Source organism: Silene latifolia, chromosome 8 (genome assembly GCF_048544455.1).
Source record: "Silene latifolia isolate original U9 population chromosome 8, ASM4854445v1, whole genome shotgun sequence".
NCBI classification, from domain to species: Eukaryota; Viridiplantae; Streptophyta; class Magnoliopsida; order Caryophyllales; family Caryophyllaceae; genus Silene; species Silene latifolia.
The window spans coordinates 46,984,365-47,056,453 of record NC_133533.1 but is presented as its reverse complement, the minus strand read 5'-3'; the positions used below and the strand labels follow the sequence as shown (position 1 = coordinate 47,056,453).

The 72,089-nt window shown below is 37.7% G+C and overlaps 4 protein-coding genes across 6 annotated transcripts; 3 read left to right on the top strand and 1 right to left on the bottom strand.

The window, feature by feature from the left end:
* Positions 1-39,482: 39,482 nt before the first annotated feature.
* Positions 39,483-42,077, top strand: LOC141595130 (uncharacterized). The gene is made up of 5 exons (XM_074415104.1): positions 39,483-39,983; positions 40,209-40,697; positions 41,101-41,217; positions 41,305-41,396; positions 41,810-42,077. The coding sequence occupies exons 1-5, from the start codon at positions 39,483-39,485 to the stop codon at positions 42,075-42,077; spliced, it is 1,467 nt and encodes a 488-aa protein (XP_074271205.1).
* A 2,063-nt stretch (positions 42,078-44,140) lies between these two features.
* LOC141596798 (cyclic nucleotide-gated ion channel 1-like) lies at positions 44,141-51,972 on the top strand. 2 transcript variants are annotated; one of them, XM_074417045.1, is made up of 10 exons: positions 44,141-44,572; positions 44,671-44,715; positions 45,903-46,022; positions 46,287-46,932; positions 47,577-47,786; positions 48,196-48,494; positions 49,518-49,629; positions 49,974-50,210; positions 50,547-50,941; positions 51,357-51,972. In XM_074417045.1, exons 3-10 carry the CDS (start codon positions 45,964-45,966, stop codon positions 51,652-51,654), a joined length of 2,256 nt encoding a protein of 751 aa, XP_074273146.1. In that variant the 5' UTR covers positions 44,141-44,572; positions 44,671-44,715; positions 45,903-45,963; the 3' UTR covers positions 51,655-51,972. The 2 variants fall into 2 exon arrangements, with proteins under 2 accessions (XP_074273146.1, XP_074273147.1); XM_074417046.1 differs by having other exon boundaries at positions 44,671-44,722.
* Positions 51,973-52,061: 89 nt separating this feature from the next.
* On the bottom strand, positions 52,062-62,937 carry LOC141596799 (mitochondrial inner membrane protein OXA1-like). Its single transcript, XM_074417047.1, has 10 exons — positions 61,465-62,937; positions 55,033-55,499; positions 54,604-54,694; positions 53,913-53,960; positions 53,706-53,761; positions 53,487-53,562; positions 53,258-53,389; positions 53,074-53,172; positions 52,884-52,938; positions 52,062-52,519 (listed from the first exon to the last, which is right to left on the bottom strand). The coding sequence occupies exons 2-10, from the start codon at positions 55,497-55,499 to the stop codon at positions 52,269-52,271; spliced, it is 1,275 nt and encodes a 424-aa protein (XP_074273148.1). The 5' UTR covers positions 61,465-62,937; the 3' UTR covers positions 52,062-52,268.
* On the top strand, positions 56,015-68,123 carry LOC141596800 (uncharacterized). 2 transcript variants are annotated; one of them, XM_074417048.1, is made up of 2 exons: positions 56,015-57,633; positions 67,647-68,123. In XM_074417048.1, the coding sequence occupies exon 1, from the start codon at positions 56,430-56,432 to the stop codon at positions 57,411-57,413; it is 984 nt and encodes a 327-aa protein (XP_074273149.1). In that variant the 5' UTR covers positions 56,015-56,429; the 3' UTR covers positions 57,414-57,633; positions 67,647-68,123. The 2 variants fall into 2 exon arrangements, with proteins under 2 accessions (XP_074273149.1, XP_074273150.1); XM_074417049.1 differs by having other exon boundaries at positions 56,018-56,773.
* The last annotated feature ends 3,966 nt before the right edge of the window (positions 68,124-72,089 follow it).

Below are 72,089 nucleotides of genomic sequence, written 5' to 3'. Positions count from 1 at the left end.
TCGACTTCTTCCTTAATCTTGAGAGCCCGTTCTGTCCTCATTCGACGAAGCTTCTGTTTCACAGGCTTGAAACCTGGCTTAATTGGGATTCTATGTTCGGCGATATCCTTGTCGATCCCTGGCATGTCTTTGTAGGACCAAGCGAAAACGTCCTTGAATTCGTTTATGAGGTCTATGAAACTGGCCCTTTCGGCAGAACTCAAGGTAGTCCCTATCCTAAGTTCTTGGGGTTCTAGTTGGTTCCTACATTGATGGGTTCGGTGTTCTCTATTACTGGTCCCCCTTCCCCCTCTTGTAGTATTTCCTTGGCTATGTAGGGAGGTATCTCAATCGAGTCTGGGTCTGGGTCATCCTCAGTATCATCGTAAACAGAATTGCATTCAAGATAACACAAAGAGTAAGCAGAACCTGATTTATTCATATTAAAGTTTGAGAAAAGTTGAAACAAAGAAGACATCTGATCTGTGGTCAGCGGCGATAAAGGGAAAGTTGTTGGGACATTCCCCGAACTACTGTTACTATTTGAGGCTAAGCTAGGAGAAACAAAGGGAATGGGGATGACGACAGGAGGAGACTCCTTAGTGACTTCTCTAGACTCCGACTCTGACTCTGACTCGAATTCATCGTCTTCTGGTTCTCCTTTGAATATCTCTCCTTCTCCAGTGGTGAGCTTGAAGAGTCTTCCTTGATTGTTGGTCCACTTGATTGATTTTCTCCATCCTTTCTGCTGGTTTGCGTTTGTTTCTGTGATTAACGCGGTAGGGTTGAAGTGGTTGTCTTGAAGTATCATAGTAAAGATCTCATCCTGCGCGGCTCTAAGAAATCGATCTTCTCCAAATAGTAGACTAACAGCTTGTTCGTCTAAGCAAGGTGCTTGACGAGCTTTGACGGTAGGAACCGTTTCTGGAGGAATGAAGTAGCAATCGTGAAAGATCTCGATTCCGGCTAGCTTCCTTTCGAGATAATGCCAAGGTTCGGGAAATCCGTGTAAGAGTTCTTGACTTCCTTCCCTAACGAAGTATCCATTTAGGGTAGGGAGATAGGGTCGCATTTGGACTCCTACGTGTTTACGGCTTTGAACTTGAGCGAGCATCTCGAGAACTTCTTCTTTAGTGGGTTTGTATCCTAGGCCAAGTGGTATTCTTTTGAGTTGCCTTCCTTGTAGGGTGCGAAGGTGTTTCTTCGGACAGGGTTCAAAGCCATTCCAGGGAAGTATTCCTGGGATTTGAGTGTGTGGTTGAACACCAAGTTGGAGTAGGGATCGTAGTATAGGGGTGCCAACTCGCTTTCTATGACACTTATGCTTTGAAAGCCCCCAAGTTCATGTACTGGATCCGCAAGGACTTGATTATTTGACTTCTTTTCGATTATTGCCTTGATGGGCGACGAAGTGATCATCACCACTTTGCCATTTAGTGGGATTTTGATCTTTTGGTGAAGGGTGGATGTTACCGCTTTGGAAGCGTGAATCCAAGGTCTTCCCAGAAGTATGTTGAAGGAAGCTTCAATGTCCACTATTTGGAAGTTAACCTTTTGCTCAATTGGCCCTGTGGCTATGGTTAGGTTAATGAGTCTTACTACCTTTCATCGTGTACCATCATATGCGCGAACACCTTGATTGGTAGGGGTCCAATCCGACTCTTTCAGGCCTAGTTTGTATGCCGTTTTCAAGGGTATGACATTGACCGCGGAGCCATCATCTACCAAGGTCATTGGCACATTCTTCTTTAAGCAAATGACAGTGATGTAAAGATCCAAGTTGTGACTAGCGCCAAAGGGTGGCAAATCTTCATCTGAGAAAGTAATAGGATTACTTAGCTTCGGTGATTCTTGGAAGACCAAGTTGACTACATCGTCGGGTGTGGAGTTATGTGCTACATTTAGTTTGGCCAAAGCTTGCAGTAAAGCTTGGCGATGTGGGAAGGAGCTTGCTACTAATTGCCAGACTGAAAGATCAGCCTTTGTCTTCTATAATTGCTTGAGCAAATGATCAGTAAAGTCATCTTCGTTATCATTTGGTGTGATAACGTTGGTTGGACCATTTTGAGTAGTACTTTGATATGGACGCCTCGAACGAGTTAGGTGGTCCACATCTTGGTCTTCACCATTTTGGACTATTTCCTTGACTAGGGAGTGTTCAATGAGATACTCGTCTTCATCATCATCGGCCCATACTCCATTGACTGTATCTAGTCCCCTTATTCTCATGATCTCGTCCTCTAATTGTGTAATTTGGTCGACTAGTTTATCAACTACGGCAACTACTTCTTGCATAGTAGCATTTTGAGAAAAGATTAGTGGCGCATGTTCTTTAGGTGTTGCATTGGGGTCATGTAAAGTTGTCACCACATTTTCTAATTCCGAAACGTGCCTATCCACACTCCTTGCCCATGCGATGAAGTCGGTAATGGTAGGGGAAATGGTAGAGTAGAACCCTTAATTCTCGATCGCGTGGATCTCATCTTCGCCTGGAGAAATGAGGTGTGAACAATCTAAGGTAGATTCTTCACTTGTGATCACTAGAATTCCAAGAGGATTCTGAGTGTTGTTGGGCTTACCTCCCGGCGGTATTGGTAGTCGACCATCCTAAATCATGTCTTGAAGCACATTCTTCAATTTGTAGCATTTTTCTGTGTCATGTCCCTTACCCCTATGATATTCGCAGTATGAGTTTTCGTCCCAAAACTTTGATTTCTTTTCCGGTTCGGGTGTAGGGCCTATGGGTTGGAGTTGCCTTGTTTCATTAACCTTTTTAGAGCATTGGAGTAAGTGTCCCCAAGATTTGTAAATTTCCTTGGTGGGGTACTCTTCTTAGATGGCTCGAGGAGGTTAACTTCATCGGTCTTGCTAGTGGAGCCGTAAGAACGACTTGTTGAGCCTTGATATCCTCGACCTACCGTTTTGGACAAGAGCCCTTTACGGATGTCATCTTCGATCCTCGTTCCTAGTACGGTTAAGTCTTTGAAAGTTTTGATGTTTTGGTATCTCAAATGATTTGCATAGATGGGTTTTAGGTTGTCCATGAATTTCTCCACGAGGGTAGCCTCATCCGGGCGTTCAACTAGTTGGGTACTAGTCTTCCTCCACCTACTTAGGAAGTCGGTGAAACCTTCTTTGTCATTTTGGGTAAGAACCTCTAAAGTGCGCATGTTAACTTGGATCTCAGCATTATCCGCATATTGCTTAGCAAACTCAATCGCGGCGTCTTCCCAAGTAGCGATTTTCTTGTGTTCTAGAGAGTAGAACCATTGCTTTGGAATGGTGTCAAGAGATGAAGGAAATATCCTTAAGAACATCTCGGGTTTGATGCCTTTGATAGACATGTAGTCCTTGAAAGCACGGATGTGGTTCAAAGGGTTTTCATGCCCCTTGAACTTAGGGATATCCGTTATGTTGAAGTTGGTTGGCAATTTGGAACTTACGGCCTCATACTTGCGATTATTTTCCCTATAAATGCCATCCCCTTTAAGATACATCAATTGCTCCTCTAAGTATTGGAGTCGTTTCTCATTGTGATCATACCCATGGGAGGGTTTTCGTCCCTGAAGTCATTCACGAAGTCATCAACGACTTCACTTTCCCGAGGAGGCAACCTCGTTTCTACGGTATAGATCCGGCCCTCGATGGTGTCAAGGCGATCATACACTTGGTCCTGAGTAACTTGGAGTTGAGCTAGCGTGGTTAGGATTCGATCATTACTATCCTGGAGTTGATTGAAGTCGCTTGTTTTGCATCTTGAAATCGGATAAGAGATCGACGATGAATCAAAACACGATCGACCATTCTAACACACTTACTAAGAAAGAAATGTTTTGACTCGTGAAGTGGGTGTGTGCCACTTGTGTCAGTGAGCTTTTGAAGAAATGACAAGATTTGAAAAATGTTGGTCTTAGTCAACTTTGGTGTAGTTGTAGGAGTGGACTCGAAGTGAGGTTTTGAAATGGGATTGGGCCCGAAATTTGACTCGGCAAATGGACAGAGTTTTGACTCGGTTTTGCGCTAATTATTGGCCTTTTCGAAATTTGCACTTTAAAAGGATTTTGATTTTACAATAATCGTCATGGTTTTGTTTAGAAATGGTGATCACGTAAGGTACAAACTTTTATACAAGCATTATAACGGGATGCTGAGTGCATTTAAAAGGGTTTTGGTTTAAAGGGTGGGTTGCCATACCGAACGATCAAACCCGAAGTCTGTGGAGAGGCTCGTACCAAACAAGAGTAAGGCCGATTCCTAGTCCATTTCCTCAAGTAGTGAAAGTCCTTGATACAAACAAGAGTAAGTACCATGGTATGGATGACGTCAATTGCTATCCATCCTTAGGCCCAAATAAGAATTAGGACCGTTTAGACGGGACGATTGGTCGAATGGGTTGGGTTGTGCCTAGGAAGGCCGAATGAAACGATCTAGGAAGACCGAGTTATGAAAACCGACAATTGTCTTGTACAAACTATTCCCTAACCTTGTTCAAGTTTCACCCTTGGCTACACGTAAGTGTATTATCCCCAGCGGAGTCGCCAAACTGTGGACGTGGGCCCACGGGGGCGCTTGGGAGGAGAACAAGCGTTTGCATTTGTGGAGTCGCCACCAATTTATTGTGGAAAATTGGAAACCGTTCGAATACCTCGTGCCATGTCAAGACACAAAGTAGTGACATGAACACCAAGAACTCGTTACCCTTAGCATTCTATGTCTAGAATGACTCTCGTGGATGCCAATGAACACGGATGTTCACATAGATCTGGAGTAAGGGGTGAGGGTACGTATTAGGAAGCTCTTTTGATCGAACACCTAATCCCGCCCGCCTTGATAGCGGCCTCTACTAATGATTAGGGAAGTTATCTATACTTGATATATCGTCGATTATATGCATGCAATGCAACATCCAAGTTTTGATCCTAACATGTGAGGAATTAACTAAGTCGGTGAACAATTAATTAGCAAACAATTAGGTCGAAGTAGGGATTTAGATTCAATTACATGTGAAGGCATACAAATGATACAATAAAAGAAATATAATAATAAAAACAATAATGAAAATTACAATGGATTACATCGGATTCAATGATTTATGTCGAAGATACTTTCAAAACGGATAATTTGAGAAAGAAAAGAATAAAGAAATTAACCAACAGGAATTAGGCGATAATACGATTAATAATAGATTAAACACGTAAACTAATTAAACTAGGTCAAAGCAGAACGGAAGTTCAGAGACAGAAATCAACCTGGAACTGGCGCAGCAGAGTTGCGCCCTCTGGAAGAGGCGCATCAGTTGCTGCGTCTGTTCCAAGGGTGAGTTCTGGCTGTGAAGCCGGAACTGCAAATCGTTAACATTCTTGGGTGAATTTAATTGTTGATTATGATATTCGACTCGGATGAAAGTGATTAATAGGTTAATTACATGCGAATGGGTCATAAAAACAATAAAACATGGAACAAACGAATGTGAATGAATTAATTACATGAATGAAAGATTGACTAGTGACATCGGTGAACTAATTAGGGTAAATATGACGAATTAATGACGAATTAATGACGGATACGACAATAGACAGGTGGAAATATATCCAAGATCGAATTCCGGAGACTCAATATGGAAGAATCGAATCTCTACAACCCGGATTGATTTTAATGACGAAAACCTGCAAATATTGGATTATAAGGGATTTAAGTCGGGAATTGATGATGAATTATATGTATTAATGATGATGAACAATGTACATGTGAAATTATTATGCTATTATGTCAAAAAAATTGAAGAACAAACAAAAACAACGAATTGACAGAGGACGAAGGAAGAAGAAAGGAAGCAGGAACTGCGGCAGCCTCACGAAGAGGTGCAGCAGGCACTGCGCTCCTTCGAAGAGGCGCAGCAGTTGCTGCGTCCTTTCTCGACGGTTGTTCTCTGATAATTCGTAAAAAGAGATTTAAACAAAGGGTTTTATAAATCGGTTTTAGAAGTACTTTCGACATAAATCTTACATTAATGATACAAAAAGTAAATAACAATAATAAAATAGGGATTTACACCCTCAGACTTACATGTTGACGAAACGAGAGGAACTAAGTTTATGTTTTAGTGATGCTCGACTCGAATGTAACGAAAGTGCTCTCGTGAGAGGAAAACGATTAAGATTTATTATGTTGATTAATTGTGGAGTTGGTCAAATTGGTCGGTCATGCAAACGAGGCTGGTACTCAGAAGGATCCGAGCTTACGTGGTCGAATGTTCAAGCATGTAGATGCCAAAAAGTAAGAACGTGGTCTAGAATGCAAAGGGAGAAGAGAAGGGCGGACACTCGCGTAAGAAATATGAGGAGCGAAGGCTACTATTTATACTAATTACGTGGAGGAATTAGGATTTTCGGAGAAACTTTGGAAGTGAATCTCAAAAAGATATGAAAAGATACGAAAAATACGCAGAAAAGGACCTGGGAAGAGGCGCAGCAGACACTGCGTCCCTTGGAAGAGGCGCGACTGGGCCTGCGTCTGTTCCTGTGTGGTTTCCTCCTGCGGAAGAAAGATTTCCGTGTTTAGTTTATGGAATAACGGATTAATCTTATTTTCCTTAATATTTTGTGTGAATATTACGGGAAATCCTTTACCATAGATTAAAAGATTGTGGAATATGGAATAGAAATATCCGGAACATTCCAGAACATTCTGACTCGGGATTTAACGGTTATCAGAAAACGAAGACGGTTTTAGGTCCGGACTCCAAATGTACTCTAATTACTGTCAAAACAACCGTATCGACGCGTAGATGACATTTAAGAGGTAGACATAAATGTTTGAGCAATCACTTGACGATAAACTTACGAACTGTCACAAATCATTCCGCGTACCAAACATGCGGCCCAATCATCACCGGGTGGTTTGCGGGAGGTGCAGAAATGAGGTATCTACACAAGTAAATGAGTAATTAAAGAAATAAGATGAAATCAAATGTTAAAAGGATGCTAAGATGGTCGGTTCACTGTAGTTTCGGCGGCAGTATCCTAGGTAAGTCCGAAATAATCACGTAAGACGGGAAAACAAGAAGTCCTTTCGGTCCATTCTTAATAGGTAGCATCTTTCGATCCAGCTACGGGTCCCTAATATCACTAGTACCGACTCTCGCCCTGAAAAGTGATTCTTAAAAGCCTAAATTAACTTATCTCTCAATCTTATCAATTTAGTCGTCTTAATTAAGTAGTCTATTTCCCTCCCCTATCTTTCGATCTATCGGGTCGGTCAATTCCTAAGCATTCAACTAGTCGCGTGCACTCGATTCGTCAAATATAGCAATTAAATTAATTAAGACGGAGTTGATCTCACGTGAGCCGGTCGATCGACCAGGTAAGGCAGTCGATCGACCATGACGCGACTCAGGATTACGAATTCTACGCCGCCTACACTACAGGTCACGTACATCTTAGCACGAAGGGTTTAGCTACTCATGACGGAATTCATAACAATAACGAAATTAACAATTGACAAGACTGGATGCATGATTAAATAAATTAAGCAAATAAGATGCATAAACGAAATAAGGCTTTGGGAAACTACTCTATGCAATCTAATCTATGAATGAATAAAAGCAAACTGAAATCAAGGAACGTAAATTACCGAATGAAAGCAGGAAGAAGAATCTGAAAGTACGAACTTTATTAACGAAAGTAAATTGTAATGAATGATTATGAACTCTAATGCTAAACTCGAAATTTAACCCTAGATATTCGATCTCTAAAATTCCCCCTCCTTTGAAAACTCAGGTTACGTTATATAGATAGTCTTACGTAACTTTTATTTCTAAAACCTAATTACATTGGGCTTTCTCGTTTTCCAAATTTGCGTCAGAATCACGGTGTGGTCGATCGACCACTAGGACCAGTCGATCGACCAAACCTCGAAAATGAGCTTCGATCTTATTTAGGAATCGCGCCCTGGTCGATCGACCATGGAGGTCAGTCGATCGACTGCTTCAGCTGATACTTTGCTCCAGAAGCCTCGTAAATTTGTCTTTCAGGCCTCGATACGCGCACCAAGTTCGTTTTTTGAGTAAATACTTCATGACAAATAATATGCCAAGTACTCGGGGACGGATTTGGCTTGATTTCCGCTAGATTCTTCACATTTCTGCAATATTGCACAAAAACACAAAAGTAGACGGAAATAGGGAAAATAGTAGCATAAACTACACAAATGAGCTCTGAAATGCGTGTAAAATAGGGTGTAAAACATCATATTCAGGACACGCGTCAGTCGCCACCAATTTATTGTGGAAAATTGGAAACCGTTCGAATACCTCGTGCCATGTCAAGACACGAAGTAGTGACATGAACACCAAGAACTCGTTACCCTTAGCATTCTATGTCTAGAATGACTCTCGTGGATGCCAATGAACACGGATGTTCACAGAGATCTGGAGTAAGGGGTGAGGGTACGTATTAGGAAGTTCTTTTGATCGAACACCTAATCCCGCCCGCCTCGATAGCGGCCTCTACTAATGATTAGAGAAATTGTCTATACTCGATATGTTGTCGATTATATGCATGCAATGCAACATCCATTAGGTTAATCCTAGCATGTGAATTAACTAAGTCGGTAAACACGTAATTTAAGCATACAATTAGGTCGAAGTAGGAATTAGATTAATTACATGTGAGAGACAAGTGAATAAATCATACATAATAAATACGAATACGAAATAAAGAAATAAATTACAATTGATAAACTTGAATTTACGTCATAAACATGCCCAAAAGAGTTTTAGAAATAAAATAAAAGAATAAATGAAAAATAGAAAATTGGAAAAAATAAGGAAATTGGAAATTGATTTAAATTAGGAAAATTGGAAAATAAGAAAATTTGAAGAAAAGGAAAATTTGGAAAATAAGGAAAATATGAAAAATAAGGAAATTTGGAAAATAAGGAAAATATGGAAAATATGGAAAATATGGAAATTTGGAAAATAAGGAAAATATGGAAAATATGGAAATTATGGTGATAATAAGAATAATGGTTAATTAAAATCCTAATTAGAAACCCTACGTCAAAACGAGAAGAGTTCAGAGGCAGAAACCACCTCAGAATAGGCGCAGCATCTGCTGCGTCCTCTGGAAGAGGCGCAACACTTCCTACGTCTGTTCTTGAGTTGGGTTCTGACTGTGAAAGTCAGACTCACGATTTTTTAATGTTCGTTGGTTAATTTACATTGATTTATTGATTGGTAACTCGAGTAGAAGTGATTAATTGATTTACATGCATCTGGATCGTCATGAAGTGAAAGAAAACAATTTAAAACGAATTATTATAAGTTAGATATTATTTACGATGTTGGAATTGATTTATTTACAAACTTGAAGTTAATGGTGGAAACAAAAGATTACGAATTGATGAAGAAAACAGATTTAAAACATGTATCAAAGACGAAATCAAGGGACTTGATATGAACGAATCGAGTCTCTAAAATCCGAGTTTGAATTTGTGACGAAAACCCACAAATATTAATTATAAGGGATTTAAGTCGAAAATTATTGAAAAGGATTCATAAAAACTAATTTGAAAATTATTAGGTGAAATAAGGGAAAGAACGAAGAAAGAAAATTAAAAGACGAAAGGAACAAAAACCCGAGGAAGAAGAAGAAGTGCATCCACCGAAAGCGGCCTGGAAGAGGCGAAGAGATGATCGCACCCTTTCTGAAGGCGCATCAGTTGATGCGATTCTTCCCCACGTCAGATTTGTGTTACTTCCGTTAAAAAGGGTTTTAAAATATGGTTTCGAGCATGCTTATGACATAAATTCTTACATTAATTATAATACAGAAAATAAATACATTAAATAAAATTGGGATTTTACACTCTCAGACTTACATGTTAGCGTCGCGAGATTTAACTAAATCGGTTTTTAGTGGTAACTCGACTCGATCTATAATGCAAATATGAAAGTGCCTTTGAAAAAGGATATAAAAGCAAATTGAATTGATTAATTGATTATGGTGTAGTGGAGTTGGTCAAATTGGTCGGTCATGCAAAACGAGGCTGGTACTCGAAAGGATCCGAGCTTACGTGGTCGAAAGTTCAAGCACGTAGGCGCCAATAAGTAAGAGCGTGGTCTTAGAATACAAAGGGAGAAAAGAAGGGCGGACACTCGCGTGAGAAATATGAGGAACGAAAGTCCCTATTTATACTAATCACACGACGGAATTATGGTAAGACTAGGATACGGAAGGAAAGATCCAGAAACAACCGACTTAGGTTAAACACGGAAACTTGGACAAAAAGAAAACTTTGAGGAAAACGCGCAGCAGGTGCTGCGTCCCTTGGAAGAGGTGCAAAGACTTGCTCGCGTCCTTTCCTCGGCCGGGTTCCTCGCGCAAGAAAGCGCGTTTGACAGCCTGTCGTATTTTAGGCATAACTTTCTCTACAAGACTCGGAATAAGGTGATTTTGGTGGCGTTGGAAAGCTAAGAAAGAGATCTAGAACTTTCTGTGAAATAGGCCTGACTCAAAAAAGTTTTTATCACCTCGTAAAACGGGCCTAAAGGTTGGGTTATCATTTTAGCTAAATGAAATGCACATTTTGTAATGTAAACTTTAAGTTTAGCCCAAAGAAGTGACATAGGACTCAAAATGAGAATAATCATGACATTTTATGACATCCTAACCTTAGGTAGACAAGCACATTGCTTTGACTCGGGATTTGACGGTTTTAGGAAATGAAGACGGTTTTTGACCCGGACTCCAAATGTACTCTAATTACTGCCAAAACGACCGTAATGACACCTAGATGACGACCATGAGGTAGACACAAGTGTTTGAGTTACCTGTTATTAACCGATTTACGGAACTTCATAAAATCGCGACATATGCTAAACATGCGGCCCAATCCTCACTGGGTGTTTGGCGGGAGGTGCAGAAACAAGGTGTCTACAGAGTCTAGCTAAAAACGATAAACTCTATGACTTGCAAACTCAAATTGAGGAAATTGCTGAAGAAAATGTTGGTCTTAGAGAGTTTCTAGACGAGATAAAAGAAAGTAACATCATTCCATCACTCAGAAAAGAAATTAAGAAATTGAGAAAAGAAAACCTTGTTCTCACGAATATTGCTAGCTTGTCAAAATCAACAGTTGCCTCAACTGTTGTTTCTGATGTTGAAAAAGAAAACGAGTCTTTAATTATTCAAGTTGATATTTTGATTAAAGAACGAGACTCACTGCTAGCTGACCTTACCTCGTGTCAACATGATAATAAGCAACTTGAACAAATTGATATGTTGCTTAGTGATGAATGTAGTCATGCTAAATCCGCTTTCGACAAAGTAGGCAAACTAAATCTTGACCATCTTGCTAAAATTGAAACTTTGACCAAAGAGTTGCATGATGCTAAAGAGTTCTACAGGAAATGGGAAGGTAGCCAAAACATTTTAGACTCCCTCATAAATCAATCACAAAAATCTGAAGAGAAAGCTGGACTTGGTTTCAAAAGTAACAGTTCAGTGAACTGTAACTTCCGAAACCAGGAACCAAGCAAGACTGACTTTCGAAGGAGAAAATATGCAAGCCTTCTTGAGTATATTGTTTGCAACTTTTGTGGTAAGACTGGTCATGTATTTAATGGTTGTCCTAACAGATTAAACGACTTAAATAGGAACATCAAGGTTACTAAAAAGGAGTGGGTTCGCAAAGATTTGATTAACAATGCAACTCACAAAAAGGGATCCAAATTCGTTTTGATTCCTAAACTAACCTCTTGATTTCTTATAGGCATCAGCAATTAGTACTTGGACAGTGGATGTTCACGTCATATGACGGGAAGTAGAAACCAATTTCTCTCACTAGAAGCCTACAATGGTCGCACCGTGACGTTTGGTGACAATAAGAAAGATGAAATTATTGCAATCGGAAAGGTTGGTAAGTCATCGTCACAATGTGTCGACAAAGTGTTGCTTGTCAAAGGTTTGAAGCATAATCTCCTTAGCATATCTCAATTGTGTGATAATGGTAATATTGTTGAATTTTGTGCTAGTGAATGTCGTGTCTTAGATGGTAATACAAGGGAAGTTGTTCTAGAAGGAAAACGTGTTAAAGATGTTTACTTGACTAATCTTTTTGCATTGTCTAGTCGTACCATGTCTTGTATGAGTGCTTTGAAAAAGAACGACCCATGGCTTTGGCATAAGAGATTAGGTCACGTAAATGCTAGAACATTGAACACCCTTAAGTGACTTGACTTAGTCGACAGCATTCCTAATATAAAATTTGACTTTAATAGCGTGTGTGATGATTGTGCTAAGGGAAAGCAAGTAAGAAGCTCTTTTAAATCCAAAAAGTTCGTTAGTACATCTAAACCTCTTGAGTTACTTCATATTGATCTATGTGGTCCTATGCGTGTTAGAAGTAAAGGAGGTAGTCGTTTCTTATGTGTGATTGTTGACGATTTTTCACGATTTGTTTGGCTTCTCTACTTGAGTTCTAAAGATGAAATATTTGATGAATTTTTAATTTGGTTGAAAAAGGTCCAAAACAAGTTTGATAAAAAGCCCATATCTTTGAGATCCGACCATGGAACCGAATTTGAAAATTCCTCATTTATTACTTATTGTGATGAGCACGGTATTAGCCATAACTTTTCCGCGCGTGCTACACCTCAACAAAACGGGGTTGTAGAGCGTATGAATCGTACACTTGAAAACATGGCTAGGACTATGCTCATTAGTAGTAAGTTGCCAAAGAATTTTTGGGCCGAAGCCGTCAACACATCATGTCACATTTATAACCGTGTTATGATCCGAAAAATGCTTAACAAAACACCCTACGAGTTGCTTAAAGGAAGAAAGCCTAATTTATCCTATTTGAAATGCTTTGGAAGCAAATGTTTTGTTCACAGCAATGGAAAGGATAATTTGGGTAAATTCGATGCTCATAGTGATGAGGCCGTATTTGTCGGTTATTCGGATCGTAGCAAGGCTTATAAAGTGTATAATAAACGAACCATGAAAATGGAAGAAAGTGTGCATGTCATATTTAATGAGTCTAATCTTTTTCATTCTAATACACAGGAAGAGGATGATGAAGATGATGAGGACTATGAGCTTGGAATGATCCGACATGACATGGATGATGTACACGAAGAGAACGAACAAGAGGAGTTGAATCAATAGTCGGATCAACTGTTGATTGAAGGAACTGGCCATGAGACAGGGGGAACAGAACCACTTGAACCACAAAATGAGGCTACGACATCCAGGGGGAATGAGGGTACAGTTGAACAAAACGAATAAACAGAAACAAACCCTCAATCACAAAATGAACCAGAACCAACAGTTGAGCGAACTGTTGAGTCAGAACTCCAAGAAGCCTCACAATCCTTAATCGTACCAAAGAAGTGGAAACACCAAAAATCTCACCCCCTTTCTAACTTGACCAGTGACTTGAATTCGGGAAGGAAAATAAGATCATCCCTCAATGATTTCTTTGCATCTCATGCGTTCCTCTCACAAATTGAACCGACGAACATCACCATGGCACTTGAAGATCCGAGTTGGGTGATGGAAATGCAAGAGGAACTTAATCAATTCAAAAGGAATGAGGTATGGCATCTTGTCCCTAGACCTACTGGTTGTACCATGATTGGTACCAAATGGGTCTTTCGCAATAAGCTAGATGATTCGGGTAATATCGTAAGGAATAGAGCTAGACTAGTGGTGCAAGGATTTAAACAACAAGAAGGCATTGATTATAATGAAACCTTCGCACCAGTAGCTAGGCTTAAAGCCATACGTATGCTCATACCTTTTGCTGCTCACAAAGGCATCAAACTTTTTCAAATGGATGTCAAAACGGCTTTTCTAAATGGTTATTTAGAAGAAGAGGTCTTTGTGGAGCAACCACCGGGTTTTATGAACAATAAATTTCCAAACCATGTTTTTAAACTGGACAAGGCACTTTATGGTTTAAAACAGGCTCCAAGAGTTTGGTATGATCGCTTGTCAAAATTTCTTTTGGAAAATGGTTTTGTGCGTGGATCGGTTGATAAGACATTGTTCATAAAGTCACAGTGTGGTGAACTGTTGATTGTACAGATTTATGTCAATGACATAATATTTGGTGCAACGAATGAACTCCTTTACATGTAGTTTTCGGAACTAATGAAATCTGAGTTTGAGATGAGTATGATGGGAGAACTAGGCTTCTTCCTTGGGCTTCAAATCAAGCAAACTCAAGATGGTGTGATGATTCATCAACAAAAGTACATAAAGGAGATGCTATGTAAGTTCAGTATGACTAATTCTAAGCCTTTCTCTACACCTATGGTTTCGTCCACAAAGCTTGACAAAGATGAGAATGGTAAGAAAATTGATGAAACGATGTATCGAGGTATGATCGGTTCATTACTTTATTTGACCGCTAGTCGACCGCTAGTCGACCGGATATTTTATATAGTGTATGTCTATGTGCTCGTTTCCAAGCTAGTCCTAAAGAATCGCATTTCATTGCCGTAAAACGTATTCTTAGGTATTTAGTTGGAACGTCTAATTTGTATCTTTGGTATCCCTCACATTGTCCTTTGAGCTTTTAGGATACTCGGATGCAGATTATGCCGGAAGCGTTGTTGATCGAAAGAGTGAATCCGGGATGGCTACTTTCTTAGGTCCGTGTTTGATCTCATGGGCGTCAAAGAAACAAAACACCGTTGCTCTTTCCACCGCTGAAAGCGAGTACGTAAGTGCTGCATTGTGTTGCGCGCAAGTTCTTTGGGTTCGACAACAACTAAGGGACTATGGTATTATTGATGTGAACATTATTTGCGCACATTTAGTCCCCTAATTGAGCCTATTTTGCATACTATTATAACATTCTATGGCCATTTTATCTGTCAAAACCTTCCTATTTGCTTTTCTATCGCATTTCATATGTTTTGTAGAAAAGGAGATAATAAGGCGGAAATTCCCGTCTTTCGTGCATATTTGGAAGCTTATTGATGATATTAGATGGACTAGTATGAAGAGGAGGCAAGAATGATGGCCAAGTATGTAGGAATAAAGAGTATATAGAAAAGTCACAAGGTTTAAAGCAAGGAGGAAAAGCAAGGAAGCCATTCATGAAGAAAATTGCTCGGAACGCAAATCAAGGGCTGCTCCTTTGGCTCTGAAAGTATGCTAGTTGGAACGGCGTCGAAAAAAAAAGTGATCTAGGCTTTTGAATCACTCCAATAGGAGTCCGGATGAGAAAATGACGTCCGTTTTACAATCCGAGGTCAAACAAAGAAGCTGTTCGGGAATCCGCGCGTCCCGAGAAGAAGACGCCCGTCTTCCCCACAAGACGCCCGTCTTCTGGCTGGGAAAAACAAGAAAATTCACTGGAGGAGAATCCACCCGTCTTCTCCCAAATCTGCCCGGATTGCATCTTTAGAATCCGCCCGTCTTCTCCCAAATCCGCCCGGATTGCATCTTCAGAATCCGCCCGTCCCGACTCCAATACGCACGGATTCCTGCATAGCACAATTTCGTCTTCTCCAAGCTACAAAGAAAGAAGCCCTTCCTCCGAAAAATACCGGCTCCTCCCTGCTCTAAACTCAAAAGTGTAATTACTAAATTAGCCTTAGTTAACCCTAAATGCATCCACCTAATTTCCACTATAAATACCCATTTGTAATAATCAAAAGACACAAGTTTTTAGAGTAGAAAATCCTTCTTTAGATTAGATTAGGAGTAGATTAGAATAGATTACTCTTTAATCTTTCCACAAATTACACATTAATCTCTCTTTAATTATTGTTCAAGTTTATTATTCAAGTTTATTATTGGGTAATTGAAGATTATTGGATTATTATTGGGAGATTGACAACCTTCCATCAATCATCAAGTTCTTCTATTATTCTTTACATTATTATTTGGATCATCTCAAGTTTGGTATAATTCCTTTACTCTTTAATCTTTATTGTTCATTTTTTCATTCTATTATCATGTTTATACTTGTTGTGATGATTGACACCATTAATGACATGTTTCCCATGATGATGAGTGAGTAGTTACTTAGCTAGGATTAGTGGGTAATTAAGAGAAGTCAACATGGGATTGATTCATGCTTAATCTAATATGTTTTCATGAGTAAATTGCTTGCTTGTTGTGATGTCAACTTTATGCACATGTTATGTTTGATGAAATGCCAAGCCTATGAATCCTTGCATTTACAACCATCTCTTATCTACTCAACTTGACTTGTAAGATATAAACCAACTCGAGTCTTGTTAGACCATGCATAGAAGTTGAATAGGAGGAAAGTAAGTCGACTTGTAGGTGTTGTACAATCTAATCGATTCGGCTCCGGGACCCAACCCTTCCTATGAACCGTAAGACATAAACCAACTCGGTTCCTTCACAACATTAATTGCTTGCTTATGATTGTAAACATGTTTGTATGATCAACACCATGAATCCCCTATGACCCCATGATATTCTAGCACTTTTAATCATTTGTTTACATCTTTCCTTTTGTTGCTTGTTTTACTCTATTGCTTTTATTAGTCTAGAACACAACTACAAACCCAACCAAATTGTGACACTAGCATGAATTGAGATAGATAGACTTAGAACCCAAAGCACACCGTCCCATGGATCGACCTCGACTTACCGCTAACTAGTTGTATGTTGAGTATTATAAATGTGTTTGATTGGATGAGTGACGACATCACCTGGATCAAAATGGCGCCGTTGCCGGGGATGGTGCTATGCGATTAAGTTCTTACTTGTTTGTCTATCTTAATTTTGCTTTCACCTTGAGGAACTTGTTACTCAAGGATTGTTCTTACCGTTTTTGTGTAGTTTCTATGTTGTAGTTGTTTCCTTGTCTTAGCTATGATGGCTCAAGACTTGACATATGGAGTATATGTTGGATCTTTTGAGTATGACTATGGGTATGGGGAGTTTGAGGAGCAAGTCAAACCTTACACCTCATACAATGAAAATCCTAACTACTACCCAAACTTTCCCCACCAAAATCACCACATCCAATACCCACAACAACCAACCACCCAAAACTCACTTTACAACCAATTCCAAATGCCACAATACAACCACTTTCACACCTACCCACAACAAGAGGATGAACCTATTCAAAATGTGATTCTCCAAATGATGGGAGATCAACAAAACTTCTTCAAACAAATGCTAGAAGAGAGCCAAAGAAGGGACATTGTTCTTCAAGGCATTGTTACTCAAGGTGAGGAGTTGGAAATTCAAATTGCCCAAATAAAAGAAACCCAACTAACTACCCCTCACCACTCTTTAGACATTGACCATGAATGTGAGTTTGAAGGAGTTATCTTTGATGAGAAGTGGGAAGAGCCAACCTCATTGAGCTCTTGTGAGTATGAAAGTGTGGTATTTGATGATGAAGACATGAGGTTGAGTAAGCCAAATACTCGTAGCCTTTGTGAGTATGAGGGTATGTAATTTGAAGTAGATGTTGAGGTGTTGGAGAAAGAGTTGGTGAAGAAGAGTGAAGCCCCCATTTATGATTTTTATGGAGATAGCGATGATGACGAGCCTAAGGGATGGACTTGTAATATCACCTTGCTTGAGGAGCCTATCCTTGAGACATTTGAGATATCCTATCATGAAGGTGAATGTCCTTTCCCTATCTCCCATGAAGACTACTTGACACCTACCATGGAGCCAATGATTATTGAAGAGGATATGGTGGACCTTCTTCAAAAGGTAAAGGCATCATACAAGAGCTACTTGGTAGCAAATCTAAAAGAGAAACTTGCACGTGAAGCTACTTGTGGAAATTTGGCATCCACAATGCCAACTTCTAAGGAGCTCGATCATCAATGTTATGAAAATTCCCCTTCTACCTTGGAAGGATTGAATAATCAAAATGCTATTATCGTCACCAAAATTGAAGAAAAAGGTGGTAAGTGGAAGTCTTCGGATGGACATGAACCATACTTCATACCTAGTGTTGACAAGAATCATGGGCTTATTACTTTGAAGCATTGGGAAAGCTCTAGTGCCATGGACAAGGTGAAAGAAAAGATATATGACAAACTTCCTTGGCCGAATTTCATGTTCAAATGGAGCAACCCATACTTATGCTTATTTGGAGCTTGTTCACAAGCTTTTGATCTTCTATTGAGAGCCTTAAGCTCTATGGACAAGAATTTCTACAATTTGAACTAGTTTGGTGGAGTCCCACCTCAAACCACCATTTGTAAGATACCCTTTCCTTTCACTTTGCATTACATTTCCACTTGCATTTAGTTATATACATATACATTTAGCTTGCAATTGTATTATATTTCATATTGCATTTACATTAATTAGTTCATAGTATAGTTGCATTGTAATATAATTCATATAGATAATTGCATGTAGACTAGAATTCATGCATTGTCACTAATGGCCAAACCTATTCATATCTACACTAGAAATAGTGTTTAAATCGGTTTGGGGAGGTTTGATCATAGGTGACCATAGTTTACTAGAAGTCATGCATCATATAGTATAGTTTAGATTGCATTCATTTGTTATATATGTCATATATAATTGCATTTAGTTAGAGCATGCATTCATTCATACCATATCATTGCATTTGTACTTTATTTCAAAAAAATCAAAAATCCAAAAACATGTATTTCTTTTTCATTCCTACTCCTACATGTACATTGAGGACAATGTCCAAAATAAAGTGGGGGATGGGAATTTATATTCCAAAAATGCATAAAAATTGAAAAATTTCGAAAAATCCTAAAAATATGTCTTTTAATTTCATAAAAACAAAAACCATAAAAATTTGAAAATTTGAAAAATCCAAAAACAAGTTCATTTCCTTTATAGTGTAGTCTTGTATATATTGTCTTGTATATATTGTGTTTGTTTTATCTTTGTTCACATTGATTGACTACGCCACATCCGAGACATGAGGATATTGAAGAGCGCATGGTATGATCTTTCCAATCTCCTTTTCCTCTTTATGTTAATGACTATGTGGCTTTATTTTGATTGATGCGTTAAAAACAATGTGAATTTAGGACTTGCATTTAGTTTATATGGCATATTAGTTGGTAGAATCATTTGCATTAGGATGTATATATGTTAGTTGCATCATGGCATGTAGTTTGCATGTTAGAAAAATTTTAAAAACCGTCTACTTGGGAAGCTTGACTAGTGTATATAGGCCCTAGTAGATGCTTTTTCTTCTTAAGACTTTGCTTGTTAGAATACTTGTAAAACACCCTAGGATGTGTCATGCTAGTATCCCTTGACCCATGGATTAAGGCCTAGTCAAGAGTACCTTGTGGTGTGATAACTCCTTGGCTACCGTTTATTCCAAGGTGACCCTTGAAACTATGCATCCATCCATCATTCATCCATGTTCTACCACACATTTTGTCATCAAAGGGAATGGGCACAAAAAGAAATCAATTTGAGTTCAATGAAATGAAAAATGAAAGAAAGTTTGCAAAAATGCATCAAATGAAAAGAGGAGCAAAAATAGAACTCCTAAGCTTCAAATACAAGGCACCCTCGTTACTAATTGGGGTGACTTTGAAAATGTTCAAAAGAAATGCAAAGAAAAATTCAAAAAGTTGTCAAGTGTTAAAATTGCCAAAAATAAAAAAGAAATGGCAAAAAGAAAGTGTTCTCAAATGTTATATGCCACAAGAAATTGGGGGGAAAAACAACAATGAAAGCAAACTCCCAAAATGAAACTCAAATACTATCGATCCCTTTTCCATCTTATCCATTTTTGTGCATGGTAGAGAGGGGACGACCCTTCTTCTTGTCTAGGCAAGAGGGGGAATTCCGCGATCCTCCAGTGTTTCTAACGCCATAGGGAGTCTACTCTTGACAAAAGCATTTAACGATTGAGGACAAAGGTACCCTAGCTTGACACAACTTGGAGGTGATTTATTGGTATCCTTCTAGGCTTAGTAGTTTGAAGAAATTGTATCTATGAAGGAGTGCGTACCCTTGAATTGCTTCCCTTGTAGATAATTTCCGCCACTTAGATGAGGAAAGTGGCTATTCTTTTGTAGATGCATCCATTATGTGATTTTGTGTGCTTAATGTTTGGATGTGTCGCCATTTTGGCAAGACCCACCTTGCCTTGCAAAAAGGCATCCTACCTCATGGTTGTCTTGTTGTGAGTTGAAGGGGCGGAGTGAGACCCGCTAATTGTCTCATATCGGTTATATTAGTAGGTTAGTTTAAATAAAGGTCTAGTTTTAGTCACCTCTTTACTCGGGACGAGTAAAGGTTCGGTTTGGGGATATTTGATGTGAATATTATTTGCGCACATTTAGTCCCCTAATTGAGCCTATTTTGCATACTATTATAACATTCTATGGCCATTTTATCCGTCAAAACCTTCCTATTTGCTTTTCTATCGCATTTCATATGTTTTGTAGAAAAGGAGATAATAAGGCGTAAATTCCCGTCTTTCGTGCATATTTGGAAGCTTATTGATGATATTAGATGGACTAGTATGAAGAGGAGGCAAGAATGATGGCCAAGTATGTAGGAATAAAGAGTATATAGAAAGGTCATAAGGTTTAAAGCAAGGAGGAAAAGCAAGGAAGCCATTCATGAAGAAAATTGCTCGGAACGCAAATCAAGGGCTGCTCCTTTGGCTCTGAAAGTATGCTAGTTGGAACGGCGTCGAAAAAACAAGTGATCTAGGCTTTTGGATCACTCCAATAGGAGTCCGGATGAGAAAATGACGTCCGTTTTACAATCCGAGGTCAAACAAAGAAGCTGTTCGGGAATCCGCGCGTCCTGAGAAGAAGACGCCCGTCTTCCCCAAGACGCCCGTCTTCCCCACAAGACGCCGTCTTCTGGCTGGGAAAAACAAGAAAATTCACTGGAGGAGAATCCGCCCGTCTTCTCCCAAATCCGCCCGGATTGCATCTTTAGAATCCGCCCGTCTTCTCCCAAATCCGCCCGGATTGCATCTTGTAATCCGCCCGTCCCGACTCCAATACGCACGGATTCTGCACAAAGACAATTTCGTCTTCTCCAAGCTACAAAGAAAGAAGCCCTTCCTCCGAAAAATACCGGCTCCTCCCTGCTCTAAACTCAAAAGTGTAATTACTAAATTAGCCTTAGTTAACCCTAAATGCATCCACCTAATTTCCACTATAAATACCCCATTTGTAATAATCAAAAGACACAAGTTTTTAGAGTAGAAAATCCTTCTTTAGATTAGATTAGGAGTAGATTAGAATAGATTACTCTTTAATCTTTCCACAAATTACACATTAATCTCTCTTTAATTATTGTTCAAGTTTATTATTCAAGTTTATTATTAGGTAATTGAAGATTATTGGGTTATTATTGGGAGATTGACAACCTTCCATCAATCATCAAGTTCTTCTATTATTCTTTACATTATTATTTGGATCACCTCAAGTTTGGTATAATTCCTTTACTCTTTAATCTTTATTGTTCATTTCTTCATTCTATTATCATGTTTATACTTGTTGTGATGATTGACACCATTAATGACATGTTTCCCATGATGATGAGTGAGTAGTTACTTAGCTAGGATTAGTGGGTAATTAAGAGAAGTCAACATGGGATTGATTCATGCTTAATCTAATATGTTTTCATGATTAAATTGCTTGCTTGTTGTGATGTCAACTTTATGCACATGTTATGTTTGATGAAATGCCAAGCCTATGAATCCTTGCATTTACAACCATCTCTTATCTACTCAACTTGACTTGTAAGATATAAACCAACTCGAATCTTGTTAGACCATGCATAGAAGTTGAATAGGAGGAAAGTAAGTCGACTTGTAGGTATTGTACAATCTAATCGATTCGGCTCCGGGACCCAACCCTTCCTATGAACCGTAAGACATAAACCAACTCGGTTCCTTCACAACATTAATTGCTTGCTTATGATTGTAAACATGTTTGTATGATCAACACCATGAATCCCCTATGACCCCATGATATTCTAGCACTTTTAATCATTTGTTTACATCTTTCCTTTTGTTGCTTGTTTTACTCTATTGCTTTTATTAGTCTAGAACACAACTACAAACCCAACCAAATTGTGACACTAGCATGAATTGAGATAGATAGACTTAGAACCCAAAGCACACCATCCCATGGATCGACCTCGACTTACCGCTAACTAGTTGTATGTTGAGTATTATAAATGTGTTTGATTGGATGAGTGACGACATCACCCGGATCAATTATCTTTGATTCAACTCCTATCTTTTGTGATAATACTAGTGCCACCAACATTTCAAAGAACCCTATACAACACTTAAGGACTAAGCATATTGACATAAGACATCACTTTTTACGTGATCATGTGGAAAAGGTCAAATTCGTCTTAAATTTTGTAGAACGGAAAATCAAATAGCCGACATATTTACAAAACCGCTTGAAAGAGAACAATTCGTAAAACTTCGGTTGGAAATTGGTTTGTTGGATTCCGCGTAAAATTTTATGACGACTTGCCCTCGATGATTGACTAGAGTAGATGTGACAATTGTTTTTATAAGTGATTGTGTGTTATTTTTACTCAATGAATTAAATGATTAATTTGCATGTAAATCCAATGGGTAAAGTAATTATTCACATGGAGCCACTAAACCATCATCTAACCATCATATCTCACTTTCCCCATTACCCATGCCTTAGCCGCCTACTACCCACCTAGCCGGCTATCACCCTTCCTCTCAACCAATCAAATTAAAAAACCTAAACACTATTCACCCACCTCATTTACTACCTATATGAATTTTTAACTCTTAAATGATGACCTCCTTACTCACTTTCAAATATTTCAAAAAATTACATCTTCCCCAAATATTCTCCAAAACCGTCCTACACATCCCTCTACCAACTGTCACTTTTACTTTCACTATAAGAATCATGCCTCCAAAATCAACTAAGCCGAAAACTTTGAAGGAAATCCGAGACTCTTACAAGCCGAAAACTACCTCGGTTAAACCACAAATCGAAAGTCTTGGATCAAAAACTGCCCAAAATCAAAAACCACCAAAGAAACCTATAGTTTTTGTGCCAAATACCCCAATGACAAGGAAGAAATCAGTTTCTAATCGTCCTAAAACAACTGTCGAGGCTAGGAGATTCTCAAGTCGGGTGTTCAATCAAAAATTCGATTTGAATATGCCGCATGCAACCGAAACCGAGGGTGAAGAAGGAAGCACACGGGTTGTTGGTGATGTTGATGATGATGGAAATCCAATCATTCAAGGAGTTGAGGAAGTTGATGTTGGTGTTGGTAAGGAAAGTGAAAAAGATGAGGAGATTGTTGATGAGGATGCCAAGAAGGAAGGAGAGAAAAATAGTGAGGAAAAGAAAGATGTTGAAAGTGAAGAGGAGAATGAGGAAAACAATGAGAATGAAAAACAAAAGAGTGTGGAAAAATCAAATGAAAAAAGTGAGGAAAAAGAAAAGAGTGTTGAGAAAGTTGTGGAGGAATCGGTTGAGAAGGGCAATGGGAAATCGAAATCAAAATCAAAATCAAAATCAAAATCAAAATCGAAGGGAAGTGTTGGTAGTGATGTGAAGTTGAAGGATATGGTTGATAATAAAAGGAGAAAAATGAGAGGCAAAACCATGAGTGAGGCAACGGTTGTGGAAACGGAAATTGACTCGGAGAAATTGAATGCCGTCTTCAATGATGACGAGTTGTTCAAGGAGGAAACCGTTCCCAAATCGAAAGGCAAAGCAAAGAAGGTGTCCACTCGGTTGACCTCAAGGAAACGAAAAGTGGAGGAAATGGCAAAGGAAGTTGATGATGAATCGAATAGTGATATGATTGCTATTGAGCAACCTCTCGATGAAAACAAGTCCAAGGCACTCGAGATTCTTCATGGTTATCGTTTTCTAAGGCGACCTTTGATTGTTGCAAGCATGTCATCCAAGAGAACTTTAAATCGGGCCGTCGCTATGAACTCGAATGGTATGATTCGTCCCCCGCTTTTACATTCTTTAAAGATGCAATTCATGCACAAAAGTGGGAGAGTATTCTTAATCTCTATAACCGAGTTTATTTAGCGGAGATTGTTCAATTTATACTACGGTCAAAGTCGATGTCCAATCGGGTAGTCTTACCGCCGTTATCAATAACAAACCATTGTGTCTCAATGTTGAAATTGTCGGGAAATTACTCGGTATTCCTACAACCGGGTTATCCTCATTTCCTAAGGGTGGTTGGCCGACTATTGATGGTATAAGTTCCTTGACCGTCACAAAGTTTCTAAGTCCCAAAGCTACGTCCCCTATCACACTCAACCGAGAGAAATCAAAATAAACCATCGGTTCTTTTTCAGTTTCATTTATCGAACCTTGATTCCATGTAATGAGAGCTGTGGTATGTGTGGTGTGCTAGACATGTGGTTGATTTATTATCTTGCTAAGCATCTTCAAATTAACCTACCCGCTTTGATGTTCTTTCACGTTGATCATCTTGCTAAGACTGTTGAAAAGCGTAAGGTTGATAGTTCCACCGTGTTAGCATATAGGATGTGGTTATCGGTCATTTTCGAGAAAAGGGATATTGTGGACTCGACTAGTTTTGGTGTGGATCACATGTGTGACACTATGACCTCGAGAGTTTTATCACAAATGTACTTGAAAATTGATGGTGATAAACTTGCTCGTATTTGGTCGGGTATGAAGGCTACGGATGTCTCCTCCTCCTCTCTGCAATCGTCTTCTATGACGCGTCTCACTAAGGATATTAAAGCCTTGTTGGATCTCCAACATGCTCAAATAAGTGAGATTGCGGGTCTTCGTTTGGAAGTGTCAGGTTTGCGTAAGGAACTCAAGGAGGTTAAGGGTCAAAATGAAGAACTCTTGGAGATGGTTCACGGGTTGGGTGGAGAAGAGGATACCGATGAAGTTGATGATTTATCTCTTGCTCATAGCCGTGCCTAGCCTATGCCTAATGTCGTACCAAGCCTTTTGCCATAACCATGCCTAATGCCTAATCAAAACAAAGCCTTTCTAATCCCTTTTTACCTTGACTTTATGTTTGTGATATATTTTGCTAATATTGGTTATGTTGTTAGTTGTTGAACAATTTGTTTTGTATAACTCTAATCCTTATTTAGACATGTGTTCTTCCTACTTGATGATGTCAAGATGGGGAAGTTGTTTAAAATTGCAGGTGGTGATTCAATGACTCTTAGGCTTGCGTACACCGTATCTATGTTTACTTGGCGATAATATGTTCTACCTAGGCTAACGAAAAATTTGACTAATTTTCAATGACCAAGTATTTATGCATCTTATTTTGATCATGTTTTGACTTTTTAACCTTGACCATGGATTAAGGGGCAATTGCACACTGAATTTTATTTGTCTTGCCATCATCAAAGGGGGAAATTGAAGAAACCCAATTTGATTAAGCTAGTGTTGATGATGCCTTTAGACAAATTAATCTCATTTGTTATTTAATTGTGTGCCTCTTAAGTTTAACCATGTAGCATGAAGCTCCAATTGTCAATTCAAGGTTATCAAGAATGTCATCATGAAGATCAAAGATGAAGATTATCACTAGTGCTAAAGTCATGTGTTGTAATATGATCGTTTAACACGAATTTACGTTTAGGTGCAAAAACAACAGTTCAGTCAACTGTTAATTAAGGCTCGTCTTTGAAAGAAATATTTCGAAAATATTTGAATCTTTGTTAAAATGCTTTCAAGTATCACAAATATTTTCTGGAAATATTTTGAACTCTTTTAAAGAAAAATAAGCTTTCAATGACTTGCTAAGGAGTTTGCTTGCACAATAAGACACTTACCATAAAAGGTTTGTTTGCTTTTACATTTATGGAAATGTTTATGGTTCTCATAAACACAACCATTTATGCTTGTTTCTTGTTGAAAAACCCAACCCATATTTGTGTGTGTGCACAATCTGATTTCTTGCAATCTTAGGCACCGATTTCTTGAGGAAGAATACTCGGTTGCTTGGTGAAGAATTCGGATGGCTTGTGTATGTTGCCCAAGCAAACAACTTACATTATTTTATTCACTTGTGCTTATGAGTGTAAGATATTTTAATTTAAAGTATACTACTTGAACATTATAAATAGCTTGCTTAATTCATTTTTACAAGTGTGCAACAAACGAGTTTTAAACTGAAAAAGACTTAAGCTTTCAATCGAGTAAATTAACTTTGCAAAACCGTTTTTCATTTCAAAATCTTTGAATCTTTTGCAAGTTTGTTTATTTATCTTTTGAGTCTTTTATTGAGTTTGTTGTTGCACTTAGTCGTTTTAATCGTGTTCAAGGATCCCGTGTTTTGTACTTAAACTTTATCTCCTCCGTTCAATTGAGTGAACAACATTGAGATAAGTGGTCTTGTAACAAACGGGTAGAACCAAACCAAAGTCTTAGGATAGAGTTATCCTTAAGCATGAAGTCTTCGAAGCGGAGTAGCTTTTGAGCATGAAGTCTTTCGGCGGAGTAACCCAAAGCAAAAGTCTTATTGCGGAGTAGCTTTAAGCAAGGAGTCTTTCGGCGGAGTAGCCCAAAGCAAAAGTCTTGGAAGCGGAGTAGCTTTTAAGCATTAGCAACCGGAGTAGGTTGGGGAGTTGTTTTATTATTCGGGGTGGTCTTAATTTGTATGAGTTTACTTCTGAGACGTTTAATAAAATAGCGTTGGACGTAGGTCGCGGAGTAGTGACCGAACCAGTTTTAAAAACATCGTTAGTCGTGTCTATTTCGTTTTATTTTCGCTGCACACTCTACTCATGTTTTTATCTACAGAATCAACTGTTGAGTACACTGTAACTTCTGCTTGCTGAATCGTTGTTCAATACTTCTAATTCTCTAGTTCTAAGTATCGACTTCTCCTTTCATCTAAGAATTGTTTAAAGTGTTTAAGTGTTTAAGTGTTTTAAAGAAGCTTTCATTAAGCTTGAATTTTTAAAGAGACACCTAATTCACCCCTTCCCCCTCTTAGGTGTTCTTGCCCGTGACTCTTCAAATATGTTTAAAGTGGTGACATTTTTGGGCCCTATCATGTAATTTGTTGCTTGTCTTATGTTTAAAGTGGGTGGATATTTGACATGTCTACAATTATAGACGGATATCTCCCATCTATAATGAGAATTTGTGGTATAAATATAGTGTATACAAGATGTGACAAAAAAATGGAATAGATAATCGTGTCAGCTCGATCTTCTAACAGCCTTTTTGCCAAATGGTCTAGGCTAGGGGTGTTAACGAGCCAAGCCGAGCTCGAGCTTGGCCTTGCTCGGCTTGTGATCATAAAGTAAATCTCGAATTCGAGTCGATCTCGAGCTTACCCGAGCTTGAAAAAATTGTGCTCGTTATCAAGCTTGCGAGCTTTAATGCGAGCTCGAGCCAAACTCGGGCTCAACTCAAGCCTATATATAATTGTTGAATTGTCGTTTTTTCTCTCTCGATATGTTCAATAACAAGGCTCGAATATGTAATGTTGTTAAAATCGCGATCCGGATCGTAGAATCGTACGATTCTACGATCCAAAAATAGATAAACGATCCAAATCGCTTATAGGATCGTTATGGGGTAGAATCGCAGTAGAATCTGTCAGAATCGGTCAGAATTGTAGAATCGAAAAATCGTTGTAGAATCGTACGATTCTATGTTTTGCCTATAATAAATGTCTTTTCATGTAATTGGCCAATGGGCCATGTGTTCTTACAACTTTTTAAGGCCTATTACACTCTCAATTCCCTTTCTTTCATTGATTTATGTGGCCACTTAGTTATGTTAACCCGTTTGACTAATAAAAATAAGAAAAATAAAGTAAAAAAGACGAAAGTAAACCCAACTTTCTAATTCTATTTCTTTTGTCAAATACCCACGAACCCTAACTCCCAATTTAACATTCAACAATATGCTATCATTAATCATCACCCTTGAACCCTAAATAAGCTTTGATCACTAGTGTTAAATTAGTATGTTGTCCGAGACTCCAATTGTCCCTGTCACTATTTTTTCAACAATAAGCATTGATAACTAGTGTTGATATTAATATGTTGTTCAAGACTATTATTGTCCCTTTCACTATTTTTTCAACATTTTGGCCCTTAGTTGTCGTAAACTAGCAATGGTGACATTAGCGGTTGAATTATCAATTCTTTTGTTCAAAAACACTATAGTGGCTTTTATAATGATATAATTAATACTTCATTTATGTTATTTTATAGTTAATTTACATATTCGTGAGATCTGTTCCATCAATCATGCCTAAACTAGCGAGAATCGTACGATCCCACGATCCGATCTCACGGAACCCGAATGATTCAAAGTAGAATCCCGATCCTGACAAATTGGTTTTATATACAAATATTGGGAAATCAATGAGAAATTTTTGATATGTGTGATACAAATATATAATCATGACAAAATATTTTTATAAAATATGAGTAATATTTCATCTAATTACACAAGTTTGAGCCGCTAACGAGCTTTTCGAGCCGAGCCAATGTTTGCTCGGCTTGACTCGTTAAGCTCTCGAGCCGAGCCCGAGCCCGAGTTGAGCTCACACGAGCCGAGCTTTGACCGAGTTGTTCACGAGCTGTCTCGCCTCATTAACAGCCCTAGTCTAGGCTTTATTTATTTTTTCTTGGTTGTTTCATGGGCTTTTTGCTTCATGAATCATGATTGGTTAAAAACTACCTACTTGATAAACAGGGCCTAAGACCATCCCCAAGCAAGGTCACCGACTGGGTCGTGACCTTGTTGGGTCACCTTAATTACCCCTTAAATTAGGATTAAGGGGATAATTTTGGTAACCTTGAGTAAGTGAAGGTCACCAGGTGACCTTGAGTTGAGAAGGTGGTGAATGTTGGTGACCGGATAGGTGGCAGTCTCTTATTGGTTGGAAACAAAAAAAAGGACAACCGTCAAAACAAAGGACGAAAATCCTTGAAAGCTTTGCTACTGCTGCTGCACATCTCTATTTCTCCCAAAAAGAGAAGGAAATAATAAAGATATAAAACAACAATTATATAGTAAAACACAATAAAATAAAACATGAGCATATCCAAAATGATTTTATTTTTTGATTAGCTACAAAATGAACTTAATTTTGACATAATTTGAGCAACTTTTTTCTTCTAGATCTGGCGAAAATAAACCCAAATCGATCGACCTTCATAAAAAAAATGATCAACCTTCATCAATCTGGCGAAAATAATCACTTTCATTTGCAGAAATTGCCTTCATCAGTAACTCAGAAAATAAACCCTAAATCTGCCGAAAATGATGGAAAAAAATGATCTTTATTTGTAAATCGAAAATAAATCAAGGCGATTAAGGTTTATTGTAAATCGAAAGTCGAAAATAGGTTTATATAAATTGAAAATCGAAAATAATCCCAAATCAAAGAAATCGAAAATCGAAAATAATCCCAAATCGAAAGTCGAGAAAAAAAAATGAAGGCGATTAATGTTTATTTGGTTGAACTTTGATTAATCGGAATGGTGATTTAAAGTTGATTTATGATGAGTGGTGTGGGTATTGAGAATGAAATGAGAATGAGGAAGTATGGGAATGAACACAATGGAAAGTGATGAAATGAGGGTTGGGAAAGGGATAAAACGATACATTTGTATTTTTTTTTATTTTTTTTTAAGTTTTGGTTAAACTATTGTATGAAACGGTTTTATAATGTAAGACGATATATTTGTTTAGATCATAATAAAATAATTTTTTTCAAATAATTAACGATTGCAAGATTATATGTCAATGTATTTAAACTTTGAATGTTCGATTGGATATAACCGTCTATCAAAGTAATTATTTTTTTTACGTTTTTTTATATTTAATACTGATTTAAAATTAATTTTTTATTTATTATCCGGATCATTCTTTTTAATATTAAGATATTAACAAAATTAAATATAAAAAATTAATTTATTTATAATTTGCTAGTAATAATTGTAAAAGTAAGAAAGATGTTTTGGTGGGGTAGTGAATGTGGTAAATGATTGGAAATGTTGGAAAGTGGAAAAATGATTAGGTTGGTGACCTGGGTCGTGACCTTCTGCTTGGGAGGGTGAAAGTGAGTCAAGATTAATAAGGTGCAATTAAGAGGAAAAATTTTGGTGGCCCGATTAAGGCGACCTTCTGCTTGGGGATGGTCTAAGGATTGCTAGCATAGTGTGTCTTGCCTCAATCAGACCTTTTTTGTTTGAAATAATAAGATGAGATTTTGTAACATTTTACATTTAAATGTACCCACTATTGAAAACTAGTTATCATAAGCTGTAACACTACCTATATAATTGTGGTTACATTTAACTATAAAATGGTCACATATGCCCATCTGAAAAATAAGACAAAAAGTGTCGTCTGATCAATTTTAACTTTGCATTTCAACAACTTTAGATTAATCATTTTGGTATTTTGGAGTGCCGATGATTGTAAAGAAACATAAAAAATATATGTTGTCAAATGCGTAGACTTGTAAAAGTAAACTTTATTTTATGGTGTAATTCATTTAATTTTTACGTTTATTTAATATATATGGAATATATTAAAAATAAGGAATATTTTGTGTCAATCAAAGTTGAAATGAATGGATTTGAAATGAATAAATCAATGAGTTGGGTTTGTCCTTTTTTATTTTTTTCTTGTAAATAGTTTCTCTTTCAATATTTATTATTTTTAGCTTTGAACGAGTCAGGAATTGGAGCAACCACTAAAATTCGAGAATTCAATACATATAGATGAGAAACACCCAGACTTGACAAACAATTCTTATAAAAAGTCAAAGCTTCTTGTAATTGGAAGTTGGAACCTAGAAGTCTAGAAAATGGACTTAAGCAATGAAGCCTCACATATTAACACCCCATAGGCCCGTACTCTCTCCCGCACAAATGAGACTATACATTCAGATGTATATGAGTATGTACATATAGTAGTACATGCAAGACAAATTTAATTGAGCTTATATGCAATTTTTTCGAGCTTTTAAAATTTTAGGTGTCAAAATTAAAATCTAATTGAACTTATATGTATTACTTTTGAGTTTCATTATAATATATTGGGTTTAAAATTTTTATAAAGACGCTCAAACTCTTTCCAATAAAGCTCGTAAAATGTACATACAAGCTCAAATTATTTATTATAAAACTCCAAATCTATACAACCAGATGTATACAACTGGTTGTATAGTCTACTAATTGTAACACCCCCTCATACCAAGGTGCCTTACCAGGACCACCCTACCATGAAAGTGCGTTACCATCTCGGTTTCCCGAGGTTAGTATATACCAAAGCGTCTGAATTGAGCATTATTATTAAAGTACTGTGAAATGCAAAGTTTACAAGATCCAAAACCAAATACTGTCTAACGAAATACAACTTCAAAGTCTTAACATTAAAGGAAAACTCGCTAAGACTCAGACGGTGATGCTATGACTCGTGGTGGCGAATCTCCCAAGATAATCCCCAAGCTCTCACTAGCAAAACCTGTCAAGCCTGCTCACCATCCCCGAATGGATCACCGCAGATTCCACAAACAACAACGGGGTCAGTATTATTCAACTAATAAGACAACAAATGCAATAATCGTCTGATCATCACCAATTCCCAATCATCCAAGCTCACATAGTAACTGACTACACACCAAAGTGTGTAGCCCTGCCAGATTACCCATCGCAACAGGTAATCCTCGCCGCCAGTGGGTGACCGCAGCCGATCCCACCTAGTCCAGCTCCTCAACGAGCGACAACGATCCCTGTCCCTTAATGTGCACATCCCCTCCCGTGGCGGGTTCCACAGAGGGCGAACTAGGGTGTGAAGCCACTCCCGCAAGTGACTCCACCACAATCACAATCACATGACATCACAGTCACTTCAATCCCCTCACATCAACATTGTCACAAAAACCTCCATACTACGATGATCAACAGACAACGATAATTACAACAACATGTCATGCAAAGCACAGTAAACTGAGTAGGGAAACCCTACCTTAGCAATCAACATCAGTATGCAACACGAACAATCAAAAAGGCTCCTCTACGAAGTCTTCTCCTATACAATGATCATGCAACACGATTACACTTTGTACAATTCCCAAAATCTTATTCTCATATAAATGTACGGTAACCCACAAAAGTACAAATAATCACGAAGATAGAACTTGCCAACAGTGCAACGAGAACTTACACGCAAGAATCACGACGATTACCCACACAATGACGCCACGAAATGCTTAAGAGAAGGATTAGGGAATGATTTGGGTGTGATTAGGGTAACGTAGAAATGATAAAGCTTTTGAAATGATATTAGAAACTTACGCGGAAATATAAAATACCCTAAACATTCCCTAATCAAACCGTCGAAATAACACTCCGCCAAATCGGACACTCGGTCGAGTAAGTGCATACTCGGCCGAGTGTCCAATACTCGGTCGAGTATTCACTATACTCGGCCGAGTATTCCTCGGCAGAACCAAAATAACCCACAGCCAAAGCACTACTCGGTCGAGTAGTCACCAAGGAAAATCCGTAGTGTTACAATCTTTCCCCCTAAAAAGAACTTCGTCCCGAAGTTCACACTCTACTATACAAGAAAGCACAACACTACATCACAAAACTATACCAATAACATAAGACAACTCCAAGGAACTATACAAGCACCACAACAAGTTACCACAAAATCATTTCCCGACTCGAACCAAACAAAGAAAAACAAAACAAAACACTATCGCGGCCATCTTCTACCCCCCTAAAAAGACAACGGTTACGTCCCCGTAACCAAACATACCTGATCAAAAAGGTTAGGAAAACGTTCTCGCATAGCTTCCTCGGGTTCCCATGTGGCTTCCTCCACATTATGATTAGACCAAAGGACCTTGAGTAAGACCGTCTCACCATTCCGGGTCTTACGAACCTTGCGATCAAGAATCTCCTTAGGAATCTCGGCATAGGACAAGGATTCATCAAGTTCGATGTTCTCCACCTCGAGGATATGCGACGGATCACTCACATACTTCCGGAGTTGAGATACATGAAAAACATTGTGCACTCTATCCAAAGCTGGTGGTAAAGCTAACCTGTAGGCTACCTCGCCAACACGGTCCAAAATTTCATAAGGACCTATAAACTTTTGGCTTAACTTACCCTTTTTCCCAAACCTCATAACACCTCGCATAGGTGACACTTTCAAAAGAACCTTGTCACCTACCACAAACTCAATGTCCCTGCGGTGTAAGTCGGCGTAGCTCTTCCGACGATCTTGAGTCGCTCTCATCTTTTGGCGAATCAACTGGATTTGCTCAACCATATCTTGAACCAATTGTGGCCCTAAAACCACTGCCTCGGAACTATCATCCCAACAAACTGGACTTCGGCATTTTCGGCCATACAAAGCTTCGAAAGGTGCCATCCCAATGCTTGTATGATAACTATTATTGTATGAAAACTCGATCAAATCAAGTCTGTCTTCCCAACTGCCCCCAAAGTCCATAACACATGCCCTTAGCATGTCTTCTAAGGTCTTGATGGTCCGTTCTGTCTGACCATCGGTTGCCGGATGAAAAGCTGTACTCATTTTCAACGTTGTACCCATCACTCTTGCAGTTCTTGCCAAAACTTTGATATGAACCTCGCATCGCGATCAGAAACGATATCTTTCGGGATACCATGTAACCGAACCACATGCTTTCTGTAACCCAATGCCAGCTGCATCTTAGACCAAGTATCCTTTATGGGAACGAAATGGGCTGACTTGGTCAACCGATCCACAATCACCCAAATCATGTTGTTACCTTGTTGTGACCTAGGTAACCCCACAAAAGTACAAATAATCACGAAGATAGAACTTACCAACAGTGCAACGAGAACTTACACGCAAGAATCACGACGATTACCCACACAATGACGCCACGAAATGCTTAAGAGAAGGATTAGGGAATGATTTGGGTGTGATTAGGGTAACGTAGAAATGATAAAGCTTTTGAAATGATATTAGAAACTGACGCGGAAATATAAAATACCCTAAACATTCCCTAATCAAACCGTCGAAATAACACTCCGCCAAACCGGACACTCGGTCGAGTAAGTGCATACTCGGCCGAGTGTCCAATACTCGGTCGAGTATTCACTATACTCGGCCGAGTATTCCTCGGCAGAACCAAAATAACCCACAGCCAAAGCACTACTCGGCCGAGTAGGCTCTACTCGGTCGAGTAGTCACCAAGGAAAATCCGTAGTGTTACACTAATTGCACTCCAAGGCTGTGTTTGGCAGTAACTTTCAATTATCTTACTAGTTTTGTACCCGCGAAAATCGCGGACTTGTTCTATTTGTTCCATTTATTTGCTTTTGTTGACGTCAATATTTTTTTATCGCGAATAAGCTATAAACCAAACATTTGTAAATATTTACTTCTTTTACATTCTTTTTCATGATCATAGTAATATAGATAGAAGTTTTAATTTGAATTTTATTTCCATATATGTTAATATTATTCATGAATATTTTGTATTCAACAATTTAATGTAGCTAATTTTATAACTATAAATGTTTGTTTAAATTTTTTATGTATTTATGATGTACGTCATAAATAATTAAGCTAAAAACGGTTGCGTCGTTAGGTCGATAAACAAAGCACTCCAAGATCGCGGTTACATATCTGATATGTTTTTTTTTAAGAAAGTTAAATAGATACTATTAATTTAACTTTTCCTCAAAATCTATACTTTTTATCAAAAATATACATGTAAAATAGAGAATCTAGCCGTTGATGAATGGTGATGCTTTGGAAGCCAACTAAAAGAGTAAAAATATGTTTTCGTTTTTCACATTTAGATCCAAACATGTAATCTCCACTTTTTAATAGACTCATCACAATCAATAATCTGCAAATTGAGATAGTTAAAATTAAAATTAAATAAGCATCATCTTAATTACAAAAATAACTATACAACTTATTAAACGTTTAAAATTTTAAAATTTTAAAAGATAGAAATATGGAGTACTTTTAAGAAGACTATGAACGTTTGAATCACATGCACATATACAATTTATTTTGCACTTTTTCGAAAGTGTGCTAATTACAATATTTAAGATGGTTTTGAAATAAATCAAAAGTAACAATATGAGAAATTGTGAAGCTTTATAATCCAAGTTATTGGATTTTTCATTTACCACATATAAGACCTTTTAGCTACTATCTTTATTACTAATGAGGAATTATATATATAAATTTTACAATTTAAATTTTAAATAATGAGGGTAAATTCTTAATTTAATTTTGTAATTTAGTACATGATCTTATGGTTTCCACTAAAAAATATTATTAGTAGCTTTATAATCCAAATTATTAGCCTTTTTATTTACTATATAAGACCTTTTAACTACTATCTCTATGATTAATGAAGAGTTAGGTGGACAAATTATACGATTTAAATGATGAGAGTAAATTGTTAATTAATTTTTATAATTTAAATCATGATCGCATTGATCGGTATTATGATTTTCATCAAAAAATATTAGTAAATCTTATGAATAATTTTAATAAATAAGTCTGATGTAGCCTTAATATTAACCAATATTAAAAATGACATGTGAATTAAAATTAGATGTTTTAATTAGCCTTTTAACTATATTGTATTTTTTTTTTTTTACAAAAACAGAGTTATAAAAAAAACAATTTACTAAGATCCTCTAAATTCGAATTAAAAACTAAAAATGTTTTGTTTTTATATCAAGTGAGACAATTACGTACCAAATAAGTTTTAATATCATTAGAACATGGTTCAAGGACAGATATCAAGTTTTTGTTCAACTAAATCCTTCTGTTGCCTACACATTTCCAATGTAGTTTTTTTAACACACTATATTAATATTATGAGAAGACAAAAGAAGCATCACCTACAAAAATAGAATAAGAAACAAATATACATTTAACGATAATTCAATTAATCTTGTAAGAGGCTTTACATAAAGATAGTAAAAAATAAATCTACCACAAAGCGATATTAGTGGATAAATTACAAAAAACCTGTGCATTTTACAATAAGCTTATATAAATTACACAAATAAAACTCGTAGAACATACCTTATGTATAACGTAATTAACTGCACAATCCTACTTTGCAATAATAAGAAAACTGTACCATTCCATCTGCAAAAATAAATCAAGGTGAGAAATACAAATTGACATCAATAAAAGTTATTTAAACAATAGCAAATAAAACACAAATCTTATGTATGATATAACTTTATTTTTTTCACAAATGCAAATGATTAATAAAAATTATATGCAATGGAAAGTTTCAATAACATATGAATATGCCAAAAGGTTAGAAAAAGAGGGTAAAAAATAAAAATGCTTATTTTAAAGACTTTACTTATATTAACTTAACATCAAATAAAGAGTTAAATTTTAGGGGGAGAAAGGAATCATCAAAAAGGAAAATGAAGAGCTAAAGAGAAAATGAAGAGTTAGAGATGAATAAGGGGTCATAAACGTGATAATAAGTATTCTATCTTAATTCTACGAATGAATATTATTAATTAGTCACATATTATCAAATGAAAGTTTCTTAGTGATTCTACGCTGTCGCATTTCTTATACATATGCTCAAGGTATCCTTTTTATATTATTGTATAAATATGACATGTAGATTATGATAGGTAATTTAGCATGCCTTTAAGTTAGATATATAGATTTGTATTTAGATTATAGAGTTATTGATTTTACATACATAAATATGGAGCAAAGAGAAATGTAATGTAAAAGGTTTGCATGAGAGTGGTTTATAAATTATCTTATGAAATTAAAATAAGACATATAGTTGATGGTTGATAGTTTGGCTTACTTTTTAATTATATTTATAGATTATTATTATTATTATTATTATTATTATTATTATTATTATTATTATTATTATTATTATTATTATTATTATTATTATTATTATTATTATAAGATGCGCGCAGCTTTCATTAAAATAAAATAAAAGGTTTACATGAAATTGGTGGGGAGCCGAGACACAATCTGGGCTCCCACACCCTTAGCAATAGCAAAGCTAAGTCTAGTAAAAATGTAAGTGGCTACCCGAGCCCCCGCATCCTGAGATACCGAGAATTTCTGGATCCGCTTGAGTAAGGCAACAGCATGAGAGTGATTTAAAAATTACTATTATTATTATTATTATTATTATTATTATTATTATTATTATTATTATTATTATTATTATTATTATTATTATTATTATTATTAAATCCACTTTGCATGAGAGTGATTTAAAAATTATCCTATTAAATTAAAATTATCTAAATTTAGTTTTTTACTATTAATTATGATAGTAACTTTTAAATGTAGAATTGATTTTTTTCATGTGTACTACTATGCTAGTATTTCCACGTGGACTATATTTTGCCACGTCACAATTAATTATTGCCATGTCACATTTGTCTACGTGGCGTTTAATGTCTAGCCTTTTAATAATATTTATAGATTTGGTAAAAGTCGCTTATTTAACCAAAATTTCAAGTAATTTATATTTTTGCAGGTGTTTGACAAGTAGCTTATTTGCTCAAATAAGTTACCTGAAATGAAATGGTACATAAAGTAGCATTTGAGATTTCAGGTACCTGATCTTAATGAATATCCCTTTTTTACCCCTTCAATCTATAATATTAAATAATTATTATATTCTTTTATATGTCATTTCACCACAATAAGCTACATTTTCAGTTAATTTGCCAAACAATTTTTTATATTATCAATTACCTTATCAGCTCCTTATTTTCAGCTACCTTTTCAGGTTCCAGTTAGCTTTTCAGTTTTCAGGTACCTTTTCAAGTTTCAATACCTTTTCAGCTAGCTTTACCAAACAGAGCCCAAGTCTCCCTAGAGAATCTGTAATGGTGGGACTCCTCATATTTTATCTCTTCTTCTCTTCTTCGTTCTCATTTTTCACTAATTCTTCTATCTATCCTCTCCAATTTATAACTACATCTATAAAACAATAACGAGGTTCTTCATTTATATGTACAACTTTGGAAACCTCCCCAACAGAATCACAAAACTACCCTCACTTTTCATTTGGGAATCTCCTCTAAAATGGTGGAGCCTCAAATTATGGGAAGGTTGGCGCAATAATAGGGTTTCCCATATGAGTTAAGAGAGTGTGTATAAAAAGCTAAATTTTTACCTTTGTAGATGCTCAAAGAAAAATATTGTATTTAATAGTACATATATTTTTTTTTTTAATAAAAATATCCATAAAAACAATTTGAACATTGATAAAATTAAACCCAAATTATAAGTATTATCCACCTTTGATTTTAATTACATGGTAGGTTAGTAATCATTTACCCTGTACATTATTTGTATTAGATGACAAGTTTGGTTCATTTATCCGGAGTTATAAATATTGTACGAAGTAGAAGTGAAAATATATGTTGTCAAATGCATAGTGTTAAACTTCTATTAGTTCGTTTACTAACTTACCATTAACGTTGAAGAAATGTATGAAGTAGATGTTTACTAACTTACTATGTAAAGTTTAAATTTGTATACCTATATAAGATTATCTTATGCATCTAAAACTTTAAGCTTGTTATTCAAGTAAAAAAGCATTTTCCCGGGATAAATTCTGCACCATACTTGCATACCCGCCAGTTAATAAGCAAGTACTATTATTTCACTATTTGTGTACAATATTTTTATCCTTTCTTTTCTTGTTTGAAAATTTTAAATTATAATGTCAAAATCTAGATTATATGGAAAATCTATAGTGATTAAGTAGTTTTATTTGGGAAAAAATATTGAATAAAGCTATGGTTCGATAGGTGGTGGCCCAGTGGATAAATGAAGCGATGACGATTTCAGATCTCCATTTATAGAGTAGATACAATGTTGTGAACTTCTCCCACCATGGGTGGTGATTTAGATATGTAAATTAGTTTTGGTTAGGGGGTACAAGCGCTTATGAGCTTACACTCGCCACGCCGACAACTCTACATCCCATCTTATTATAATTTTATCAAGACAACTTTCACATGATAAGTAGTTAATTCGTTAATTGAATCCTTTGTTGGTTTTTTATGACAAGAAAATCAGCAACCACTACTTTAGGTGCACATTAAATAAACTAATGAATGTACGTAAATCACATATATCATATCAATCACCCTTTTTACCTGAATTTGACAGACTCGAAATCTGGAAAATATAGTCTCATACCATAAATAACTCTCACAAAGCAAGAGGCTAAGATTAGCCATGTTTTGTCTAGTAGCAACTTCATCGTCCTATTAGTGGAAAAACATTTTGATCGGTTGTGGTATCTTGTGCTTTTTTATGGTGACCCATGCACTCATCGGAGGAAATCAGTGTTAGAGGAACTTGAGTGCTGCATCTCTTCTTTCACTCACCTTACTTAATTTTGGGCGATTTTAATCAAGTTGAATTTGGGTGTGATAAATTAAGTAAAAATACAATAACCGTGAAGGGTGCTCATGACTTCAATATGTGGAGGGTGCGCAATGAGCTTGTGGACATCCCGTTTAAAGGACCAAGGTTCACTTGGTGCAATAATCTTAGAGGAGATAAACGAGTCCATGAAAGGATTGATCGTGCTCTTGGTCCGAATAATTGGCTTCTTTTGTTTCCTAATTCTGGGATAAAACATTATCCAATCCAGATTTCGGACCATGTCCCTATTGAGTTGGACTTGAATCTCACACAGAATAATGGGAAGAAACCGTATGAAATTGATGCCTGGGCTCTGCAGCATGAGAATTGCATTTTGGAGGTTAAGAAGGTATGGATGGGCCGAATACTTGGGTCCCCGGCCTTTCAACTAACGCGGAAACTTGCCCGTGCTGGAAATCAGGTAAAGAGTTGGGCTCTTGATAAGACTCAATACTGGAGACAGCAATGGGATAACTTCGATATTGAGTTGGAGAAGGGGATGGACTTGGCAATTACGGAGGGTAATGATGAATTCTATATGCAAACAAATGAAAAGGTTAGAGAATTCTCGAAATAGGCAGCTGTTTTCTGGAGACAACGGGCGAAATTAAGATGGACGGTTGAGGGCGATACTTATACTAAATACTTCTTCAACCGGTTCAATGGTCGAGCGGGAAGGAATCTTATTCTCGGGATTAAGGATTATGATGGTACGTGGATCTATGACCCGGTATGTGTGGGTCGTAGGTTCCAATGTTCCTTTGTTGATCTTTATTCCAAGAGTTATGATGACGGTGATGAGATGAGGGTAATAGATATTGAGGATACGATGTGTGATATTTCAAGGAAAGTTGAAAATGATGATGCAGACGGGCTGAGAAGAACGTTTACAGCTAAAGAAGTGAGAAAGGCAGTCTTTCAGATAGGAGTTCTTAAGTCTCCTGGACCTGATGGAGTTCCAGGGATATTTTATCAGAAGTGCTGGTTCTTCATAAAAAAAGATGTTACAAAAGCTTTTATTTCAATCCTTAACTCCGGCATGGTGCTTAAGGAGCTTAATAGAACCTTTATCACTTTGGTGCCAAAATTAGAGAATCCGGAAAGGATTGGTGACTACTGTCCTATCAGCTTGTGTAATGTGTTTTTGCGGATTGTCTCAAAATGTATTTCCAATCGTCTGGCTAAAGTGATGGGGTATCTTGTGGGAGATTTTCAGAATGCGTTCATTCCGGGAAGGCAGATTTCTGATAATATTTTGTTCACAAATGAGGCAATTCATAAAATAAACTCTCATAAGAAGAGAAGAAATGGTAGGTTCGCTTTTAAGGCGGACATGAGCAAGGCTTATGATAGGGTGCAGTGAGATTTTTTGAAGGCTGTTATTGAGAAATTTGGCTTCCCGAACAATCTAGTAGCTCTGATCATGAATTGTGTCACTACAGTTTCCTACCAAGTTCTTTTCAATGACGCCCTTATGAATTTGTTTCACCCGCGATGCGGGCTTTGGGAGAGGGATCCGCTCTCACCATACCTGTTTGTGTTATGTATGGAGGTTCTCTTGTAATATGGTGAGATGTCAGAACAGGGGTGATTTCAAGGGTGTGAGCCTTTGTAGTAAAGAGGAGAATCTGACACATCTGTTCTTTGCTGATGATGCGGTGTTTTTTCTCCAGGATCAGAATAATGCTGCTAGTTATTTGAGGGAGGTTCTTGACAGATATTGTTGGGTCTCTGGGCAAGTTATTAATGAAGAGAAATATGGTATTTTAGTTAGCCCAAGTACGAAGCTGGCAAATGCTAGACGATGCCTTAAAAGTCTCAGAATCAAAGGGAATAAGGGTTTGGGTAAATATCTTGGGCTTCCTACGGATTTATAGGAGTCGAGAAAGGAACTTTTCAAGGGTCTTATTGATCAAGTTATGAAGCGTATATCGCCGTGGAATGGAATTTTTCTGTCACCAGCGCGAAGGTTGACCTTAATTTCTTCCGTTCTATCAAATCTCTCCACTTATGTTCTATCGGTATTTAAAATACCGGTAAATGTGACAAAGAAGTTGAATGCCCTTCTGTCACATTTTTGGTGGACGGGCTGTAAAGAAGGGAAAACTATTCACTGGTGGTGTAGTCAAAAATTCCTTAGTCTTCCTAAAAGTGAAGGTGGACTTGGTGTACGAAACATTGCATGCTTGAATCAGGCGATGCTAGCTAAGCATGCTTGGAAAATCGCAAGTGGTCATAACTCACTGCAATGCCGTGTCTTCCGGAAAATATTAGTAAGGACTTGCAATCGGTCGCATAATTTGGGAAGAAGATATGGCAACAATTTATCTTGGGGGGCAATGAGTATTCTCTATGGGTTGGATTTTGTTTAACATCATATAGCTTGGAAACTGGGTTTAAATTCAACTTGAATATCTGGACGATTAAGTGGGTTAATGGGGAGTGTCCGGAATCGAGGAATGAATTACTTTCTTTGGAGTCAGTAGAGTTCCGCAACACTGAGACTAGGGATCTTCAAAACTCATCTGGTGCTGGGGAGGATCTTTCTTGGAATGAAGACCTTCTGAGACAACTTTTCACGGAGGAAAGTGCGAGCAGGATTTCAGCCATGCCTATCTGTGGATCGCAGATGACAGATAAAGTGTTCTAGTTACATAATAATAAAAGGTGAATATAGTGTCAAAAGCGGCTATGACAGTATTCATAATTCATATATGGAGCGATATGGCTCGACCAAGGATAAGACAAGATTGAATAATGATGATCGATCCTATTGTAAAGGTAGGTTGTGGCAATTACCTGGACCACCTATGTGGAAAATTCTCGTGTGGAGAATTATTACTGACACCCCATCGGTTGGTGATAATTTTGCAAAAAGGAACTTCGATTTGGATCGTAATTGCAAACTCTATAATCGTGATGAGAGGATAGTGGAAACAATGGAACATCTGTTTCGGGACTGTGATGTTGCTAGGAGGATATAGGCTTGCTCTTGGCATTCGATACGACACCTGTTAGCCTATTGGCTTAGCGAAGTGGGTCATTAACTGGATTCGCTATCTCGACAAGATGGTTGATGCGGAGTTCCGTTTGGTGCGCCATGCGCTTCCTTGCAACCTTGTGGTGTTTATGGAGTTCTAGAAACAGAGTGTTATTTAGGGGGGAGGTTTTTCATCCGATGATGTTCCTTAATTCTTGGACTCAGGTAGTTAAAATCGCGGACCAGGCAATGAGAAATGTGAAGAAAGTGCAGGAGAAGGATGATAGGACGGACCATGAGTTTAATGATGAGAGCCTGACGTGGATTCGGGATAGTAGTAGCCCTATTCATATAATCAGGAATTTGAATTCATGTGAGCGTATTAGGGTTATGGTTGATGCAGGATGGAAATCTATTGACATGGCTGGGGTTGGCTAGGTCGCTCTAACGAGATCTGGGAACAGATTCTACACCAAAAGCAAAGCGAATAAAGGTTGAATCGACTCTATAGGCTGAGGCAATTGGAATTAAGGAAGTCCTTATGTGGGCTAAGCAACGTAGACTCTGGCACTTGGAGATTTCTACGGACTGTCTTCCCCTCGTTTGCTATTTTGCAGGAATTGAACGGGCGCATCACCTGGTGTTAGGAGTCCTGGAAGACATCCGCTTTCTTTGCTCTTTTTTTCATTGCTTATCCTTTAGTTTTATTCCTAGGTCGTTTAATGTGTATGCTCATGGCCTTGCTTGCAAGGCTATGATTAATTAGGGTACCTTTCTTTACAGCTGTCAAAGAAAAAAAAAAAAAAATCTCACAAAGCCACTTTTGAAAGGCTTTTGATCAAATGCAGGCTTGACCGGACTAGCATGATTTTTTCGCCCATGAACACGAGAATTCGCGGGTTTTGGGCGAGCTTTTGCACCATACCTTTATAAATTTTGGGAAATATATAGTCCGAACCTGCTTTGTTAACGGTTGGACGGAGGGTCTAGTCGGCCCTCCGATCCCTTCAAGTGATTTGAGCTTGAAACCTTAAAACCCGTTAAATACTTTTTTTTTTTTTTTTTTTTTTTTTTTTTTTTTTGGCAGCTGTAAAGAAAGTTTTTTACATAAAGCACCTATGACTCGATAGGTCCGGTGCTAATACTACATTATTGATACAAGAACTTAAACTTAAATTAGGGGCGGGGTTACTTAACACACGAGGTTTCTTCAAAGAGTTGTTGGAGTAACACATTGAGGATGTCGGTCCTTTCTTTCTTTTCTTGATGGTGAGCTTTGAGAAAGATCGCAACAAGACACACTCACGTTATTTAACGTGGAAATTTACCTGGGTAGATATAAACATTGCGTCTTGGAGATTCTTCTCTTCGGCTTTGCATTTTTGTTGATTGTCTTCTAGCATGAAACACTTTAGGAACCTTTAACTTCGATGATGTGAAGACGAAATATGGAGGTTGATGAGAATTAACACCATATGAGCCACATAAATCCTGGTGATTGACGAGCTCAGAGGAAAAACTTGGAGCAGCTTTCTCATAAGCCAGGTCACAGTCCATAGGCTTGATAGAAATCATAGAAGGTAAAGGCAACACATCACTTTTGGTCCCGTCTGCCACAGTTGTCAGAGTACCAGCCCGCAAACCTTTCGTCCTTTTTCGTCTTTTTCTTTTCTTCTTATGGGAAGTGACAAAACCCGTTAAATACGTTGTGTATAGTATTCTCAAAGAGAATGGTCCCACAAAGGGAAGTTGGGGGCATTGACCTTGGTGTGTTGAAATGGCAATTTTCAAAGAGAATTTCTGAGAAACAACAGCCAGCTTTACCTTTTGGTCTCTTGTTTCAAAACCTTGACTTATTTCTTCCTTCTTCTCTATTTATTTAAGTTTTCCACTTGCAATAAAAATGGAGTCCAAAACTGTGTTACTGCCTTCCATTATTCCTCACTACACCAAATTTCCTTCACTTTTTCCCACTTTCACTTCATTTTTACTCCAAATTTCTTCATATACATCATTAATTTTGGATAATTTCAATTTCAACTGATTAAAACAAACACTTGTTAGAATTATTTAGTTGTTGATGCTTACTGCTTAATTTTAAAAGCAATTTGCCAAATAATTTTGAGATTCTACTGTGAAATTCAGCTAAAACAGCTCATTAAACGGTAATTTTTTTTTGCTTCAATTCCTTTTTAAAAGAATTAACGAGGATGATTTTGGCTAAATGATTGTGTTTTTTTGTGTTTGATTAACAATTTTGCAGGATGATGGAGTTTTGATCATGAACCGCAATTGAAAGCAATTGCAAGTACGGAGTATGATTTTATTTATTTATTTATTTTTTTAAATTTATTTATTTAAATTTATTTTATATTCTAAAAAATGTGTAGTAGGTAAGTAAGAGTGTGAACTAGCTGCAAATTAGGTCACGAGTCTCACCTTAAAATTCGAGTCACTAGGGATGATAATCATGACCGGGTTCAAGCCCAGTCAATATCATATACACACAAAAAATCTTAAAACCTGAAGTAATTTCACTTGACCAGCTACCGTGTTAGAAACAGTTAGCCTGGTAAAAAAGGTGGCTGACCTAGTATCGGTCCGCAACTTGTAAATTCCGTCCAAACAAATGATGTGAACTAAACAATACTCGTTCCGTCCGAAACCATCCCAAATTCGTTGCTCCTTTTCTAGATACAGTATTCCTTTTAGTTCCAGCTCGTTAAGGAAATAAAATTGGTCCGTAACGTTTTCTATAATCTAACCTTTTTAGTCAAATAGACAATATAACTGAGACGAAAGGAGTATACAAATCCGGTTAATAGGTAAAAGAGTGTTACTGTGTTAGGTAATAGTACAAAGGTAATAGAAATTGAGAAACAAAGCTGACTTAATTGACTATACGTTTGTTTGACCTAGTAATCTACTTTTAATTCTTTGTTTCACTTCCCATTTAACCTTGTTTCTGCTGGTGTCTGCTGTTGTTGTTTTACGGAATCATGATCGTCACGTATACAGAGTAATTTGTTCACCCTAAATATGGTTGCAGACCATTTAACCTTGTTTCTGGGGTTAGACTCTACTTTATCGGATTTTTTTCATTCCCATTGGAGTCAAAGACTTCATATTCTTAGGTTGAAATAAAGCAAAATGGATCACTAAATTGAATGCGCCTTTGTTTTTTCTAGTATGTAGTGACAGTCAGTTAATGCAATACTCGTCATAATTTTCATTTTGGGTCGTTTAAAAACAATGTACATTCGACTTTCTTACCTAGTTGTTAAATTCGCGGGAGCCCTTGAGGAACTAATGAAATTAAAATTTTAGATTGCTGTGGCCTTATTCTGGTTACACAACACCCCCAGTAAAAACGCCCATATTTCCTGTTGTTCCTGCTGATTAAAGCAGGCAATAATCAGCAAAAACGTCTTTTCCATGTTGCAATCTTGTTGTCTTTAAAACAAGTACTGAACTTGGATATGAACATTGTGTCAGGGCTAGCTGGCGTCGATAACTTACAACTGGTAAGTCGGAGCTCAGGACCAGCCAACTCATCATGTCAAGCAATATTCAGCTCACGAGCTTTGATAATCCCAAGCTAGACAAATATGTCAGGTAGGTATCATTTACTTCCTAGCATTTAGCTCTGTGATCTTTCGTCTTCCTTTCATTTTTATGCATGTATAGATCTTTAAATTCACAAGCAATCGTGCATTATGGAAACTCAACACTATGAGTCAAGTCTCAAGTGTCACTGTGTCAGACTGCCAGGTCTCCATAATCGGTTATATCCACTAAGGCCGCATTGTTCTACACCATTTGGATTTTTACTCAAATATGTGCCTGCTGCCTGATTATGCTGCTTTTTCCGAGTCCCAGGTTTGAGGATAGGGATTCAGAGGGGTCCACCAGTTCTGAGCAGCCATTGTTTCCTACCACGGGACCATCACCATCACCATCACCGTCACCATCACTATCTCCATCTCCATCTCCATCTCCATGGACTCCATCTCCATCTGTATTTTCGGAGAACAAAGCAACACTTTCATCTGCATTGGATGCTATCAGGAGAGGGGTTCAGAGAAGCTCTCAAGGAATTAGGAGCTTGAAAGGGTCGCTGAGCATTGATTCGTTCCATTATCCATCCGGAAAGAAGTCTGGCTATCAAATAGAAATTCTTGACCCGCAGGGACCATTTCTGCGTAAATGGAACAAGATTTTTCTCATCTCATGTGTATTTGCCATGGCCTGGGATCCATTGTTCCTTTATGTTCCAGTTGTAGATGGCAATAACAAATGTCTAAAGTGGGATCACAAGTTGAAAATTATAGCTTGTGTTCTTCGGACAATCACCGACTTGTTCTATTTACTTCATATAATTTTACAGTTTCGTACTGGCTTTATATCTCCTTCTTCTCGAGTGCTTGGTCGCGGCGAGTTAATCAGGGATCCTGCTGCTATAGCTAGAAGATACCTCTCTTCGTATTTCATTGTTGATGTTCTAGCCGTGATGCCTTTTCCTCAGGTATTTGAAATGATCCTCTTTGCAAATGTAATTCGCGTTTCTAATTCTTTTGGATGATTAAGTACACACATGCAATTCAAGTTTCTAATTCTTTGCAAACAACATAGTGACAACTGACAAGGAGTTTTGTTTCTCATCATACTCCTCATTTATTTTCTTTTGGATTAATAAAATCTTGGCGAGCATGAAAATGATAATTATGTATGTAATTCCTAGCTATTGGTGTGGACAGAATCATCATAGTACAGGATCACTGTCTGCTTACCATCAGGATACACCCTTCTTAAGGTGCATGCATCACCAATGAATATTAGTTCATGCAAATTACAGTGCTTGTTATCCCGTTACCGATTTATATCAATCCTTTTCCTTTGGCTGTATTCACGAACATAATATTGGTGAACACGTAAGAAGTGCAAATTAAGAACTAGTACATAAGATGGGTGTAGTTTACACTGGAGAATCTAATCTGCTCATAACTCTGAAGGTTGTGAAGTGATATGGTTTATGAAAAACAGTTTTATACCGAATTTCAAGAGCATCATGTTATTCAATTAGGCATTTTAGTTACTCGTAAAGTTCTGACAGGAAACCAGCAATTTAACTAAGAAAAACAATTCCTTTGATTCTGTTTGTATATTCAGCTGGCAGTTTCAGTAATCATTCCAAATATGAGTGGTGGCCGAATGACGTCAAAGGGGTTGTTGAAAATGGTGATCTTTAGCCAGTATTTTCCAAGGCTCTTCCGCATTTATCCATTATACAAGGGAGTAACAAGAACATCAGGCATAATTACTGAAACAGCATGGGCAGGAGCTGCTTTTAACCTATTTCTCTACATGCTAGCTAGCCACGTAAGTTTCGTATAATCCTACATGAAATTACACTTTTTCTTTTTTCGTTTTTAGAATCCTTTGATGCAGGTAATGCTTTACATATAGAAAAAAAAGTGATTTTGGTTTTGCATTATACCATGAACGGCAAGATAGATTAAAAATAGATAGTTAGATACCATGCAGTCAGTATCCGTCTTAGAGCTTCATTAAAATTTCTTTCAGTTGCATAAACTTCTATGTTTTACAAAAGATCTGTCCTAAGCATGAAGAAGTATCTCTTGCATCCTAAAAGTCTAATTAAATTTTAAGACAGCTGCTGGTTGCTTTTAATATTGAGTGACAGCAACCAACGCCTTATGCATTGAAGATTTTCAGGTAGAACTGGAAGCAATGTCTAACAATATAAACTCTTTGGCCTAATGAACAGGTGCTCGGAGCAGTTTGGTATCTATTTGCGATAGATCGTCTAGGCAGATGCTGGCATGATTCATGCTCAGGACAGGGATGCTACCGCCTATCTTTATATTGCAAGGACCTAGACAAACATGCAGGAAGTTATACATTGGATACGGCTTATTGCAACCTTGTTCAGCCTGATCAGATCACAAACTCTACTTCCTTCAACTTTGGCATGGTCTATGACGCCCTTCAGTTAGAAGTGGTGCAATCTACTGACTTCTTTAAAAAACTCTTCTATTGTTTTTGGTGGGGACTTCGCAACCTAAGGTATGTAATACTCTGTCCTTTCGTAAACTCATTTCCAGTGAATCTTTGTTGAAAGCCTTCCAACACCAATATGGCCTACGTTGAATACTGGGTCCTGCTAGAGGAAGAATTAAAATCACTCATTTTCTGTTATTTCTGAATATAATGGCTCTATTTTTTTTGTTCTTGAAAGGAATTTCTGTTTTTTCGTGTTTTATGTAGTTATGTGTCATATATTGTGCATTGCATGCGTAATTTGTTAGTTTCATTAATGGATTTGATGATTTGAGTCCTCCTATCATACTAAAGAAAAAGAGGCTGTTTACACCAGTGCCCAAGAAAGATGGCACCTGGAGGATGTGCTGGGGAGAGGAAAGTTTCCTTTTTTTGAGGATACTACCGGGCTTTCGCTTTCGCGTCTCTCTAAAATTGCATTGAGATATGTTACCAACGATAAATAGGAAAGATGGGTGGAAGTTGTAGATTTAATTCCCGTTTTTTTTTTTAAATTATCTTTTTGATCGAGCAATAAATAGTTTTCACCTATCCTAATAACAAAAAAACCGGACTTGAATGATCCAAAACTTCTACACCGAGCACACGCAATGGAGCCGTAGGTTTTGAAAACATGGCTGTAACCACAGTCTACCAAAATTGTCTACTAAATGCAGTCTTACATCCATCCCTTAGGCCTTAGGTGTACACCATGCATGACATAGAATCTCAAAAAACGAAAGTTCTTCATGTACCATGTCATACACTATACAGTTCATTGAGAGTGTCAATTTTGGGGAAAGTGGTCTAGAATTCCTCACTCTTGGGTTTTCTTATAAAGTCCTCCACCGCTCCACGCCTTAAACGAATATTTCACGCCTTAAAAATCGTCATTTCTAATAAGGGTGCCAAACTACCAACTGCTAACGTAATGTGCTTATTCCTTTCCTGTGTATCGCTTCTTTTAAGTCTAAATTCGGCATGAATTATGGGCTTATGGCCAATGGTAATTACGAAGTCTAATTTTGTTTTAAAATTCTTTTCCTGTAGCTCTCTTGGTCAGAATCTCCAAACAAGTACATTTATTGGGGAGAACTTGTTTGCTGCCTTCATTTGCATCGCTGGACTAGTTCTGTTTTCATTGCTCATTGGGAATATGCAGGTAAGTAAGTAGCTTATCATGATGGTTATGATTTTCAAGGACTCCATTCTTAACGCAAACACCATGATTGCGGTCTACGCTTCTATGGCGCTCATCTTTGTATTTAGCTACATATACCACTTTCATGCTTATGCACGCTATAAGTGTTTTAAGATGTACAAGTAATGAATTAGTTGGTACGTAATCATCATTTTAGATTTCCGGTTACTATACTATGCTGTAACCGACTCAATGATCTAAAAAGACTGCCTGGCATTATAATACCCCATTCTGTTTCCATCTAATGTTTTTATAGCACATTGTTGGAATTATAAAATTTGTGATGATGGGTTTGTTCTATATAGGAATACCTACAATCGACAACTGTCAGAGTTGAGGAGATGAGAGTTAGAAGGCGAGATGCAGAGCAGTGGATGTCTCATCGTTTGCTCCCCGAGGACTTGAGGGAGAGGATTAGGAGGTATGAGCAATACAAGTGGCAAGAAACAAGAGGCGTTGATGAAGAATGTGTAATCCATAACCTTCCAAAGGACCTCAGAAGGGATATAAAGCGGCATCTCTGCCTGGCTCTAATTAAGAAGGTAAGTTGCACTGATCTAAATCATCGGCTTCTCAAATTCTAATAATCACCAAAGACGGCTAAGAGTCTATAACATATTATAGTGTCTATTACTCGCTTGGAAATATGCTTAAAACTTTTTGGTCTTTATAACATTATCAAGTGCCACGAAGGCTTCTGCCACTGGCATGGCGGGTGAGGTGTGTGGTGGAAGGAGGGAGAGCCATACCCCCGTGTTGACAAGTGACAACACAGAGAGGTTGTTTCGAATGACCCGACAATGAAATCACATGGAAATGATGCTACTTCATTCCCATTCAAAAAAGCATATCCAGTTAATTGAGCCGTTTCTGTGTAGGTGCCAATGCTTTGGAAAATGGATGAACGGCTGAAAGACGCAGTGTGTGATCGCCTGAAGCCGGTCCTTTACACTGAGAAAAGCTACATTGTTCGTGAGGGAGATCCTGTGAACGAGATGCTCTTTATAATGAGAGGAAATTTATTGACTATGACTACCAATGGGGGAAGAACTGGCTTCTTTAATTCACTATATCTCGATCCTGGTGACTTCTGTGGAGAAGAGTTACTGACATGGGCGCTAGATCCCCACTCCTCATCCAATCTGCCTATATCAACTAGGACTGTACAGAGCCAAACTGATGTTGAAGCCTTTGCCTTAATGCCTGATGACCTTAAGTTTGTGGCATCACAATTTCGTAGGCTTCACAGCAAGCAACTCCGACACACCTTTAGGCAAGCAAACTGTTTTGTCTCAGTATCTAATTATTCTTTCATTAGTTTCAGACTCGATGAATGATGGTTGGTTGCCTGTTTCCAGTAATCTTGATGACTTCGAAGCAAAACATGTCTACAGCCATAAGGCTGCAGCTCACTGCTTTACACCCTTATGCTCTTACAAATATGACTTTTTTTCCCCTCAAATTTCAACCAGAACTAAAAAGGTCTGCCGCCCTGTGTCCAGAGGCACGCTCAGAATTGCACGAAGTAGAACAGTTTATCGAGTCATCCTTCTTTATTCCAATCCGGAACCAAACAATAATGAACCTTTTGCTCCATTTTTTTTTAAAAAAAAAGAGCCTTGCATTTTGATAAATTTTGGATCAAATTTGCATCTTAGCTTGAATTTGTGATATTTTAATATCTACAGATCTTCATCACATCAGTGGAGGTTATGGGCAGCCGGTTTCATACAAGCAGCTTGGAGGCGGTACTCGAGAAGAAAGGTTGAGAAAGCTTTGGAGGCTGCAGAAGATGGTTTGCCTAGGGAGGGTGGAAGCTCACCACCAAGCCTTGGCGCCACTATATATGTTTCCAGGTTTGCTGCAAATGCACTTCGTAACCTGCGACGTAAAACTCCACCAAATGCGAGGATGCTGCCACCGAGATCCCCTCTTCTCAATCTCCCAAAGCCAGCCGAGCCAGATTTCACTTCTGAAGACGGTTAAATTCTCTTACTTTGATGGTTTTATATGAATAATTGGGTGGCTATATTCGCGAATTTTTCTCCAGTTCTTGAAGATGTCAGCATGCCGAGAGGTCCCTTCTCTCTACTTTGGCTGTATATAATGTAATTTTTGTAAGCCATCACTTTGTACAATGTATAACATCACTGTTGTGTAGTTAATCTTATAGGATTGTATTTAGATGATTAATGTGTTGGATCTCATTTATGGGTCCAACTAAAATAGGACCTGTGGTAAATGTGGAATTCTGAGATAGGAATAATTTAAATTAATATTAAAAGCTCCGAGAGGTAAACAATGTTGATTCTTGCCTTTTTTTCTTTTTGTCAAATGTAAAGAAATCGTTCATTTGAATGAGCAAGAGATAATGAGCAGGAGTTATAAGTAAAAACCTAGACGACATACACGGTATAGCTGTTGAGAAAGCGGTGAAGGAACACCACCTGACTAAGGCATGCAACTCCATTCCAACTGTTGGACTGTGAAGGGAGAGGGGGTTAGAAAGGATGCAATCGCGTTGCTAAGGTTTCACTGAAAAACTGTCAGAATTAAGGAAACTATTGAAATCGTCATTTCTTCCGGAAAAAGTCATTGAATCATCTAGCCTTCTTATTTTTCTTTTCCGCCTTAAGCTGTTTCTCAAGATGTCTTATCCTTTGTTTTATAACTGCGAGTGAAGAAACCCTCGTGTCAGCAACTTGGGATGAATCAGGGGACTTTGTCGGCTCTTCATCGGTTTCATGTTGCTCGGATGATGTTACTGACTGTCTGGAAGGTGATTTACCAGTAGAAGACATTGAAGCTGCAGGAAGATCGAATAACTTTCTGATTTCAGGGTGTTTGATACCTGCAGGACCAAAAATTCTGTAAAGCAACATTCAATCTCCATTTGGTAGCCGTGGTTGATTAAAGAATGGCTTAGGCTGTTAGGCATGCTACTCTGACACTTAATGAGGAGTACCATCAGGGGCGTAAGACGAAGTAACTCTGTGAAAAGACCATCTAATCTTATAGTCTTATGGACAAAACCAAACAAAAACAATTCATCAGAGACGCCGGAGCTTAATAAAAACAGGAGGTTATGAACAGGGGTGGGGTATTCATCCAGAAGGCTCACGTTTTTATTTTTTATTTTTTATTTTGTGGGCATTCTTCGAAAACAATAACTTCCCATACTAGTAAAAAATAATTTCAGAAGTGAATACACTCACCTAATACGTATGCAAGATTAAACACATTGGAGGGTATCCAATAGCAAAAGAATGCCTGTAACAAACATCAATATTGGCGGATGAATAATAGTACTCGACACTTGCGACTGAAACCCAACAATTTTAATTCCAAATTATAATACCTCTAGGAAAAATTGCAAGGATTCATCTTCTCAAATAAATCATATACCTTTGGAAACCCCATTAAAAGTGGTACTGTAAGAATAGCAATAATCCTTGCAGAGTTCCTCTTGGTACTGGTCATTTGACTACCTTCTCGCACATAGCACTGCAAAAACTGCAGTTAGCAGAGACAAAACCCCTGAAAATTGATACGGAATGTGCAAGACTCTCAATTATCTTTGAATTTCAACCTCAGCGGTGATCAAGAAGGATAGTGACGTCAGAAGAGGGAAGATGCACAAAGTATCGGGAGTTGTAAGATCAGTGAACCAGAGAGCACCACCGGTTCTTAAAGATGGAACCTTCTCAACCATATTTGCGATCTGGGACATCGTCAACAAGCTTAATGAGATTAAAAGTACTAGAGCAGCTAACTTAATTTTAAAAGGGAAATGTTGAAGTGGGAGTACAGGGTCTCACAGCCAGATAAAAGCCAATAAAGATAGGGCCTTGAACTAGAAGTTCTTTCCATGGTGTAAACGGGCTGACTCCATATCTGTTGACTCAATACCAAAACATGATGAACATGAACTGACCCGACTTGAATGACCACCCTGCAGGTCTAATATATGTGATGATGCTGATCTAGTCACTTTTCAAGGTAAGGCAAATGACCAGAACAAGAAGTAAAATACTTGCCTTGCAAACAATGCGTCCATTTTTTTGGTGCCCTCGTCCAGTGCAATGGGATCGTCCTGATAATATAATCGCAGGGATACAATCAATCACAAGGATACAGTAACAAAGAAGCCCAAATACGACAAGGAGGCTTCAATAGAACTTGTGTTAATAGTAGGGTTAATAGATTTAACCCACACAAGAGAGCAACAGATGGGAGGTTCATACCGATGCTTGAATCTGCTGTTTAATCTCCTTCAGACGCCGCCCTATCAACTGCGCGTAACAGCCTTCAATGTTAGAAATGGCACATTCAAGTAATGTACAGATGGCTAGGGCATAATGAAACTAGTTAAACACTGAATACCAAGACAATTTTTTGGATCAGCACCAAGAACGCAACAAGGGAAACCACACACAGGAGAGGGAACTATAGAGAAAGGCAACTATAGAGAAAGGCATACAATTTCTTCATAGAAAGTCACAGCCTTGCAGGCCAGCCTCGCACAAAGTAAACTCAGACAAGAAGAACATAATAGAATTAGTGATGTAAATGGCAAGGTAAAGGGTGTTGGATATTCTCGTATGTATGCACTATGCTGTCTTACCCGACTTATTAATACAAAAGGGCTGTTTCTTGACCCATAATGAAAATTCTTTGAAAATTGCATCGAATAACTGCTAGTTCTAATAATAATAACTGCAGTCAGTTGTGAAAGCCATTTTGCATGATTCCACATAGTCCAGAAGACCAGAACCAATAATTGTCGGTCTTGGCTCCACTTGGAAACGCAAATGACAAAGTAAACTTAGAGGACTCCAGAAATTGAAGGTAGTTGATAACAAAGATGGAATTGAGACACATAACGTATCTATAATTCCACAAGAGATTTATCCTTGTCAGTTGAAGCAGACTTACACGAAATTTATAGGTAGCTTTGAGCTGATTTATGAGAAAAGGCAGAGTGGCTCCTCTAACCAAAATAGTTGTGACAGCTATTGCTGCCCACCTGGAAATATGGCGATCGTAATTGATTGTAAGAATAAATCATAATGACAATTTAAGAGCAGTTTGGGCCTCAAACATTGTGTAATGAGAAAAATCTGCTAAATCTCTTCAGGGTTTCATGTAAACTTCACAAGTTCCAACACTTTCTCTTCGCCGATACATATACTAAATGTGCAAAGAGCTTCCATTCTAATTCTACAGTTGACACACATAAATGGATAAACTCCAACATAGCGTACTAGAAAAGCGTGAAGATGTTCAGTGACATGAACTAGAAAGTATGAGAAGAGTCATATATACTGTATTCTCTAATTTCAGAAACCTAGATGGGTAAATTACCAGTTTAAACCAGTAAAAGAATGCACAATATCGATCAAGTATTGAATAGCGGCAACTGGTATGGAAGACTCAGCGGCGGCCAGAGCTACCTCACTAACAGCAGGAGCTTGTGAGGAAACTACTTCTACTGTTTTATCAGTTAAAGTATTAGCAGCATCTCCCAATAGTTCAACATTGTTGGAACCTTCCCAACCTTGAGTTGACATATATTTGAGCAATGAAGGTCCAAAACCCTGAGTGAAAGGTAAAACAAACAAAAATTTACTCTGTCGCAAGAGAAATCCATGTCTTCCATTTCTAGACATGCCACTTATGTTAGGCACAATTCCATTCTGAGATTGACTATGACTTTGTGAATGGAATTCCTTATCACTCTCTCTACGGTGATAAACAATGTGACTTAAAGATGGGTGGTACCATCTCCTCAAAAGGATTGTTTTCTTCGTTAGACTGTGTCGACAAGCCATCTGAAATGCAAAAAGGAAAGCTAAATGAGAAAGGGGCGTTACTGCAAGAAAATAATCAAATGCAAACTTGTACACAGTTTCCCATCAAACTAATTACAGTAACATTGAGCACAAGGGATCCCAGTAAAGGCGATACGAGAGGGAGCAGGACGTATGTACTATGTAGTGTTACCCATATATATTCATCAAGAGATCGTTTCCAGATGACCCAAAATGAAAACTGCGTACAAAATTGCATCAACTTCATACTAAAACAAAAGTGTCCCCATTAAATTCATTCTAATCGAAACTAAAATTTGCCTTCCTATATTGCCAATGCTATTGACACAAATTCACCACTATCACCCTAAAATGAAACGAGATAACAGTCGAAAGGACAATTGATCGCAATTTCTAGTTACTCTTAAAGCCTCATAATCAGCATTCTGCAACAACCTTGTGAAGAATTACTAATGTCATTAGGCTAACCTTAGTTAGTTTTACTAACTCGAGTACATTTTGTATATAACTGACCAGCTGTACATTTGCATAATTTAATACAATCATTTTCCTTATTTACATCATCTCTCTACACATTTTCTCTCTCTTACTTTCCTCTTTAATTCATCAATCAAGCTGATCATCAATGGAGTTCATTTCCTCCATTATCAATGCTTCATACATGATTCCATGTCTTCACATGGTATCAGAGAAGGATTAGATCCTGTCTCTTCATTAATCTAGCATTTTTTTTCTGCTTCCGCAAATCTTTCGTCTTTGTTCGATCGATTTTCGATCAATTATCACAAAACCCTAAAAATTAGCTTCGTCAAAATTTTCGATTTTTTCTTTCATTTCTTTGCTTTGATTCTCTTAGAACAAGTCAATTCAATCTTCCGATTTACATTCGTATCAATTTTTAAGTCAATTCACCTCTATTTTCCGATCAAGATGCCAGAAAACACAGACGCAGAATACAGGAACGCGTACGACGATCCTCTTTTTCTCTCGCAATCGGATTACTCAGGGATGAAGCTTCTGGAGACGATGTTTAATGGACAAAATTATCCTCATTGGAGTAGAGGAATGTTTCTTGCACTCGGTTCCAAGAACAAACAGGGCTTTGTTGACGGTACTGTAGCAAGACCTGCACCTAATTCACCGAAGTTGCCGCAATGGATGAGAAGTGATGCTATGGTGCGATGCTGGATCGTGAACACCATAATTCCAGGAATAAAAGAAGCCTACATATCGTCAAAATCTGCTGCTTCGCTATGGTCGGAAATTCGAGAAAGGTATGGTCAATCTAATGGACCTTTACTTTTTCAATTAAAGAAGGAGTTAAAAAACATTTCTCAAGATAATGATTCGATTGCCGAGTACTTTACTAAGCTGAAAAGGCGTTGGGATGACATAGATGAAATTGAGTTTTTTCCTGAATGCAATTGCGGTGCTATGGATAAATGCACTTGCAACATTCTCAAGCAAGTTTTAGAATCTGTCTCTAGAGAGAAATTAATCACATTCTTGATGGGACTAAACAGCTCTTACGAGACTTTAAGAACAAACATCTTGTCTATGGATCCAATTCCAAACATTAACAAGGCTTACTCTATTCTACAACAAGTAGAAAGTCAGAAGAATATCTCACTAATCTTACAAACTGAGCAAGATTCTAGTGCTCTAGCTGCAATGAAATCACAAGCTTCTAAGTCTGGCAATAATCAAGGCCCTTGGAATGTTTGGAAGAAAGATAAGGATGGTAACAGTAGTAAGAAGCCTAAGTATGATCAGAGGTGGTGTAATGCCTGTAACAAAGGGGGTCATACTATGGATACTTGTTTTGTTCTACATCCTGAGATGAGAGCTAGCTATCGGCTAGGAAACAAAGCTAATGCTCGTAAATACAATGCTTCGCTCGAAGTATATCGCTAATCTTTGTGGAGGTGTATGATGATACACCATTTGATTTCAAGGTCGAGACTTATGATAGAGATCCACAAGTGGGAACATCTTCGTCAAGTCACAAGAACCTCCTCCTAAAGTTGATCCTAGACCTTTGAGTTGCCGCAATATATCAACAAGTCATGCAAGCGATTTTCGGTAACATTGGTGGACCAATGAATTACTCCTCTCGCATCCGTCAATTTTGCGGGTATCATTCTAGCCACTAATGTTGTTTCTACTGCTTGTGCTACTAATCAAATAGAATGGATATTAGACACAGGGGCTTCGGATCACATGACATCACAAAAACATTTGTTTTTGAACCTAAAAAAATTATGTAAACCCATTCTAATAGCTGCCGATGGTTCAACAAAATTAGTTGAGTACTGTGTCATACAAGTCGGTTCACAAATAATACTTTCGTGAGTCTTATATGTCCCCGATTTCAAATATAACTTGTTATCCATTGGAAAACTATCTCACGATTCTAGAATGATAGCATTGTTTGATGACACAAGATGTGTAATACAGGGCCAGGATAAGCACATAGTGGTCGTCATGTCCCAAGAGAAGGAGGTCTCTATAAGTTGAGGCAAGTTGAGAAGCATGAGGACACTTGCTTTACTAAGAATATTAATAAATGTAAGAGTTGTAATGTGTCAAATCCAAGTGCTAGTCTTTTGTGTACTACAGATACTAGGTGTCATGCTCATGGCAAAGTTGAATTGTTTCATGCTCGTCTTGGTCATACTTCAATTGTAAAGATGAAACATATTCATGAGTTAAATAAATTGGATTTGAAGGATTACAGTTGTGAAACTTGTGTCATGGCTAAGATGCACAAAGTTATCTTTTGATAGAGATGTGTCTAGTGGTCGCTGCTAGACCATTTGATTTGATACATGTAGATCTATGGGGGCCATTTAGAGTAAGCAACGATCATCGGAGCACATTACTTTCTAACCATTGTTGATGATAATACAAGGGTAACTTGGACTTTTCTGTTGAAAACAAAAGAGTTAGTTTGTGCTACCATAGATAATTTTTCTCTCGATTTACAATCAATTTGGGGTCAACATTAAAATGGTTAGGAGTGACAATGGAATGTAAATTGTTCAAGATGTTTGTTCTCACTTGTTTGCTAGTAAGGGTATAATTCATCAAAAAGTATGCCGGTGTTCCACAACAAAATGGAAGAGTGGAGCGTAAACATAGACATTTAGTTGAGACGGCTAGAGCCATGATGTTATATGCAGGGTTACCTAAACGTTTTTGGGGTGAGTGTCTATTAGCAAAGAACTTTTGTGATAAACAAGTTGCCTACACCTATTCTTTCTTGGTCTACACCCTATGAGGTTTTGATGCATAAAGAAGCAAATTATGACCGATTAAGGATAATAGGATGCTTATGTTTTGCCCTAGTGTCTTCTAGAAATAGGGATAAATTTGATCCCAAGGCTAGGAGGTGTGTCTTTATTGGTTATCCCTATGGACAAAAGGGTTACAAACTTTATGATTTAGAAACCCACAAAATTTTAGTGAGTAGGGATGTGATCTTTAATGAGTCTATATTTCCCTACAAACACGAAAATAATGTCAAATAGTCCCCACCGGCATTCATATGCCTCGAATTTCCTAGTGATCCTCATCCATTTATTTCTCACGACAAAGAGGATCTTACTATATCGATCCACAAGGGAGACAATTTGTCAGACGTGAGAATAATAATGCCACTAATTCCGTACTGCAAGTGGAACTATCACTCGGGGATGCCATCAAATATTTCGCAATCAAGTTGCACAAATCGAAAGTCCACAAGGGTCGTTAAGCCTCCAAGTAATCTGCAGGACTTTGTTTGCCTCTACACTAAAGCCTCGCCGCTTCTTCATTTTTCGTGTTTGACATCACTACATATCCGAGGCACTTATCGCTTCTCTTACAAAGGTGTTGGAGGTGCATGAACCCTCTCATTATCACGAGCCACATTAGACCCTCATTGGGTCCAAGCTATGAAGTTAGAATTGGATGCCTTAGAAGCTAATGGAACTTGGGAAATTACTAATCTTCCTTCTGGTTTTAAGGCAATTGGTTCAAAGTGGGTATACAAGATTAAATTCAAGCAAGATGGAACGATTGAAAGATATAAGGCCAGATTAGTGGCAAAAGGGTACAATCAAGTTAAAGGTAAGGATTTCAAGCACACGTTTTCACCTGTGGCTAAATTCACAACCGTCCGGTGTTGTTATCGATAGCGATGTCAAGAGGATGGGTTATTAACCAACTAGACATAAACAATGCTTTCTTGCATGGTTTTCTAGAAGAAGAGGTTTACATGAGACCTCCCGAAGGCTATTCCAAGGCACTTCCAGGTCAAGTATGTAAGCTTAAGAGATCTCTTTATGGTCTCAAACAAGCTTCGAGACAATGGAACATAGAGCTTTCCAAATTGCTTATATCTCAAGGATTTTCTCAATCAAAGTCTGACTACTCTCTTTTCATCAGAAGGCAAGAGGATTCCTTTGTTGTGGTGCTTGTGTATGTTGATAACCTGTTGATCACAGGCTCTGATATATCTTATATGCAAAGACTTGAAAGGAGTATTGACAAAGCATTCACCATAAAAGATTTAGGAGAGATAAGGTATTTTCTGGGACTTGAAATCACCAGATCCACCGAAGGTCTTCTCCTTAATCAAAGGAAATACGTCCATGATATGTTAAAAGATGCTGGTATGACTAATTGCAAATCAGCCCCATTTCCTCTTCCTAGAGGTCTTCAACTTTCAACTGACGAAGGGCTTTTACTGCCTGAACCAGAAGTCTATAGAAGATTAATTGGTAAACTCTTGTATCTTAATTTGACTAGGCCTGATCTGTCCTATTGCCAAAGACCTTAGTCGATTTCTTAGTGCTCCTAGAGAGCCTCACCTCCAAGCCGCCATTCATGTTTTACGATATCTTGAGGGACTAAAGACGCAGCTCTCTTCTACCCGCCGACAATGACCTCTCTCTTGCAAGTTTTCGTGATGCAGATTGGGTACCGCAAGTTCGATTGCACAGATCGACCACCGCCAATGTACATTTCTCGCAAAGCTCTTGTTTCGTGGAAAACTAAAAAGCAAAAACAAGATTCAAGTCATCACCGAGTCGAATATAGGGCCATGTCCTATACGGCAGAGAGATTGTTTGGTTGCAAGGCTTATTACAAGATCTCGATGTTTGGTTTCTCGCAATCAACCTGTTTTGTGACAATAAGTCCGCTTCAACACATAGCAAAGAAACCCGGTATTTCATGAGAGGACCAAGCACCTGAACATTGATTGCCATTATGTACGAGAAAAGGTCCAAGAGGGGTTAATTGCTACGGTGCACCTGAAATCTAGTTTACAGTTAGCAGACTTGCTCACAAAACCATTGGGACAGCAACAACATGTTTTCTTGTCCTCCAAGTTGGGTTTGTTATTTGACCCTCATTTGGCAAACCCACCTTGAGGGGGGGATGTGAAGAATTACTAATGTCATTAGGCTAACCTTAGTTAGTTTTACTAACTCGAGTACATTTTGTATATAACTGACCAGCTGTACATTTGCATAATTTAATACAATCATTTTCCTTATTTACATCATCTCTCTACACATTTTCTCTCTCTTACTTTCCTCTTTAATTCATCAATCAAGCTGATCATCAATGGAGTTCATTTCCTCCATTATCAATGCTTCATACATGATTCCATGTCTTCACAAACCTACCAGAACATTTGATCGCAATCTATAACCTAAAGCTCTACTCCATATTTGCTTTCAGATTAAAATAATCAACCTAATTTACATTTTTCTTGATCAAAATCAAGAAAAATCAAGAACAATTCTGGGCATGACTGATACGACCTAAATCATTGACAGTAAAAACGGAGAAATCAGAGTGTATCATCAACATTTACCATTTTACTTGACATAATACGGTGACTGAGAAACTTAAATAAGAAAAACGTAAAGAATTGACGGGGAAGATATAATTGGTAGAGTGAAGTGATACTTACAGTTACAGAGGAATGAATTGATATCAGAAACAGTTGAGATTATATACAAGAAGACCGTAATTCGAGAAGCAAGTCAAGAGTGACGTCCAATTTGTTACTTGTAGTAGTCACTAGTCAGTGTGACATGAAAAAATGACAACAAAACGGTTACACAATACTGAAAAGTGTAAAGAGCAACTTCAAACTTTGCCCAAATTCCAAAGGATGCGGGCTATGAGGCTTTTAAACTGAGATTACTTGATTTAGAACGCTAAAGAAGTCGACTTGTGCTTAAAATGACCCGAGTTATTCAAGATTTTCTAATCATTGGACAACGATATTGCTAAACTAGTGACATTATGGGGTAATCTTGTGTTACTCCTCCGGCTCTCTTGTACGGTGTTTTATCACGTGTCGAAGTATCAAATACGGCTGTTTTGTGTAATTTTGATTTTCTATATTTAAGAGAAGTGACGTGTTGTGTCGAACACACGACAAGGCAGCTAATTGAAGTGTCGGTGTAATAGCTTTAACGTGTATTTGCAGGAGCCATTCATTAGGGTATTGGAATGGATAATATTGTTGTTGTATTCTATCTATTTTTTGGTTTTTCTATGGTGTACCCTAGTGTTTATTCGGATTCTATGGTATATACCCTCGATTTTTCAAAATCACAGAAGATACCCTTGAGCTCAATAAATTGTTTTACAAATACCCTAAATGCTAAAATTTTACGATCAATATAATCCTTATTTTCTCCTCGATGTACCTGGGGTATTTTAGGTGCTAATTTGGGAGTTTAAGAGTATATCAGACGTTTCTTAAAAATCGAGGTATATATTGGAATTTGGGAAAACATAGGGGTACATCATAGAAAATCCCTTTTGTTGGTACATTGTTGTTGCATTCTATTTTTTGTGTGCATAAAAATTTAGGTTAATGGGTAGGCCTTACCGCCTTACCCATCCCAAGGACATGGTACACCACCAGCCTTTTGGGGGGTTACAATGTTGTTTACAATATCGCCTACCAACAGAGCTATATTTAAACTTATAATGGGAATCTAACCTCTTGCCTCAAAGTTAGAAGTTGGACCCTACCATCGAGGTCAACCCTTGTTGGTATTGAAGTTGTATTCTATGGTGTGCCTCTAAAGTCTAAACCCAATCCATGAGTCTATACTGTCACATTTGGTTTTTTCCGCTAACTAAGTCAATTACTCATCGAAATTACTTTGATGGGAATTGTAGCTGTTCAAGCAATTTGATAGGCTACGGACAAATTCAATGCTGCAGTGATGATAACTTAAGAAGGATCACTTGGGCAAAGAATGCAGGAATAACATTAAAAAGAGGAATATGAGAGAAAGAGGAAGATTATATTTTCATTGATATTGAGTGTCATACATCAGCTGCTATTTATAGGATGATAAATCAAGCCGTTACAACCAATTATTGGGAATGAAATTACTGAAATTAAGATACATTCTCTACATATGGCAGGTGTACTTTAGGTGAGCTGTCCTTGTACTATCATGGTATTGCTGGCATATTCTCCACGTGATTTGTAACAGAATTCAGGTGCTCCATTCTGACCCATGGTTATCCAACTCATCCTTTTGTTGTTTGAATACTGCACGCCAATTGTATGATCAATGTTTCCCTCTGATGCTGCATTTATTTGTATAACATTTAGCTGAGCATTATCAGCAATTGCATCATTACCCTCTCCTTCATCTGATCCTTGGCCCCAAGGATCAAGATTGGGATATTTGAGTTTAAGGTCATATAAAAACTCTCGTGTAGCATCCTCCAATGGTGAATCCAGCCACTTAACCAGGACTTTAGTTGCAGAAACTCTCCCCCTTTTTACCATCTTTCTAGCCAGTATGAGCTCAGGTTGAGCAGCTTGTGTAGTTGATATAGGTGTAGAGATATTGCATGGTGGAGGTCCATAACATTTCTTTAGCAAGGAATCATGAAAGGTGTGATGAATTTTAGCACCAGGAGGAAGTTGTAGCTCGTAGGCCACCTTGCTAATTCTAGCCAACACCTTATAAGATCCATAATACCTTTTTGCAAGTTTCTGATTCCCTCTTGTGGACACTGACCTCTGCCTGTAAGGTTGTAATTTCAGATATAAATAATCCCCCGTCTCAAATACCCTGTCACTCCTTTTCTTATCAACACATTGCTTCATCCTATTTTGAGCTTTATCTAGGTTAAGCTTGATGATTTGCAGCATCTCTTCCCTGCCAAGCAATGCTCTATCTACTGCATCCATCTTACTTTCACCAGCTAAGTAAGGGAGGTGTATGAGGGAGGCTGGCCGGCCATAAATGACCTCATAGGGGGAAACCTTGAGAGCAGAGTGATAGGAGGTGTTATACCAATACTCAGCAACAGGTAACCACTTACACCATTCTGAGGGAGCTTCACTGCAATAACATCTTAGATAGGTCTCAAGACACCTATTAAGAACTTCTATTTGTCCATCAGACTATGGATGGTAAACTGAAGAAAGATTTAGTTCAGTCCCTTGCACTAAAAATAATTCTTACCAAAAGTTGCTAAGAAATATTGGATCTCTATCAGAGACAATGCTTTGGGGCATTCCATGGAGCTTGTAGATATTATCAAAGTAAGCTTGGGCTACAATAAGGGGTATATAAGGGTGTTTTAGAGGAATGAAATATGTTGATTTGCTTAACCTGTCCACAACTACCATAATTGAGTCCATCCCCATTGACTAATTAGGCAAACCATCCACAAAATTCATGCTTATATCAGTCCAAATTGAATTGGGAATGGGTAGAGGCTGCAATTTTCCTGGGTAAGCTACAACCTCATATTTGCATTGTTGACATGTGGGGCAATTTTGGATGTACTCATGTATTTGCCTTTTCATTCCCTTCCAAAAGAATTTCTGCTTAAGCCTTTGATAAGTAGCTTCCAGCCTAAAATGACCAACTTGCATTGTATTATGCATTAATGAAATAAGCATATTACTCAATCCTTCATAATGACCTACCACCAACTTTTCTTTCCTTTTTAATTGTTCTCCCACCCAAGTGTAATGTTTATGGGAGTGTGGATCTTTCTCTAAGTCTTTAATAATTGTGGTTAGGGCCTCATCTTTCACCCATGCTTCTTGAATCTTACTGTATAAGTTGGTACTGATAGTACTGATGTGCATTTGCAGTAACTCTGAGCCCTCTATTCTAGATAAAGCATCAACCACAATATTTTCTTTTCCCTTTTTATAAACAATGTCATACTCATAACCCATCAATTTAGCCAATCACTTTTGTTGCAAAGGGCTTGTTACTCTTTGCTCCAAGAGATATTTGAGGCTTTCATGGTCAGTTTTTATGGTAAACTTCTTGTCCACCAGATATTGACTCCATTTTGTAACTGCATATATTATGGCCAACAATTCCCTTTCATAGGTAGACAAGGCTAGATGTTTGGGAGCTAGTGCCTTACTGATAAAGGCAATAAGGGGATTGTCCTGCATTAAAATAACGCTAATTCCTCCTCCTGAAGCATTTGTTTCTAGGATGAAGGGCTTAGAGAAGTTGGGTAGTGCTAACACAAGGGCAGATACTATAGCTCTCTTTAATTTCTCAAAAGCTTCTTGAGCCATATCATCCCACTTAAACGCATTCTTCTTAAGCAAATTAGTCAATGGTTTGCTCACCACACAATATCTCTTGACAAACCTTCTGTAATATCCAGTTAACCCCAATAATCCCCTTAACTGCTTAAGAGTTTTAGGGGTTGGCCAATCAGACATGGTCGAAATTTTAGTGCTATCAGTAGCTACTCCTTCCGTGGTTATGATGTGCCCCAAATACCCGAGCCTTGTGGAACCAAAGCAGCATTTACTAGACTTGGCAAACAATTGGTTCCTTTGCATTATTTCCAGTACTTGGTTGACATGATCCAAGTGTTCTGCCCATCCCTTACTATATATCAGTATATCATCAAAAAACACCAGGACAAATCTCCTTAATAAGGGCTGGAACACCTAATTCATTAGACTTTGGAAGGTAGATGGTGCATTAGTTAAGCCAAAGGGCATGACCAAGTACTCAAAGTGACCATGATGAGTCCTAAATGCAGTTTTAAAAACATCATCAGGGTTCATTCTTATTTGATGGAATCCAGACCTAAGATCAATCTTAGTGTAAAATTGTGATCCATGTAGTTCATCCAACAATTATTCTATAAGTAGAATAGGGAATTTATGTTTAATGGTTTGCTTATTTAGTGCCCTATAATCCACACACATCCTCCATGACCCATCTTTCTTTTTTTACTAAACCACGGGTGAGGCATATGGGCTTGTGCTATGTCTTCCACTCCACTTTCCAACAACTCCTTGGTCATAGATTCAATGACATCTTTTTGTAATATAGGGTACCTATAAGGCCTTATGTTAACGGATTTTGAGCCTGCTTTCAGAACGATGTGATGATTATCCCCCTCCCTCAATGGTGGCAATCCTTTAGGCTCTTCAAGGACCTCAGGGAACATGCTCAACAAGTTTTTAATGTCTCTTTGACTGTCCCTTTCATTGGTGACTTGTATTGCAAAGAATTGTGCTTCATGATCAGACTGCCTGTGAATTATTGCCAACTGTACACTCTCTTCTAAAGTTTTATCCAACTGCTTTTGAACCTTCGGGGTTGCTGGTCGGGATCCCTTCAAAACGTGGCTCCTCCCTTCCACACAAAACTTCATGGTGTGTTATTTGAATCCAAAGTAATGGGACCAAGAGTTTCTAGCCATTGAATCCCCAACACTGCATCACAGCTCCCTAATGGAATAACAAAAAAGTCTGCAGCAAATTTTGTGTTTCTTATCTTCCACCTTAATGTGAACATGATAGTTTGCCCCCATTTGCCACAGAGATGTTAAAAGAGTGAATAGGTTCCATAACTAATCACAACTTCCTTGTTACACCTTCATCTAAGAAGTTATGAGAGCTACTGTCTATTAGGATACTCAGAGTTCTCTTCCCTATTTGGTCAGGAATTCTCATGGTCTGGCACTGGGATTGACCAGCCAAAGCATGTACAAATATTTGAGCACAATGTCCATTCTCTTCTTCTTCCTCCAGCTCCTCTTCTTCTTCACATACTTCCTTCTCCACTCCAATACATATAGTTTCCTCTTCTTTTTACATACATGCAGAGGTGTGTATTTTTCATCACAATATAGCATAAGCCCTTGGCCTTCTTACTTTCCATGACAGCATTATAAGGCCTGTACCTTGGGTTCGGTGATGAAATTGGTTGATTTTGTGGGGGGAAAGGGTTTTTTTTGTATAGCTTGGGGATGAATTTTGTGATGGGTTTTTTGTGTAACTTGGTTACGAATTTTGTGATGGATTTGGTAGCAAGGGTGTTTTGTTATAGTTGAAAGAGGTTCTTGGGTTATTTTTGTTTAGTTCAATGGATGTTTTTTGTAATTTTTCTAGGCCATAAGCTTCCTAGATACTCTTTGGTTTTAACATTCTTACCATTACAACAATTTTCTTATCAAGACCAGCTAAGAAACAACTCAAAGCATATGCAGGCTGCAATCAGTTTACTCAACAATAGATCAAATTGGTCATGATAGGTTTGTACAGATCCAGTCTGTTTGAGGCTGAACATTTTAGACATTGGGTCTTCTTGGGTATCTCCAAATCTAGCCTTAATAGCAGTTTTATACTCTTCCCACCCCAAGGGCAACTCCTCAGTTCTAGCCTTAGTAAATTGGTGCCAGGCCAACGCCTTGGATTCTAAGTGCATGGTTACATAAGTAATTTTCTGAAAATTGTTTATTTCTCCAACAGTAAAAAAATGCTCACACTTAAAGATCCAGTTTTCTACATCATCACCATTAAAAGAAGGAAATAAAATAGTAGGAGATCCGATCATACCCTTCTTATGATTGTTAAACTGCCCTGGTAAGTTCGATAAAGTCTGCTCAATGGTGTCCATTTGTGCCTGAAGTTGTTGTATCTTCTCCTCCAAAGCTTCTTCCCCTTCCTTTGCCACGATAACCCGAATACTTCTGGTTTTAGTAAAAAAAATTGTGTTTTTTGGATTAAAAAGATGGGAAAAAAGGTCTGCCTTTCTAAGGGAAGTTCTAATTTATTTTGGTTTTTTCTCTAATGATTGCTGATATTTTTTGTTTTTTGTTTATATGTAGGTTAAGAGGAAACCTTGCTCTGATAACCAAATGATAGGAATTGTAGCTGTTCATGCAATTTGATAGGTTACGGACAAATTCAATGCTGCAATGATGATAACTTAAGAAGGATCACTTGAGCAAAGAATGCAGGAATAATATTAAAGAGAGAAATATGAGAGAAAGAAGAAGATTATATTTTCATTGTGAAGAAACCCAATTTGATTAAGTTAGTGTTGATGATGCCTTAAGACAAATTAATCTCATTGTTATTTAATTGTGTGCCTCTTCAGTGTAACCATGTAGTATGAAGCTCCAATTGTCAATTCAAGGTTATCAAGAATGTCATCATGAAGATCAAAGATGAAGATTGTCATTAGTGCTAATGTCATATGTTGTAAGGTGATCGTTTAACACGAATTTACGTTTACGTGCAAAAACAACAGTTCAGTCAATAGTTAATTAGGGCTCGTCTTTGAAAGAAATATTTCGAAAATATTTGAATCTTTGTTAAAATGCTTTCAATGTTCACAAATGTTTTCTGGAAATATTTTGAAATCTTTTAATGAATATAGAGCTTTCAATGACTTGCTAAGCAGTTTGCTTGCACAATAAGACACTTACTATAAATGAGTTGTTTGCTTTTACATTTATGGAAATGTTTATGGTTCCCATAAACACAATCATTTATGCTTGTTTCTTATTGAAAAACCCAATCTATTTTTGTGTGTGTGCACAACCTGATTTCTTGCAATCTTAGGCACCGATTTCTTGAGGAAGAATACTCGATTTCTTGGTGAAGATTTCGGTTGGCTTTGCATGTTGCCCAAGAAACTACTTACATTATTTTAATCACTTGTGCTTATGAGTGTAAGATATTTTAATGTAAAGTATACTCATTGAACATTATAAATAGCTTGCTTAATTCATTATTACAAGTGTGCAACAAACGAGTTTTAAACTGAAAAAGACTTAAGCTTTCAATCGAGTAAATTAACTTTGCAAAACCGTTTTTCATTTCAAAATCTTTGAATCATTTTGCTAGTTTGTTTATTTATCTTTTGAGTCTTTTATTGAGTTTGTTGTTGCACCTAGTCGTTTTAGTCGTGTTCAAGGATCCCGTGTTTTGTACTTAAACTTTATCTCCTCCATTCAATTGAGTGAACAACATTGAGATAAGTGGAGTCTTGTAACAAACGGGTAGAACTGAACAAGTCTTAGGATGGGTTATCCTTAAGCATGAAGTCTTAGAAGCGGAATAGCTTTTGAGCATCTGGGTCTTTCGGCGGAGTAGCCCAAAGCAAAAGCCTTATTGCGAAGTAGCTTTAAGCACGGAGTCTTTCGGCGGAGTAGCCCAAAGCAAAAGTCTTAGAAGCGGAGTAGCTTTTAAGCATTAGCAATCGAAGTAGGTTGGGGAGTTGTTTTATTATTCGGGGTGGTCTTAGTTTGTATGAGTTTACTTCTGAGACGTTTAATAAAATAGCGTTGGACGTAGGTCGCAGAGTAGTGACCGAACCAGTTTTAAAAACATCTCGTTAGTCGTGTCTATTTCGTTTTATTTTCGCTGCACACTCTACTCACGTTTTTATCTACAAAATCAACTGTTGAGTACACTGTAACTTCTGCTTGCTGAATCTTTGTTGAATACTTCTAACTCTATAGTTCTAAGTATCGACTTCTCCTTTCATCTAAGCATTGTTTAAAGTGTTTAAGAGTTTTAAAAGAAGCTTTCACTAAAGCTTAATTTTTAAATAGACACCTAATTCACCCTCTCGCTCTCTTAGGTGCTCTCGCCCGTGACTCTTCAATTGGTATCAGAGCCTTGTGCTCTTGATAACTGGTTAACTACCAGTGAGTTGATCCTATAGTCATGGACGGGAAACATATTAAGTACCCTATCTTCAAAGGGGATAACTACTCCTGGTGGAAGCACCGTATGGACTACGTCAAAAGTACGGATTATGAGTGTTGGGTCATTATTCAAAAGGGTCCCCTTGCTATAATGGTTACTGACTCTGATGGGAACAGTGTCGTGAAAAGTGAGGAAAGTTAATTATGTCGAGGCTGACTATTGTAAAGTCGAGAAAAATTCTAAAGCCATGTCCATTCTTCAATATGGCATTGGTGAACAAGATATAAATCGCATCTCCGAATGTACCTCGGCTAAAGAGATTTGGGACACCTTAAACCTTGCATATGAAGGAACGTCTCAAGTCAAGAAGCATCGTATTGACCTTCTCATGCAACAATATGAGATGTTCAATATGATGAAAGATGAGTCAATAAATGGTCTTTCTTCTCGCTTTTCTAGTATTGTCAATGAACTTAAAGGTCTAGGTAGAGAGTTTGATTCTGAGGATATAGTCTGAAAGATCCTTCGTATCCTAAGTGATAAATGGCAACCGAAGGTGACGGCTATTGAGGAGGCTAAAGATCTGTCCAAATTATCCCTTAATGAGCTAATGGGTTCATTCATGGCACACGAGTTAAGTCTCGCAAAGCGCTCGGGTGAAAGTTCCAAAGCTAGAGGTTTCGCTCTCAAATCAACCTCAAGTGATGAGGAAGATGATGGAGATGACGAACAAGCCATGTACTCACGTAACATGGTGGATATGATCAATAGTCATAATCCTAAGAAGTTCGACAATACTAATAAAAAACATTTTCAAAAAAAGAGATCTTATTCCACGGTGGCTTGTTTCAAATGTGGTGAGAAAGGTCACCTTATCAAAAATTACCCCAAGTGGAATGAGTTCAAATCTAGAGAAAAACGAGATTTTGCAAAGAAATATTTTAAGCATAAAGTCATGTCTGCAATATGGGGTGTATCTGATTCCGATGAGGATGAAGTCCTTGAGGAAGAATTAGATGCCAAAGTTTGTATGACAACTCGTCTTGATCTTGACGGACCCAAGTCTTCAAAGAAAGAATCCGCACTCTGCTTAATGGCTCACTCTGACGACTCCATTGATGACTCCGACACCGAGGTAATGAATCTCAAGAACAAGGTGAGAACTCTTTCTAAAGAAAATCTTTGTTTGATGTTTGATGATGTACTTGACAAGAGTCTTGCTAAAAATGATAAACTTTATGACTTGCAAACTCAAATTGAGGAAATTGCTGAAAAAAATGTTGGTCTTAGATAATGTCTAGATGAGATAAAAGAAAGTAACATCATTCCATCACTTAGAAAATAAATTAAGAAATTGAGGAAAGAAAACCTTGTTCTCACGAATATTGCTAGCTCGTCAAAATCAACAGTTGCCTCAACTGTTGCTTCTGATGTTGAAAAAGAAAACGAGTCTTTGATTATTCAAGTTGATATTTTGATTAAAGAACAAGACTCACTGCTAGCTGACCTTACCTCGTGTCGACATGATAATAAGCAACTTGAACACATTTCTATGTTGCTTAGTGATGAATGTAGTCATGCTAAATCCGCTTTCGACAAAGTAGGCAAACTAAATCTTGACCATCTTGCTAAAATTGAAACATTGACCAAAGAGTTGCATGATGCTAAAGAATTTTACAGGAAATGGGAAGGTAGCCAAAACATTTTAGACTCCCTCATAAATCAGTCCCAAAAATCTGAAGAGAAAGTTGGACTTGGTTTCCAAAGTAACAGTTCAGTGAACTTTAACTTCCGAAACCAGGAACCAAGCAAGACTGATTTTCGACGGAGAAAATATGCAGGCCTTCCTGAGTATATTGTTTGCAACATTTGTGGTAAGATTGGTCATGATTTTAATGGTTGTCCTAACAGACTAAACGACTTAAATAAGAACATCAAGGTTGCTAAAAAGGAGTGGGTTCGCAAAGATTTGATTAACAATGCAACTCACAAAAAGGGATCCAAATTCGTTTGAATTCCTAAACCAACCTCTTGATTTCTTATAGGCATTAGTGAGAGGTAGCATCAATTGGTACTTGGACAGTGGATGTTCACGTCATATGAAGGGAAGTAGAAACCAATTTCTCTCACTAGAAGCCTACAATGGTGGCACCGTGACGTTTGGTGACAATAAGAAATGTGAAATTATTGCAATCGGGAAGGTTGGTAAGTCATCGTCACAATGTGTCGACAAAGTGTTGCTTGTTAAAGGTTTGAAGCATAATCTCCTTAGCATATCTCAATTGTGTGATAATGGTAATATCGTTGAATTTTGTGCTAGTGAATGTCGTGTCTTAGATGGTAATACAAGGGAAGTTGTTCTAGAAGGAAAACGTGTTAAAGATGTTTACTTGACTAATCTTTTTGCATTGTCTAGCCATACCATGTCTTGTATGAGTGCTTTGAAAAAGAACAACTCATGGCTTTGGCATAAGAGATTAGGTCACGTAAATGCTAGAACATTAAACACCCTTAAGCGACTTGACTTAGTCGACGGCATTCCTAACATAAAATTCGACTTTAATAGTTTGTGTGATGATTGTGCTAAGGGGAAGCAAGTAAGAAGCTCCTTT

Excerpts from the sequence above, each read along its gene's own strand:
- LOC141595130 (XM_074415104.1), top strand. The coding sequence starts at position 39,483 with ATGTGGAGGGTGCGCAATGAGCTTGTGGACATCCCGTTTAAAGGACCA. Across the intron at positions 39,984-40,208 it reads ATATGCAAACAAATGAAAAG|AGTTATGATGACGGTGATGA; the intron begins GTTAGAGAATTC and ends CTTTATTCCAAG. Across the intron at positions 41,218-41,304 it reads TTAGCCCAAGTACGAAGCTG|GAGTCGAGAAAGGAACTTTT; the intron begins GCAAATGCTAGA and ends ACGGATTTATAG.
- LOC141596798 (XM_074417045.1), top strand. The coding sequence starts at position 45,964 with ATGTCAAGCAATATTCAGCTCACGAGCTTTGATAATCCCAAGCTAGAC. Across the intron at positions 46,023-46,286 it reads AAGCTAGACAAATATGTCAG|GTTTGAGGATAGGGATTCAG; the intron begins GTAGGTATCATT and ends TCCGAGTCCCAG. Across the intron at positions 50,942-51,356 it reads CAACTCCGACACACCTTTAG|ATCTTCATCACATCAGTGGA; the intron begins GCAAGCAAACTG and ends TAATATCTACAG.
- LOC141596799 (XM_074417047.1), bottom strand. The coding sequence starts at position 55,499 with ATGGCTTGTCGACACAGTCTAACGAAGAAAACAATCCTTTTGAGGAGA. Across the intron at positions 53,563-53,705 it reads ATGGACGCATTGTTTGCAAG|ATATGGAGTCAGCCCGTTTA; the intron begins GCAAGTATTTTA and ends TTGAGTCAACAG. Across the intron at positions 53,173-53,257 it reads CCTTCTTGATCACCGCTGAG|TGCTATGTGCGAGAAGGTAG; the intron begins GTTGAAATTCAA and ends CAGTTTTTGCAG.
- LOC141596800 (XM_074417048.1), top strand. The coding sequence starts at position 56,430 with ATGCCAGAAAACACAGACGCAGAATACAGGAACGCGTACGACGATCCT.